A 67,398-nucleotide genomic window follows, 5' to 3' on the forward strand; every position below is an offset into this window, starting at 1 on the left:
ATTGGATGCATTTGCAGGGCTTTTGGAACTGAGACTTGTATCCGGAGAGAAAATTCTTCCTTCAAATCCCTGCTTAGCTATAACTTTTCTGAGAGCCCTCCCAGAGGGCAGCCCCTTCAGTACTTCCTGTCCCTCGTTCCACTCTGTTTTTCTTTATGGCACTTGCCAGCTCAGTATTCTGTTTGTATTTGTTAAGCAGAGTATTTAGCATTTTTCATGCTGGGCTCTGAGTTCCAGGAGGGCATGGATTCTGTCTTGTTTATTGCACCCAGAATATTTATTGAATAAATATGAATTGAATGAATGGCTGCTGGGCACTGGGATTCCAGTGCTCCTAGCCCCCTGCCTTAGCATAAGGCCCCTAAAGGCCAGCTGCCACATGCTGGGTCCCCAGCCTCCTCCTGTCCTCCTCCTGTTTATCCCACCCCATGTGCTAGGCTCCCTCCTTGCCCCCTTGCTTAGTGCTCGGGCTTGGACAGAACTGGCTAACTGCACAGCTTACCCGCACATAAAGCATTTTGTCATCCAAGTTCAGTCCATATTCCCCATTTATTTTTGGGGAAATGGAGGTTCCAGGTAGTGGTGTGTCCTACTTGGTTATTTAACCAACTGTAGGGATCCAGGGGTGATGATCTGGTCTTGGTTACAACCCCCTCCTCTCACCCTGTTTGGCCTGTTCTGGCCACTACCCATTCCTGGATTCAGACTCCCCCCAATCCCTGCCCCTTCCTATACATAACTGACCCCTCACTCATTCATTCATTCCCTGCAAAGGGGAAGCAGCCTGTACCATGATTGCAAGCTTGGGCCAACCTTGAAGTTCAGGTAGGGGGACACAGGAGAGAACCGACCCCATAATGCCACCTGTGCAGAAGTGGAGAATAGGGAAGGCTACCTGGAGGAGGTGATCTCTGAGCTTTTCCCAAAATGGAAAGGATTCTGTGATCCCCAGCAAGATCATAAAATCCTCACCCTTGACTGGCATCCTTCATGCTGGGCCCTGTGCTCATCCTTTCTCCTCACATACAGCCCTGGGGTGTTCGGAGCCTACCATCACCAGCCCGGTTAACTGTTTTCAGTCCTTCTCTACCTAAGCGCTGCCTTTTCCAGACAGCCTCCCTTCGCTCCCAGACTGAAGTGGGTCCTCTCTTCTGGGTTCCCTTAGCTCCTTTGTCTGCCCCTGTCACACTGTTCTTAGGCCACTTGCAAGTCATCCTGTACTGCCCCTGAAGGTGAGACCATGGCTTTTTTTAAAAAAAAAAGCAAAAAACAAACCTCTATCTTCTTAAGCATAAATTCCATGAGAATTGTGGAGAAGCTTTTCAGGAGTGGAATTAGTGGTATGGTAGGCTATGGCAGACGGTACAGCTGCAAGGGGAATGGGGAGTAGGGAAATTACCCCTGAGCACAATTTCTAAATATGGGTGTTTGATGAAAAGCCATAGGGGGGAAGCTAGTGGACATGAGCTCATTCCATGATTGAAACATCAGTGTTTCAGCTTTCTGAGCAGGAGTCAATGGGAGACCTTACTGATCCCACTGGTTGACATTGGTCGGCTCCTTGCTCTTTGCGGTGGGGAGTGGGGGAATGCAGGGGTCCCTTCACCAGGCTACACTGACCTAACCTCTCCCATAGACAGAGCCACGAACCCCCTGAACAAGGAGCTGAACTGGGCCAGCATCAACGGTTTCTGTGAGCAGCTCAACGAGGACTTTGAGGGGTAGGTGGGCTTCCCGACTTTTGCTCACGTACACAGTAGAACCTGCTGTGCACCTGCCACCCCTGCTCTAAGCCCTAGTCTCGGGCAGAGGGACGTGGGTGTGTTGAGACCTAGTTTCTGTTCTCAGCGTGTCCATGAATAATAATGATGGTGGGCACGTTGTCCTGAGTGCCGCTTGTGTGCCACCCTTTGAGGTGAGTCTTACTGGACTCATTTTATAGGAGCAGAAATGGAGACTCAAGGGGTGCAGTAATTTACCCCAAGATCTTACAGAGAGAAAATCTCATCCTGAGCTTGATCAAACCCAGGCTGTCTGACCCCCATCCAGTCCTGGGAGGAGGCCCACAGGCCATGTCTTGCTTGAGAAAGAACCAGAACCATCTGAGGTGTTTGTCAAATATACACATTTTTGGGCTGCAGACTAGACTCTCCAGGGTTGACACTGTTGGCAGGCTTTCCAAGTGGTGCCAAAGTTTGGGGATAATAGTGCTGTGTACTTGTCCGTATTGTTTCCTCTCCCAGAAGTGCCTCTTTTCCACCCCCACCAGGCCAGGTGCTCCAGGAGGGGAGGCTGTAGAGCAGAATGTATGTGCTCTGAAGCCAGACTTCTTGGGTTCAAAGTTCTTCTTCTCCATTAGCTGAGCAAGTAATTGAATGAGTTTCTTCAGTGTAAAGTTGGAGTGATACTTTAGTTAAGCAGGAAGATGTTTAACCAGGCACCTTGCACGTTATAAGTGCTCAATACGTGTTAGCTGTTTACACTCATCAGTGACAGGCCATTTATAATTGATGATAACACCACCTCCACCAGGAAGTTGTTCTGATTTCCCCAGCAGAATGTTCTTTCCCACCTCAGATTCCCAGGGAGTTGTGTCTGCCCATCACTTGTGGCAGTCTATTGTATTCTGCTCCTAGACTGGCTCCTTGAAGGCCATGGTCATCTCTGTACCTGTCCCTGCCTTAAGCCCAGGAGGTAATGTGTTGTTCTTAGTAAAGTTGGCCAAGGGTTTGAGCGACATCACTGTAAGGTCCCTGACCTGTGCTCTCCACCTGGTCCTGCCCTTCTGCGCTCTTTGCTACTGTCCCAGGCCCTCATCTGACCCACAGAGGGAGTTGGACCTTCGCCTAGGTCCTGCAGAGGCCACAGAGGGCTGGAGTCCTGGCAGGGTAGTGAGCCTCCCCTGGGGCGACTGGGTGCCATTGCAGTATGGCTATAGCCTATGGCCCTCTGGCAATTCTGGCTCTGTGTTCCTCCCACCCAGGCCTCCACTTGCCACCCGGCTGCTAGCCCACAAGATCCAGTCCCCACAGGAGTGGGAGGCAGTCCAGGCCCTGACGGTGAGGAGAAGGGGTGAGCGGGTGCTGCCTGGGCCCTGGACCTCATGACTAACATAGGGGTGGAGTAGCGGGGGTGGGCATGGGGTCCCATTTGGCTTTTCATTATAGTCCAAGGTTGTTGTGTCTGAATGGCCCAGGATGGGGCTCTGGGCCAGCCCCTAAGCAGTCCCACAGCAATAGTGGGCTGGCCTCTGGCCCCAGATCCTGCACAGGGTCTTATGGGGAGGGAGGCCTCTAGGCTCAGAGTCTCCCTGTTGTAGCTTCTCCTTAAACTTGCTACATCAGGCCCCCCCAACCAACTGAACCAGAGCTCCGTAGTATAGCCCAGGGATCTGTGCATTTATGAAGCTCCCTGGAGGAATTGAGGAGCCAGTTCAGCCCATCAGTGGTCTCTAGACAGGACAGCCTTGTCCTTCCTGTAGAGGTCTAAGGGGTGATCTCCTGGCTCAAGTCCAAAGTGTGGAAGCTGTGCTAGCAGAAGAGGCAAAGGGCCCACTGTCTGCAGATCATGCTAAGACATGGGTACACAAGCCGGCTGTAGATGGTGGATATATAGCTTTTTAAAAAAAATAATTATGTGTTCTTAATAACATGCTAGATTTTTCCCATCATATATGTCACCTATGATTTCACAGATCTATCTTAGGATAAGGCCAAGGTAAATGAAAAACAATTAGTAAGAAAAGTAATATATAAGTGGTCTTCAGAAGTGGTGAGCTGTGGAGGAGTAGAGTGGTGCTGCGGGCAGGGCATTGCCAGGTACCAAGGGTTGCCCAGTCCTGCTCCGCCTGAGCAGCTGATGACCTGCTTGGAAACTTCTTTGAGCCTGAGAATCCACATGTGCTCACAGGCCATTCCCTCCTACCTAAGCGTCTTGTCCTGGGCCTCTGGGCCCTGGTAAGAAAGCAGCCTCCTCTGATCCTCCGTGGGGGTCTCCTGGCCCTCCTTGCCTGCCGCAGGTCCTGGAAACATGCATGAAGAACTGCGGCAAGAGGTTTCACGACGAGGTGGGCAAGTTTCGCTTTCTCAACGAGCTCATCAAGGTTGTGTCTCCCAAGGTGGGTGCTCTTCGGCTGCCTCAGATCTTCTCTATCCAACAGAAGTTGAGGAAAGAAGCTCCCCAGATGGCAGTGTGACTGACTGCCAGCTCGGCCCCTGTTAGAACTCCAACTCAGCACAAACACATGTCCTCTCAAATGGTCCCCTGCCCAGGTTAGGGTTTTCAGAAGGAGTCCTAACCAATGGGAGGCTAGCTATGGAGGTGCGCAGTTGCTAAGGAGCAGTGATTGCAGGAAATACAGACAGCTTGGAAACAGCCTCCCCAGCTGGGCTGCTCTGGTTCTGAGATCACTACCTGCATACCTGTCCATGGCATCCTACCTGGGTCTCTGGCAGAGGCGTCTCCCTGCTCTGCACCCCACAGGAGTATGTCCTTGGATGCCAGGGCCCAAACCCAAAAGACGGAGTCTGCTAGCTGCGGATCAGCCTCACCCCTGACTTCCGACCTTTGATCTGAGGAAGCCTCCTAGAAGGCATGAGCACGTTTGCTGCTTCCTTGAGTGAGAGCCTACTCCCTTCATCTTTTCTCAAACCTACTCTGGTCCCCACTCTCCTTCCAGAAGGGAACTGTGAAGTGGAAGTTGGTTCCCCCAACACCATTCGCTGCTAGGACACTGAGTGAATAGGGCCAAGGTCAGCCTTGAAGCCCCTGGCCCCTCCTGCCAGGAGCCTCAGAGTTAACCCTTAAATGAGCTGGCCATGAATTGGCTTGCTGCAGCCTTATCACAGTGCTACTGTTATCTTAACTGTTATCTATATAACAGATGGGGAAACTGAAACCTGGAGGGCTGATGCAGCAGCAGCGCTAGGAAGTAAACCCAGTCTCTGTTGGGCTGCTTGGATAGGAATGTGAGGACCCTGTTGGCCAGAGGGCTTCTGAGGCAGTACTGGGGAGGCATCCAGGTTTGAGTTGGGGTTGGGGCTGAAGTGAGGGGGCTCGAGCGGTGTCAAAGACCTCCCCTTCCTCCTTGAAGTACTTGGGGTCTCGGACATCAGAGAAGGTAAAGAACAAGATCTTGGAGCTCCTCTATAGCTGGACGGTTGGCTTGCCCGAAGAAGTGAAGATAGCAGAGGCCTACCAGATGTTAAAGAAGCAAGGTAAGATACCCAGAGAATGGGGTGCCACCAGTGTCTCCCCTCCTCTCCTCCCTGAACTGGGGCTGCAGTGGCTTCAGGGGCTTCTGGGCCAGCAAAGACACAAGTCTGACCTTTACCTTCCGGAGGAAAACATAATGGCCAGTGGAATTTTTTCATGGCTCTGGTTGAGCTTGGGTTTAAGGAATGTGTATTTGGGTCAAACTTTCTCTCAGAAAATGGCCCCCATAGAATGGTCTCAAAATATGCCCAAACCCCTCCCTGCTCCCAACAGCAGTATGACCCAGTAAGTCAGGAGCAAGCCCTGACACACCAAAGTCACAAGCCAGCATGTGGAAGAAAGCCTGGGCTCCACTTTCCATCCTACCCTGCCCACCCCCATCCCCATCTCACCCCCTACCCCAGCCTGGACCCTACTAACAACGTTCCCACCACCCATCTGCTCCAGGGATTGTGAAGTCCGACCCCAAGCTTCCAGATGACGCCTCCTGCTCCCTTCCTCCCCAAAGGCCCAAGAATAAGATCTTTGAAGATGAGGAGAAATCCAAGGTAAGACACCCAGTAGGAGGAGAGGGGATACCAGGGGCCGGTGGATTCAGACCCTGGCTCTCAACAGAGGCTCCCGTGGAGCACAGCCACCCTGTTGAAAACGGGCACCGCTGAGGGAACACATCCTCCACACCTGGCACTAGCTGAGGACTTCCACATGGTGCCCCCTGCACGGACCCCACAGATCAGCTTGTTTGCCTCCTGTGCCTGGGGTGGGGTGGAGGCCATTTCATAGGTTGATGAAGTTTACATAACTTTATGTCTTTTTCTAATCCTTTCAACAATAATTTGATTAGCTTTTTGTAAAAGAAGCTTGTGCTCCTGGGTAAGAAATTAAAAAACACAGAAAAGGAAGGATCAAAAGTAAAATTTCTTCTCTTCCCCAGTCCCAGCCCCAGAAGGTAATCACTCTTGAGTTTCTTATATATCCTTCTAGAAAGTTCTCTAAGGATAGTAAAATAGTGAGCACCATTTGCTGAGAACATCTGTCTTCCAGGCAGCCTGAGGGGCACTTACATGCAGTGTTCTTCTGGGATAACCGTCAGGTGTTAGTAACACTCAGCGTCTCACAGAGAGCTTAAGTAACTTATTCACATCTCATGACCAGGAAATGTGGAGCTGTAATGTGACCCTGTCTTCTGATCCTGAGCCCACCCCTGACCCAGGCACTGCCTTCCCAGTCACGCCCTCTGTCTCCACAGATGCTGGCCCGCTTGCTGAAGAGCTCTCACCCTGAGGACCTCCGAGCAGCCAACAAGCTCATCAAGGAGATGGTGCAGGAGGTGCTGACCAGACCCCAAACCCAGGGAGGGAGTGGAGGAGGTGGGGACGTTGAGCTCGGTGCCAGAGTGGTATGCAAGGAGCCTGGCAGTGGCCTAGATAAAGGGTGGGTCCAGGGAAAGAGACATTGATGTTGGGGAACCCCAGCGGGCAGAGCCAGGACCAGTGTATAGAGGGAAGAATTTCCCAGCAGTCTGAGCTAACCTGCCCTGATGGCCTCTTATGAAACTATCTCTTCTATAAAAATGAGAAATATATTAGACCTTACTATGTTTCATACAAACATATATACAGAGAGAGATCTGTATTTGTGTAGTTTATAAGTAAAAGTATATCGGTTGTGGACACATGCTAAATCTTTTTCTTATTAATAGGGTTAAGTCATCAGAAAAGTTTGCAGATCAGTAGTTAATAGCACCAATGAGGAAACAGAACATTCAAACTGGTATTTCTGAGTCTTAGGAGTTAATATCAGGTTAAACAACCACAAACAGCATCAGGCAGCCTCCAGGGCAGGATTGGCCAAGCAAGCATCTCTACGACAGGAGAGTGGGGGGCGCCCTTACTCCTATCTCAAGGGCCCAGCAGGGCCAGATCTGCAGACATTTTTTTCTTTGAAGATCACCCAGAAGTCTTCAATTTTGCATGAAATCTCTCAATTCCTGAATGACAGCGGCCAGTTCAAACTTCTAAAACACTACGTGGAGTGTCCAACACATGGCCTGGTCTGCCCAGGAATAAAATCGGGTCCCGGGCTTGACTGCCCAGGGCTTTTCTGTGGACTTTCCTGCAGCTCACTCTGGAGAAGATCAGACAGCACAGATGTGGAGATGCAATTTTCTGCCAGAGACCAAGGGCATAAGTTCTAGGTTGTGTTTAAGGGCCAGGCTATGTGCTCTTACAGCCAGTAGAAGATCAAGGGCAATCTCCTTCAAGGAGAGGGACTATCAGAATGGACAGCATGGGCCCACCTTTTATTCAACAAGGGTGAAGAACTGTTAGCAAGTAGGGGGAAGAGAGTAGGGCCAACTCTTACACCAGCCTTTAAAGGCCAAAAGTGTCCCACCATTTGCTGGGCACTGGAAGACACTGAGAGGTCACTGTACTGGTTTCTGGTTGTACTTGGTGGCACTGAGGTCCCTTGGTCACTCACAAACATGGCACCTCCCCTTGAGGGACAAGCCAGGAAAGCAGGATCATTTGGAACTGTAGATCTGGGGCCTGGTGCTTCCGGGGCTGTGTACCAGAACTTCCTGGAATGCAGAATGCTAGACCATCTTTGGTGATTCTAGCCGAGAGCCTGGGAGATTCTGGTGGGCTCAGCAAAGCCTGTGAAAAGAAGCATTTGCAGTTGGGAGAAGAGGAAGGGACCCCAGGATGAGCCATGTGGTTCCCGAACCATAGTGACCTGTCCTGGGCATGAGGAGCTGTTAGCAGGGCTTGTTGAGCTCTAACCAAAATCTTATCTCCCAGCCAACTAGCCCTGCACCCAGAGCCCCAGCATACACTCTTCAGAGTGGGTTAGACAGGCCTGCCTTGGGCCTGCCTTGGGCCCAGCATGACACAGGTTCTTGGGCCATTTGCCAATGTTTCCCAGGACCAGAAACGGATGGAGAAGATCTCCAAGCGGGTGAATGCCATTGAAGAGGTGAATAGCAACGTGAAACTGCTGACGGAGATGGTGATGAACCACAGCCAGGGTGGCCCGGCCTCGGGCAGCAGTGAGGAACTCATGAAGGTGTGCCTGCCTCCTCCCCACTCTCAGCCCATACACTCCCTGGCAGCCCTGACCCATCCTCCCTACTGCCCCCAGGAACTATACCAGCGCTGTGAGCGGATGCGGCCCACGCTCTTCCGACTGGCCAGCGACACGGAGGACAATGATGAGGCCTTAGGTGAGCCCTGGACAGGTGCTAGGTCAGGTCCCCAGGCCCAGAGTCTATCCCATACCAAGTCCACCAGCCCAATCATCTGCAATTGAAAAGAGCCACCACCAGGGGCCCCCTTTCACCTGCACTGCCCTGGAGTTTCTCTGCTCTGGGGAGGAAGGAAGCAAAGAGCAGACTGGGGCTGGGCTGAGGTGTTTGATTGACGGCTTGGGGCCAGGCCCTTGCACAGGCAGCGTCTCTGTCCCCTGGCACCTGCACAGCAGGGAGAATTGTCCCTCTTTACAGTGTCACCCTTCCTTAACAAAGGGACTTGCCCAGATCTCACAGCAGAAGAGTGGCAGAGACCGGTGAACTGAGCACTGTCTGCCTCCAATACCTGCCAGAAACCCCAGCATGAATCACACAAGCCCACATGGTTCCAGAGCTGACCTTAGAGGTATCTCCAGAGCCACATTCCAGGTCTCCTGCACTGCCACCGAGTCAGTCAAGCCTTATGTGGGTGGCGGTCCAGTCAGCAGCTCCTCTACTCAACCATTTACCAAGCACCTTCCACGTGCTGGGCACCTGCACCTGCCCAGAGGCCATGGTGCAGATTCCCTGAGAAAGCCCTGGAAGCCCTGGCACCTGGGGGGGCCAAGACTGATAAGGGCCTCATTTGTGCCAGGCCCAGGTCTAGTCCATGGGGCATAGGACAGTGATCATAACACACCAAAACCTTGTCCTTATGGAGCTCATAGCCTAACTGGAAGAGACATAGATAAATTTACAACTATAGTTTATCAGATTGTGGTAAGTGGCATAGAGAAAAATAAGCAGGGAAGAACATAGATTGTGCAGGGGGTGGCGAATTGCAGTTCTCAGTGGGATGATTGGGGAAGGCCTCACTGACATCTGAAGACAAGAAGGCAAGAAGGATCAAACCACGCAGATCTGAAGGTGCCCAGACAGGCACAGCCAGTGAGGTGGGAGCACGTCCAGCTGATCCAGAAACAGTCCAGAGGCTGTGTGGCTGGAGAGGGTGGCAAGGAGAGTGAGGGAATAGGAGGCCAGCCGTGTGGGGGCTGAGCCTGTGTAGATAAAGTGGGGTACTTTATCTGCCCTCCCCCTCGTGCCAGCCTGGGTTGGCTGTGGGGTGTCCACCTTTCCACCCCCAGAGCCCCCCACACCCCTTCAGCCCATCCTCTTCCCTTGGCTCCAGCGGAGATCCTGCAGGCCAACGACAACCTCACCCAGGTGATCAACCTGTACAAGCAGCTGGTGCGGGGCGAGGAGGTCAACGGCGATGCTGCGGCTGGCGCGATCCCTGGTGAGAAGGGGGCAGGACATCTGGGAAGGGGATAGACCCATGTAGAGGGACACACAGTGTTCAGAGTGCAGGCTGGTCCCAGTGCAGATGGCCATGACTGGCAGGGGAAGACCCCGGGGGGAGCTGTGGACCTGCAGCTGTTGTGGGAAAAGGTCTTCGTGTGGCATGGAGGAGGAGGGAGATGAGGGCTTGAAAAAGGCAGGTGGAAGAAGGAAGGCTTCTTTTCATTTGGCAGATCAGGCACTTGTTATATACAGTGTGAGATAGTACCCCTAGGTTTGACTTAGTGATCAGAAGGTGGAGAGGGCATATTTGACACATAAACCTTCCAGGCCAGGGGTAGTTTGACAGTCTTGGGGCCACAAAGGAGGTGAGACGTTGCCCTGGTTTGGTGGGGGATAACTACCAGAAGCAGCAAAGTGTAAGCAGAGCCTTGAAGGATGGGTAGCATTTGGTCAAGTAGGGATGAGAAGGAAATATATTCTGGACAGAAGGAATGCCATGCGCTAAAGAAGTGTTGTGTGGCAGAGGAGGGGAAGCAGAAGGCCAGCTGTAAAGGGTGGGGGGAATGGGTGTGGCTGTCCCTAAACTCCATGGGCTCTGAGGGTATTAATGTCACCTACCTGGGACTTGCCTGACTCTCCTCTCCCACCTCAGGGAGCACCTCGGCCCTGCTGGACCTTTCAGGCCTGGAGCTGCCCCTGGCAGGTGCCACCTTCCCAGCCGTGTCCATCCATCCTGGTGACCAGGCCAGCCCTGAACAACCCAGTGCCTCAGTTTCCCTGCTTGATGATGAGCTCATGTCTCTGGGTAAGAAAGAGGCCAGGTCCAGGGATGGGTGGGGCTCAGCCACCAGCATCATGCACTCCTCACTGAACCCTGTAGGCTCTTTCACAGTCCTGGAAGCCAAAGTTCAGGGAAGTTAAGAGCTTTTGCAACGTCAGACCATCAGAAAAGGACGTGGCTGGCCAGCCTCTAACCTAGGGCCCCTAGGACCTCTGACAAGCCAGCCACACCCAGACTTTGGCAGCCTGAGAGAAAATCAAGGGATTTCCCTGCAGCAGGTTAGAGTGTGGAGTCAGGACTGCCCAGGCAAAAAGTCAGCACTTCCCTACCCACTGGGAGGCAGAGAAGGAGGAGGAGAGGGAAAGCTCTCTGGAATCAAAGCTTTGAGTCACTCCATGAACCAGGCTGGGCCTGGACCACTTATTACTCCAGGGCCCAGCAGGAGATCAGGTCCCGCCCTGCGGGAGAGCAGGTTTCCGCCTTCCGGCAGCCCCTGGTGTCTGAGAGCTGAGAAGCAGAGCGCCCCACCCCCCCACCCCACCCCGCATAGGGCTCTGTTGGAGGGATCCTGAAGTGTGTGTTGGAAAACTGTAACGTGGAAATCAAGTCAGACTTGTTCTCCTGAATGAATTCGGAAGGAGAGACACAAACCTGGAGGACTTTAGAAGAGGTGGGTGCCTGGGGTACTGAACTGGGCCTTGGCTGAGCACCATGACAGCCACTGTGCTCTGATCCATCTCAGGTAACCCTCCCAAGCAGCACACTAGGTAGGTAGGTCCTCTCTTTTACCAATGGAGAAACCAAAGCTTAGAGAGATGGTGGCTTGCCCAAAGTGATAGAGCTAGTAAAGGCAGAAAGAAACAGGGTTCAACAAGGCCCTCCGAATCTCAGGTCACACTCTGAACCACTATCCTGCTTTGACTCAATGTTTAAGCAAGAAAAGGAAAAGGCAGGCTCAGAGCAAGGAGCCAGAGTGGGGGTGGGGGGTGCGGGGGGCGGGGACTGACAAGGCTGTGGGTGCTCCTGAGTGGGCCTTTGAGCCGAGGCCCAGCTTCTGAGCACAGGTGGCTATGGGTCTGGGTTTGCTCCTGAGTCCCACCCACCTGCCTCAGGGAGAGGACCCTCACCTGTTTCCCAGAGGGATAAAGGATGGGCCAGTGAGGGTAAAGCATGTACTTTGTGGCTTATTGTCCCTAGCAGAGCCTCAAACAGGTCGCAGCTACCTGATAAGAAAGTTGGTTAACGGAAATAATGGCAGGCCCCAGCCCCCAGTATGTACAGCCCGGCCCCCAGCCATTGACTGCAGCAGTCTCTTCTGCATGAGAAGTGAGGTGTGCTTTGCACTTCCTGTCACTGAGTTGTTTCAGCAGAGCTCTGAGCCTCTGTCTTCCTTCTGGTTTCTTTTCAAAGGCAAAGGGAGTGTGGGAACAGAAAACAGAAGTGCCAGGGCAGCACCCAGCCCAGCTCTGGGGGTGGAAGAAGTCTAGGGACCACAAAGGGGACTTGTCCTAAACCATTCTCCATGACGGGAAAGGAGAAGGACTTGGGGAGAGGGACCAACGTGGGTATCACCCATTGCACGTAATTGGTCATACTTTCCCAGCTGTGGCCCTTGAGGTTCAGGGACCAAGAGGTGTGTGGCCTAGTGGAGAGGGTGGGAGTGCCCATGCAAGCTGGCATGTATATGGATCCCAGTTTACCCACCTGCCAGCTGTGTGACCCTGGGCACAATGCTTCCTCTCTCTGGGCCTGTTTCCTGTCTATCAAAGAGTGTGTTCCAGCAACTGTTCAGGCACTTTATCTGACTTGTCTTAGTTATTACTTACAATAGGAAAGGGAGACAGTTGGAGGTTAGGTCACCAGCCCAAGATCATACAGCTAAGTGACAGGGCTGTGTTCAGACTCTGGCATTTAGGCTGTGTTCTTTCCAGGTCCCAACACTGCCACTTTCCAGCTGTATGACCTTGTTCAGGTTTTTTAATCCCTGTGAGCATCTATTTCCTCATCCCCAAAAGGAGGGTGACAGCCCCACAGCTAAGTTTTAAAGTTGTTTGAGGACTGAATGAGACATCTTCAGTGCCTGGTGCATCAGAGGCTGTGCTCATATTCACAACTGCCTGCTTTGTTAGTCCTGGTCTGGGAGAGATGAATCTAGGAGATGACACAAGTCACAGCTTCCCAGCCCCCCCTCCCCCCCCCACCTTGGACTATCCAGTAGCACTTCACTTTGGACCTTGCTTATAGGATTTGCTAGAAATAGGATAATTTGCCTTTCCTTGGTCACATTTGGGATGAATTTGGTTGGAGGTATGTTTTGGAGCAGGCAGGGGTAGGCTTCCAGAACCAACAGTTCATGTGCTACCTTTTCATTAGGTGGCTTGTCCACAGCTCTTTGATTTAGAGGCATCCAAAGGGCCCCCAAGTTCTCCAGGACACTGCTCAGTTGGCCTTATTGGCATATTGGTGCCTGCCAGGTCCTTTGGAGTCCACCTGCTCCAGCCCTATCATTGTTCCAATGGGGACGCCAAGGCTCAGCCCGCACAGTGCTTGCCCTCAGACTCATCAGTGAGTCTGAGGTTGGCTTGGGCCCAGGGCCCTGTTCATACACTGCCTTCATTGGGCAGGGACCCAGTACTGGCCTCTGCTTAGTAGAAGGTTTGCCTGGTGTCTACCATGCCCTTCTCCCCTCATTGCTCCCCAGCACTGGCTCTCAGTGGCCAGCTGAGGAACATGAGGCAAGACAAAAGTCCTAACTCCTGCAGTTGAGCTAGTTTCTGAGTGGCCTGGCCTAGAACAGAGGAAGCATGCATGGGGCCCAGGGATGGGCCAGCAGGATCTTTGGTTTCTGTTTCTGCTCTATTGCTGGTTCCCTCTGAGAGCAGGGGTTTTCTCCTTTGAGTTCGGCCTCTAGGAAGAGAGAGATAGGTGGAGGGTGATGAGGAGGCTGGGAGCCAGGTGGAACTCCAGCCCAGCACCCAGGCCCCTCCTCAGCCCTCTTGCCTAAGCCTTGATTCCACTTGCTTCACTGTCTTACTTTCCCTCTAGGCCTAAGTGACCCCACACCTCCTTCAGGCCCCAGCCTGGACAGTGCCGGATGGAACAGCTTCCAGGTAGGAGGGGGCCGGAACCAGCTTGACAACACTGTCCTGGGGGCCCAGAGGCTGGATAAGCAGCCTGAGGAGAACAATGAAGGGAGGGCTGAACCCTGTGTAGGTGGCCCTGCAACAGGGGGAGGCCCCATCCCAGGAGGGAGGGAAAGCAGACCCCCACCCCTAGTCCCTTTGGGTCTTCTTAAAAGCTGCAACCCAGCCTTTGGGATAGAGATGAGGGGTCCCTATTTCTGTTTCCTTGAAAATGACTTTGAGGTCCCTAGAATGTGAGTTTCTGGAGTAGAATCCCAGGCCCCACACGTCCTCGAGTGAGAAAGATCTTGGGCCCAGCAGTTATGTTGTCCATGCTGTGTTCAGACTCTGGCAGTTATGCCATGCTCTGTCCAGGCCCCAACTCTGCCACTTTCCAGCTGTGTGACCTTGCCCAAGTCACCCACAGGAATAATGTGCTGTCCCCACCCCTGCTGCTGCTTCCCCTGACAGTCTGGGTGAGCCTGACACCTTTCCACCACAGCCCCACCCACCTACATCCTTTCTGTTCCCAACAGTCATCTGATAGCTCTGAACCCCCAACCCTGGCCCCTAGCATGGACAGCCGGCCCTCAGCGCAGAGCTCCCCACTGGCGAGCAGTGGTCTGGATGACCTGGACCTCCTGGGGAAGACTCTCCTGCAGCAGTCACTGCCCCCGGAGTCCCAGCAAGTGCGGTGGTGAGGACATGCCCTGGCTGGTGTGGGGTGGGGAACCCTCCATGTCCGCACAAACCAGCAGCATCTCCTGAGCCCTCCCTGGCCCAGACCCTGCCCTGGCCCAGCAAGGAGAGGCCCACTGCTGGCTTGCTCATGTTTGACTGCAGCGACCACAGCAGGGACTAAGGCAGGTGCAGTGCATTCCCCACAGAGCACAGAGTTAATGGGAGAAAGGAGTCTGGGTCCTGCTCATATGCCCTCCCCCAGGCGTTCCCAGATCTCAAAGAAAAACTAAGAGCCAGGAGGGCCAGCAATGACAAGGACAGAAGAAAGTTGGGGTACAGAAGAAAGGTGTGTTTGGAGGGAGGGACGAGAACCAGAACTGCCCGGTCTGAAGGGTAGGGATGGGCCCCCAGCCAGAGAGGCAGGGACCTGAGTGAGCCAGCGGCCAGGAACAGAGCTGGGAAGGCCCAGCCCGTCCTGTGTTCCTCAGCTCTTGGCCACTGAAGAACCACTTCTTAATACACCATCCCCCCAATAAGGGAGAAGCAGCAGCCAGCCCCCCGCCTTACACTCCGGGACCTGCAGAATAAGAGTGGCTGCAGCTCTCCCAGCTCTAGTGTCACCAACCTCCTCCACCCCACGTCCCCGGAGCCACCGGGGCCTCAGCAGCCCACACCACCGGAGCTCTCACTGGCCCACATCACTGTCCCCCTGGAGTCCATCAAGCCTAGTAAGTAGGACTGGGGCAGGTGGGCTGAGCTGGGTCCCCCACCCCAGTGTCTGCCAGGAGCTGGAGCTCTGTCTGGGGAAGAGGTGTGAAAACAGAACTGTCCCCCCAGCCCTGCCACCAGCTTACCTGATGGGTGACCATGGGGAAGGCCCTTGTTCTTCTCACAGCTGTTTGCGCATCTGCCGCTTTATAAGCTCCAGGGGTTCGACGAGCAAGAGGACTTCTTGTGAGACAGCCCACGGTCCCCTTTCTTTCCCATGAAGGCAGGGACCAGGACACAGAGAGGCTTGGGGTCTCCTCACGGTCATGAAACAGAGCTAGGATGAACCGGTTCAGGGCTAAGCCTGGAGCTCTTCCTGCTTAGGAGCAGTGGGGGCCCAGGGACTTCCACCCCAAGCCCTTGAGCAGCAGATGAGGACTGGCCAAATTCTCCTATTGTCAGACTCTGGGAGGGCTTCACCCCTCTTAGTTTCCCTGGAAGGTGGGGAGTATTGCCCCCATTTTACCTATAGGGAGGACACGGCTTGGAAAGCCTGATGACTGTACCAGGGTCCCACAGAGAGAGCATGGCAAGCTCTTGCCCATGGCCCTTTGCTCAGTACACCAGGCAGCAGCCACCCAGCACAGGGTGGGGTGGGCTGTGAGTCCATACCAAGGTTTGTGTTGGGCATCCACCATCAGACTTCAGGAGCCTCCAGAGTTGAGGTTTATTCCGCTCTCCCAGCAGGACATCATGCACCAGGCTGAGCAGAGGCTGAGCGGATGTGTATGGGCTCAGGGCTGGTGCCCTCGCCCAACCCCAGCCTGCTCACCTTTCTCCTCTGCCAGGCAGCATCTTGCCCGTGACCGTGTACGACCAGCACGGCTTCCGGGTCCTCTTCCACTTCGCCCGCGACCCACTACCAGGGCGCTCTGACGTGCTGGTGGTGGTGGTCTCCATGCTGAGCACCGCCCCCCAGCCCATCCGCAACATCATCTTTCAGTCAGCTGTCCCCAAGGTGACACACCCAGAGGCCTCCCTCCTCTCCAGACCGGGTAACGGGGCTGGATGGGAAGCCAGCTGTCCTGGGGCAGGGAATCGGTTGTCCCTCCCTTCCAGGGTGGGGGGAGGGTCAAAGAAGCCTGAAGGACTAAGCCCCAGGACATGGAGAGGAGCAGCTGGCAGGCAGCCTGGGCCCAGCTTCTCGGGGAACCTGGGGAAAGAGGCCAGCACTAGCTGTGCCCCCAGCCTGCCCTGCTGTCCACAGGTCATGAAGGTGAAACTGCAGCCCCCCTCAGGCACGGAGCTGCCAGCCTTTAACCCCATCGTCCACCCCACTGCTATCACCCAGGTTCTGCTCCTTGCCAACCCCCAGAAGGTGAGAGGCCCAGCTGTGATAGGGAGGTGCCTGGGGTTAGGGGGGCCCCCCTCACCTCCTCTGACCCTTCAATCTTCCCCATCTCCACCCCAGGAGAAGGTTCGCCTCCGTTACAAGCTCATCTTCACCCTGGGTGACGAGACCTACAATGAGATGGGGGACGTGGACCAGTTCCCCCCACCTGAGACCTGGGGGAGCCTCTAGAAAGAGATGGTCTGGGGGGTGGGGACAGAGGGACCAGCCATCATCCAGCCTGGATGGGAGGCTGACAGCCTAGGATCCCTTTTGTCCCCATGGCCATAAGCCCCCGGGCATGGTGCTTCTCCCCTCACCCCTGGGGCCCCCAAGCGACTCTTTCTCCTCCCTTCTTACCTCCTCCCCTGCTGAGCCAAACCCAGCAGCCTGGGTTTGCACTGTTGGGGGCCTCCCACGTGGGTGGCAGCCTGGAACAGGGAGGGCTGCATGGCCCTGGAAGGACTTGGGGTCCTGGGGAAGAAGCATGGCTGTCAGGGAAGGGCTAGGATCTCAGGCCTAGCCCCTGCCAGCAGTGGGGTCATCCCTGCCTGTCTCTTATGCCTTATGGGAAGGCCCAGCCATAACTCGGGGGCCACGCTGGAGTTGGGGACCAGCTCAGGCCTCCTCCATGGGAACCGGGTGAATGTGGGGTAACACTGTACCCCCAGCTGTTTGCACTTCTCTGGTATGTGGTTTGACTCTGCTTTGTTTCTGAATGGGCTCTGTGGTCGTGGTCTCAGGGGGAGGGCCATGTTGAGGAAGCCCCACCTGTCCCCCACTGTTCAGGGGGTCTCCTTCCACTCCCTGGCCCTTCATTGTCAGGCCTCCTGAGGGGCTGTGGGGCCTCTGTGCCTGCTGGGCCAGGGACAGTACCAGAGACAGGTGGGCCCAGCTGGGGGCCCCTGACCGAGGGAGTCCTGCGCTTGAGTTCTCAGTATGTCTCCTTCATTCATTAGCCTCTGCTGGGGCCTTCTGTGGGCATCTCACGTCTGTCCATCCATCTGTCAGTGGTCAGAAGTGGGGTCAGTGTGTGAGTGAGAGCAGGAGTATTATTGTATTTATGGAAATAAAATGTCCTTTTTCCTGGACCAGCTGCTCTACGGCTCTTCTCAGGTTGGGGGAGATGACAGGAATGCAGGAGTTGGGAGGGGGTCCCAGGGGTTGCCCTGCAGACCTCTCTGGCTCAGGGATCAGGCCTTGGCCCCTTTCCTCATCACCCCCAGGTCCTGCACCGGAAGAGGCCCTCTTCCAGAGGCCTGTGGCCAGTGCTGAGTCACCAGAGAGGACCCAGAGCAGTCCCAGCTGGAAGTGAGTGCCAGGAGCCCCAGCTGCTGCAGACACTGAGAGGGAGGCCCCTGGCAGCTCACAACTTCCTCCTGCTGTGCTCAGCCCTCTCCACACAATGATGTTGCACCCACCTCCGATCCGAATAGTCTCGGATTCTCCCATTACCCAGAGGCTGCACCCAGGAGGCTGCCACCTCCCATCCCTAGCAGCAATACAGACACCATGCCTGGTGTTATCAGTGTTTTCCCTCCCTGGGAGTGCATGATCCACACCTGGGCAGTAGTTTAGGGGCTGTGCAGCTGGGAGAGTCACCTCCACCCAAAAAGCTACAGTGGAACAAGGGGCTGAGTCCAGAGGCTTGACCCATGCCCTGTGGACTGCCAGCTGGCCAGCAGGAGAAAATTCCCTGCCCAGAGAAGTGTGGGGAAGGCTACTCATCATCCCCTGGGGGATAAGGCCACTAAAGGCCCTGGGAAGTCCTGCGTTTGAGAAACCAATTTCATTTTGTTGAATCTCATGTTTCCTAACCTGAACTTGACCACTGACCCCTGTCCATCGATACTGTCTAGATTTTTTCCAAAGCCCAGCATGCCTGACACCCTGGTCTGTCCTCTTTGATTCTCAGCAAATAAGGGGCTTCTCTCTGGAAACAGAAGGCAAGGGCTTCCCTCCTAGTCCTGCCTAGAAGGGGCATGGCATGGCCTCTGGGCCACACTGCCAGCTCCTCCTCCTCCTGGTGGGTGGGACCTTTATGCCACCAGGCTCCTGTCCCCCTCGACCCTGCACAGCAGGCGGGACTCTTGCTTGAACACCTGTGATGTCTCCAGAAGACAACATACCCTGTGTTGGAACATTTCTAGTTGGGAGGTTCTTTCTAATGAAGCAAAACTGTTTTTCCTGTAATGTCCACCTGGGGTCCCAGAGTCACCGTCTGCGGCCTGGTCAGCTCCAGGAGTCCTTGTGCTTCAGGGTGGGCTGGAAGGCAGGAGACTGATGTGGGGGTCAGTGTGTGGTTCTGGTTTGGTCACCAGCTTGGGGTATGGCTTTAAATAAAGTGCTGCCCCCTCTGACCTTTAGGTTCCTTGTATGAAATGGAGGGAGGGACCGTGGTCTGTAAGGCACCTCTGAGGCAGCAGTTCCCCTCAGACTGTCGGCTTTGGAATAATCTAGGATATTATGGGGCCGGGGCTCCCTTTAATCCTCTCCCGGACCTTCCACTGTTCCTTGTCTCTAGCCATCCATCTATCTGTCTGTCCATTGTCCTGCTGGTACTTCTAAAGTAGCCCTTGTATCTTAAAATCTTAGCAGAGGACTTGTGAGCCAGGAGCTCAGCATGACACTCCGGAAGTGGGAGGAGACAGGCATGTAGTGCCACACACAGGAATCTTGCATCAAGCTGGGGGCACTGGGGGCCAGTACCCAGAGAAGGGGCCCCTTGGTCTCCGCTACCCAGAGGGGTCATCCCCGAGTACTGTGTGTAGGTTCAGATGGCAATTTGGAGCACACATGAGAGTCCTGGAGCTTCTGGGTTCTCAGCAAGTGGAAGGAGGTGTACTGGGGAAAGGGTAACCCCCACAACCCAAGAGCAATGGGACTTCCCAGACCTTGAAGTCACACTTCCACTTTTATCCGTGCAGCCTAAGGCAGCAGCTGCTTTTGTTTTGTAACGACTGCTGCACACCGGTCATCTGTTTACAGCAGCCAGGACACACGCAGAGGCCACTGATCACCCAGCGAGTCTGCCTCTGCCGTCTCCGGAGCACAGACACAGCAAGTTAGATGGGAAGGAGAGCTGCCAGGCCTAGGCCACCCGCAGCCTCTCATAATCTTCACAGCCGCCCTGTGACAATGGGAGACAACCTCAGAGAGCTTGGCATGCCTGAGGCCAGACCACACCACTGCAATCTTGGGAGGCCCCAGCCCTGCTGGTAGGCACTGCCCTCGGGTTGGGGCTCAGGGTACACGGGCCCCAGGAGAGCCCTGGAGTCCTTGTGCTTCAGTCCTGCCTGGGGGAGCTGGGTCCTTTGAGTTTGGGGATGGGACAAAGCAAGTTTTCAGTAATCAGACCATGTGCTCAGCTGCTCTGGGCGGAAGCCTCCACTCAGAGGGCAGTACCAATATGGCCACAGACAAGCGTCTTGTCAAAGCGTCTAAAATGGGATGTTTTTGCCCAGTTCTGAGGCCCCACATCTGACCCTGGGTAACCACCTCGGCACCCAGCCCAGTGGCCTTCCTGCCCACATCCTGCTCAAGCTTCACCAGTACATAACACAGACTATTACTCGTCTTTGCAGACAAATCTGTATCGAGGCTGCTGGGCCCCTCCGAAGCAGCGATGGGGTTGAGGCTGGGGGCAGGGACCAGCATTTCTGGAGTTTCTGGGCAGTGCCATCTGGCATGGTGGGACAGTAAGCATGGAGCCCTGTCAGAGCTGTTTTCTAACTTGGTCTCTGCCACTCCAGCCAGGGCCCAGTAGCCTTGGTCTGCTCACCTGTAAAATGGGGACAATGAATCACAATAAGAGAGTGCCAGGCACTATTCTAAGCGTTTTACATAGATTAGTTTATTTAGTTCTTAGAACAACCAATGAGGTAGGTGTGATTATGCTCGTTTTACAGTGGAGGGCACTCAGGCTCAGAGGCTGAGACTGAGCCAGAACAGCGCTGGCTCCATCCATGCCTGTAAGCTGTTTCTGCTCTCTTTTGGATGGGAGATGTGTCCATTGTGATGTCTTCACTCTGCCATTTGCGAAGTCAGCCGAATTTCTTGAGCCCGGAGGATGTAGCTGCACATTGCTAGGCCCAGGAGGGTTGGCAGGAGTCATATACACCCAGGCCCTCAGTGAGCCCAGTCCCAGCCTGGGGAGACCTGCTTAAGTCAACAGGTCCTTTTGTGCGATATGGGCTTGTGATGGGAAAAGTTAGCTGGTGATTTCTGGTCACCCTTCTGCATCTGTAGTCCTAAGAAGCCACGGTCCCAACATCCACTGATCAGAACTTCCCAACATTCACAGATCAACACTTCTGACTCCAAAAATGTCTGATTACAACATCCTTTGAAGGAACAGCCTATGACCCAACCTCGGGGCTTCTGACTTTCTATGATTCAACATCCAAATGTGACATGGGAGGGTCCCAAAATATACCCATCACCCAGCCAAGAGGCCCAGCAGCCCCACCCAGGCCAGAAGTGCGAGTGCCTCTCCACCCGGGCCTCTGGATCTGGCTGGAAGAGAGCCTGAAGTCGGGGTGGGACACCCGCCCAGCACTCAAGTGGCCTGATAATATGGTTCCAATTGTTTCCACAGCAGCTGCAGCTTTAGCTCACGTGGATTGAGCCTTCCCCAGCCTAGGGGTATGGTTCAGGCCTGGGCAAGTCCTGGAGGGACAGAGGTGCAAGCTAGGTCTTGCCGTCAGGGACCTTCAGACCAATTGGCCCCAGGTGGTCTAGGCTGGAGGCTGGGCTTCTATGGGGGTGGGGGCACCCATGTAGTCCAGAGATTTCTGGGGTGGGGGAGGGGCAGGAGGTGCGGCACCAGGTGTCAAGCTGCTGGTTTAGGAATCCTCTGTCTCCTAACCCTGCATACAGTATGATGAGTCCATCGCAGAAACAGGGAAAACTGAGCTACAGCCAGGTTCTGGGATCTGGCCAGTGGGGAATCAGGACCAGAACCACGCATGCGCGCGCACGCACACACACACACACACACACACACACACACACACACACACACACACACACACACACACACACACACACACTGCAGTTTTCAAAAATTGAATCAGGACCAGAACCACGCATGCGCGCACACACACACACACACACACACACACACACACACACACACACACACACACACACTGCAGTTTTCAAAAATTGAATCAGGACCAGAACCACACGCACACACACACACACACACACACACACACACACACACTCTGCAGTTTTCAAAAGCCACATTGACACTGGGCCCCTGGCAGGTGGAGAGGCACAGCTTCTGCCTCTATCCAGGAGTTCTCCAAGCCCCGCCCCCTTTCCAGAACTCACTCCAGGGGTCCTGGCCTGTCTTCAGATGGCTTCTCATGGGGAGAATAGAGGTGGGGGAGGGAGCCTTGCCCAGGATCCCCTTACACAGCCTGCGCCTTTGATCCCAGACCTCCTGGCTTCCTGCCAGGAATATCACACTCAGGTGAGCTTCAGTACCAGGAGCGGGTGGAGGTCACTTCTCAGCCTCTCCCCACCCCCACCAGTCTGCCTGACTCTCCCTTTGGGGAACTGAGGACAGCCTGGGTCCAGTGAGCGCTCCCAACACACCAGGCCCTGGGTGTTGGGGACACTGAGATACCTGAAGCCAAGGCCCTGCCAGGGGACATGCCCAGTCTGTCCGAAAGCCCGATGGGTAGAAATGCCCTGCCAGCCCAGGCACTCTTCACAGTGTTAGGCATGGTGTTGTTAAAGTGTCCACAGGGGCCAGCGAGTTAAAGCTTAACGGGTTTATTGCTAGAGAGAAAGAAACAGAATGAAAGCAAGGGGAGAGCAGGCAGGTGGGAGCCAGCGAAATCTGCTAGCAAAAGGAAAGGAAAAGTGGGTCCACCTCTCTTTCTGACAGCTTGTGGTTTTAAAGAAAAAAAAAACGTGCCAAGAGGGGTGGGGGCTGATGTGTGGCCACAGACACTGCCAGGAGATAGCAGGCTGGTGCAGATCATGACGTCATGCTCAAGGTTATCTGGTTTGGCCTCTGGCAGGTGGGGCATTGGCACGTTCGTGTTCATCTATCTTGCCAGCATATCAGGTCCTGTCAGAGAAGCTGCTGAGAGAGAGAAACTGAAGCTATGCCACAAAATCCATTTTGTATGTCAAGTTTTTTTTCTTGAGACCTAGCACACAGTAGGTGCTTTGGTGATGGTTCTGAGACTGAACTGAAATGCTCTAACAGCTAACAGCAGAGTGCAGTTGGGGCGGGGGGGGGGGGCTGCCCTGGCCTCCACTGCCCCCCACCCCTTCTCTCTTCCCACCCCCGGGCTCCATGAAGCCATGCTGAGAGGGATGCAGACTTCAGGTCAAGGAGAGCCTGCGATTTTCCCAAGGCTCTTCTTGTCGTAACTAGCATTTACTGAGCACCTCCTGAGTGCCCAACCCTGTCCTCAATGGAGGTCCAAAGAAGCAACTGCTATTGAGTTTGGGGACAGAGGGCAGAAAAACCATCCACATCATTGCCTTACAAGACACAAGGGCAGCCCGAAGGAAGTTGGCTAGAAGGAATAAGAGGAAGGGGCTTTATAGATAAAAGAGGTGTGAGAAAGCAGGGTGCTGGGGAGCTGCTCCCAGTGGGTTCCCTGTAGCTGGAGGGCTGCATGTGCCCCCTTACAAGGGGTAACAGGAGTAGGAGAGAGGAAGCTAAAGGAACAGGTGGGGTCTCATCAACTCTTCAGGATGGGCAGGCTAGGATGGGCAGAGACAGAGAACCCAGAATTCTAGGGTCTTGTCCAAGGGCATACAGCAGCAGGTGACCCCAGGAAGCTGGAACTTCAAGCCAATCGTCCTGCAGGGAGGGGCAGGAGTGACCCCTAACTCAAGATGGCCAGGAGGTCCTTTGAGGAAGGGAGTCCATGGAGCATCCATGCACAGACCCAGATGTGGCAGGACAGGATAGAACAGGGCAGGGCAGAGAGGCCTGTCCTTGGCCTGTTCCTCCTAAGACCGGAACCCTCTTTCCCTTTGGAGGGGGTGCAAAGGTTATTTACATTGGGCGCCCGCGGGTGGCGGCAGGAGCGGCTTACCTGCTTCCCGCCACCGGGGCTGGGCGGGGCGGAGCCCGGGGTAGGGGGAGGAGCCGGGCCGCAACCTGTGGACGGCCCCGCGGCCGGCGGGACCGACCCTCGCGGAGGGACGGGCCGGGGCCCGTGGGGGGCCCGGAAGACCGCGCAGAAGGAGAAGCGAACTTGGCAAGAGGAGTGACCTGGGGGCCGGGGGCGGAGTCGTGCGCTGTGGAGGCGCGGGGAGGAGAGAGGAGCGAGCGAGCGAGCAGAGCGCGGCGGCTGGCCCAGGAAGCGGAGAGCGCCGCCCACCCTTCGGGGCGAGAGAGGCGCTGCGGCAAGACCGGGCTGGGCCGAGGGCTGCCCGGGCCCTCGACCCCCCCCCTCCTGTGACCCCAAGCCCCCAACCCTCCTCCAAGATGATGAAGAGGCAATTGCATCGCATGCGGCAGCTGGCCCAGACGGGCAGTTTGGGTCGGTGAGTGTAACCCCTCCCTTTCACCAACCTCCCCCGGCCAGGACTTGGGTGGGGGAAGGGCGGAGGGGTGGGGGAAGATAGAGTGTGGGGGGAAGCTGAAGACAACTGGACAGGACCCGCCAGATTCCTGCTCTCTTTTCTCATCTAAACACCACCTAGCCTCCCAGACAGAGTTAGGTAGGCACTGGGCTTGGGGGGAAGGGGTGCCCCCGACTCTTGAATGAAGTGGGGTGCAGGGGCAGAAAGCACCCTAACCTAGGAATCCTGGGTCTTCTCCATCTCCGTGAGCCTCTGAGAGGGCCTCACTTTTTCCCTCTGGACAATGGGGATAAGTAACCCTAACCATCGCTGGTTGCTGAGAGTGGAGAGGGGAAGGGAAGGTAGATCTTGGGGGGAGGGGAAGAGGGAAGGTCAGGGTCCTGGCCTGGTGGAAGAAGGAGCCTGCCCCTACTCTGCTGTGTCCTCCCCAGGCCCCCACCAGCCCAGAGAGCTCCTGCTTCTCTATCTTGCTTCTGCTTTTCCCAAACTCAGGTGGAAGCGTCCCCAGGTCTCCTGGTTCCCACCCCCAGCCTCTGAGCTGGTAGAGCTTTGGCCGGAAGTTTGGGGAGCCTCTGACGGCCCACCGAGAGCCTGTCTTCTCTTGTCCTCTTCCCCCAGTGTTGAAGAGTTCCCCATTCTCTGGGCTTAAGGGAGGGGACTGGCTCTCCAGAGGCCTGGTTCTAGTCTCCTGCCCAGCATAGGCCCCCTGTGGAGCCCGGGTGGTCAGGCCACCTTGCTCTGAGCCTCTGTGTCCCCATGGGTCCCAGGGCAGAGGCCCAGGGCCTGTCCATGGGCACAGTTCAGAGTCCGGGTGCCTGACAGCCCAGAAGTCTGAATTTGTACACTTCCCGTTCTTGGGGCCATCCTAGACTGCATGTCCTGTCCCCAGGGTGGACTGAGGATTTGGGGGGTGGGGGTGGGCAGAAGAGAGAGGCTTTGCCCCTGCATCCCAAGCCTGGGCCCCAAAGTGGCCCTCTTCCTGCCCCCTCCTTTGGTTTCGTCTGCCCTCTCTCTGGGCACAGCCCTGGGTGGAGGAGGAAAAAGCCATGTAGCCTATTCCCTCCCCCATGGAATGTGCTCTGACTGGGATGAGGCACATGGGCCACCCAGGACGTGCCCCACCTGGGAGGGGCCCTGGAAGCAACTGGGGTCCAGGTGCTCCGGTAGGACGGGAGGAGGCAGGGGGGAGGCAGGGGCTCCTAACCTGGGCGGGCCCAGCAGAAGCTCTCCCCTCTGCAGCACCCCGGAGACTGCTGAGTTCCTGGGTGATGACCTGCTGCAGGTACGTGCCTGGGCGGGCTGCAGGGGGACAGGTCTGTGCAGGCTGTCCGAGCAGAGGGCCAGGCAGGGGGGGCCTGCTGGGGACCCGGTTTGAGTCATCCCCAAACCATTGACCATGGGGTCCCCAGGAGGAGGGAAGAGAAAGATGGTTCCTGCCCTGGAGGGGAACAAGGCATGGGGTGGGGGGTTGGCAACTTCCCGGGTCCCTAAGCCCCGCACACGTCCCAGGTGGAGCAGCGGCTGGAGCCGGCCAAGCGTGCAGCCCACAATGTCCACAAACGACTGCAGGCCTGTCTGCAGGGCCAGAGCGGCGCTGACATGGACAAGCGGGTGGTGAGTGGGGGTCTCGGGGAGGTGAGGCCCAGCAGGAGACCTGGGTTCTGGGTGAGGCCTTACTAAGTCAGGTCTCCTCTGTCCCAGTGGAGAGCAAGGGCAGGGCTCGGGTCTCCCTGCCATTCTGAGTCTCTGGCACCAAGGGGGTGAAGGCTGCTCTGTGCTAGGGCCTCTCACTCGGGTTTCTCCTTCCTCAGGACAGATCTCTTCCCCCGACCTTTTCTTGACCCCACCTCCCTCTATACCACCAGTCCCCATAAACCAAGGCCAGGCTGGTAACAGCACCTGAACTCAGTCTGATCAGCACCCAGGGCTGGCTCTCTCCATTGGGGCAGGCCATGAGGGCTTCCTGGAAGAAGTAACATTTGAGCTGGATAGTGAGTGTTGCCAGCCAGCATTTATTGATTACTGTTAGGCCATTGCTAAGATATGTTCATGCATCATCTCCCTTAATCCTGGCAACAACCCTCAGAGGCTCCCTTCATTAGCCCCATTGTACAGATGAGGAAATGGAGGCTTAGAGAGTAAAAGTTTCTCGCTCAAGGTCACACAGCCAGTAAGTTGCAAAGCGAGGACTTGAACCCTGGTTTCTGATCCCGGAGCTAGTGCTCTTTCACCCTAGGTGGGAAAATGTGGCTGAGTTTTGGAACCAGTCTACTATTCAGTGGCCAGAGCACTGGGAAGGAGTGAGGGGTGGGGAGCAGTGGGGTGCCATGAAGGGTTTCAAGCCCAGTCATGGGGAGATGTTACCCCCACCATGCCATGTCACCACATATATCCTGGAGTAGGAGAAAGAGCCCCACTCAAAGGCCAGGGTGTGTTCCTAGCTCCTCCATTCTCCCTCCAGCTCCCACCTTGGACAAGCTCTTGCCTCTTCTATATCCCAGTGACCCAGCAGTACTGAGGATTGGTTGTCCTTCCCTGCTCAATCAAGTGGCTGCAGGGAGCAGTATGGGGACCCCAGATGGATGGGGGCTTTGTTCATGGTCATGGGGAGATGTTACCCCCACCATGCCTTGTCACCGACCTGTTTCCACGCCCCACCCCTCCGTGGCCAGCCTTACTGAGTTCTTGCCTCCCCTGTCCCCGCCAAGTGGCTTACCCAGTGCTCAAGCAGGGGGCAGGGAGGCTGAACAGGCTGGCGTGGACACTCAGCTCACAGCTGGCCCCGTCTCTCCCTGCAGAAGAAGCTTCCCCTCATGACTCTGTCGTCCACAATGGCCGAGAGCTTCAAGGAGCTGGACCCCGATTCCAGCATGGGGTGAGCATGGCATGGGGGGCCCAGCATGGGGAACACCAAGAAGGGATCTTGGCCAGGAGGAGGGTCAGGTCAGCAAGGCCAAGTGGGCTGGTGTAGATCGGGGGTGGCCAGGTCAGGGACAGTGAGGGCGACCAGGCCTGGAAGAGTTTTTGGCACAGTGAAGTTGACAGAGAGGCTGGGGGAGCCTGGGCCCACTGGGTGCTGTCTCCCACAGGAAGGCCTTGGAGATGAGCTGTGCCATCCAAAACCAGCTGGCCTGTGCCCTGGCTGAGTTTGAAATGAACCTGGAGAGGGACGTCCTGCAGCCTCTCAACAGGCTGAGTGAGGTGACCCTGGCTCTGCCCCTGCCCCAGCTCCCCCAGCCTCCAGCTTCTATGTACGTCTCCCAGCCAGCCTACTGAATCCCTCCCCTGCCTGCCCCCAGGAAGAGCTGCCGGCCATCCTCAAGCGCAAGAAAAGCCTGCAGAAGCTGGTGTCCGACTGGAACACCCTCAAGAGCAGGTGGGGGCCACAGCTGCTGAGTGGGGCCCACAGAGATGGCCTCAGTGCTTTGAGGTCCTTCCCAAACTGGGAGGACCCTACAGGGCCTGCTGGGTGTGCAGCCTGCATACTTGTGTGCATGTATGCACACCTGACCCATGGGGACACACGTGGGGAGGGCACATGCGATGGTGCCTCTGTGTACAGCGTGTGCACAGACTTGTACGGGGGTGGCCCCAACACCTAGGCTGCTGTAAGCAATCCTCCAAGGTCCCTAGACATGAGTGGCCCCCTTCCTCCTGGGAGCTGGGCAGCTGTGATCACCAAGCCGACCACCAGGGGGCACCTCTGAGCACTCACTGCCCTGGCTGAGCAGAGGCCCAGGGCTAGTGGGGCTCATGTGTCCCCAAATGCCAGAATCCTGGTTGGTCAGTATGGCCGTGCGGCAGGGCCAGTGACCACCCGGCCTTGGGTTCATCCCCAGGCTCAGCCAGGCAGCCAAGAACTCAGGCAGTGGTCAAGGCCTGGGTGGCGGTCCTAGCAGTTACAGCTCCACGGCCACAGCCAACAAGGTGGAAACACTGAAGGAGGAGGAGGAGGAGCTGAAGAGGAAGGTGGAACAGTGCAAGGTAAGGGGCCACTTAGGGGTGGGTGCTATCCCATTTCACAGATGAGGAAACTGAAGGTCAGAGATGACATGACAGAGCTAGGAAGCAGCAGAGCCAAGGTTGGAACCCAGGCATTCAGGCTCCAGGGTCTGAGTCTTAGCCATTACCTCATAGCATCTTCTGTCTATACCACATGCATAACACCTCAGAGGCAGGGCCTTGATCTGTTCCCCAGAGCTTCATGTGTTTCCTAAGTGAATGAATGAATGAAGAGTGAATGAGTGAATGAAGGATAGAGACATGGAGATGAGGACTTAAAGCCATAAAAGCCCCTCGAGGAAGACTGAGTTGGGGTGGTATACGGGGATCCTGTATTTTATACATCTGTAAACCCACAACTTCTCTAGTAAAGACAAAAAAAAGAAAGTTCTCTCTGGGCTGGGCCAAGTTAAAACTTTGGCAGAGTGGAGAGTTGGCTGGGACCCTCTGTGTATCAACTTTGTGGCTGTGGGCAAGTCCTCAACCCCTCCAAGCCACAGTTTCCCCTCTCTGCCCCCAAGGATGAGTATTTGGCTGACCTGTACCACTTTGCCACCAAGGAGGACACATACGCCAATTACTTCATCCATGTGAGTCCAAGCCCGGGGCTCCAGCCCACCTAGGGCTTGGTGGCCACTGGGACTCTCTGTGAGATGGTGGGAGGGAGGGGTCTCCTTGTGGACCCTGGGGCAGGCTCAGCTCTCTCCCCCACCCCCACCCCGGGGGTCTCCCCTGGTGCCCACAGCTCCTAGAGATCCAGGCTGATTTCCATCGCAAGTCCCTGAGCTCCCTGGACACAGCCCTGGCTGAGCTGCGGGAGAACCACGGCCGAACAGGTACGAACGCAGCGGGGCCACCCACTCCTCTGACCCCTGCCCTGACCGAAGCTTGAACTCATCCTAAGAGGCAGTAGGGAGCCATGGGTGAGTCCTGAGCAGGGAAAGGCTGGACTAGATTTGGGAGAGAGCTTGCTATGGCTGCTGCATGGAGGATAGAAGGAAGGGGGCAGGGCCGGGAACCAGGAGACCCTTTAGGGGCAGAAGGGAGGCAGGGGTGGGACAGACTTGAGAGGTGTACTTAATTCATCTCAGGACCCTGGGCCTCTGATGTGTCTCATCCCTGCAGACCCATCCCCCTCGATGACAGCCGCCCCCTTCTCCAGGGTGTATGGGGTGTCGCTGGGAAGTCACCTGCAGGGGCTGGGTCGGACCATTGCCCTGCCTATCGAGGCCTGCGTCATGATGCTGCTTGCAGAGGGCATGAAAGAAGAGGTGGGGATTATAGGGGCCAGTGGGGCAGGAGCATGGGGTTCCATTCTGTCCCAAACCTCCTGTGTACTGACCTGTCCAACCAGCTGTAAACCCATGAGAGCCCGGGTCCTTGGGAGAATGCCAGCCTGGTGCTGATGATCCGACAAGCCCTCCCGCTTAGTTCTGCCCACGTGGGCCGAGCACTGTGCTGTAAGCCCTTTGCATTACTTGCTCTATTAATTATCCCAATAACTTGGAAGGAGACGTCACTGGTTCCACTTTCCTGCGGGGGATGGAGGTAAACGTGCCCAGAGCCACAAGAGAAGGTGGCACTGGAACCAGTGACTCCAAAATGCATCATTGCTATATTCTGATCCTTAACAGACTCCCACATCTGGTGCCGTGGGCCTGTCGGCTCCTCGCCTGAGGCCGGACCCTTAGGAGGCAGGAAATACTCAAAGTCAGGCTTCAGTTCTCTCTAATCCTGCTGAGGCCCCCTCTTCCCCTGTCACTCCTAACCAGCACCGGTCTCCCCACGACTTCTCCCAGCTCCTCCTGGACTTCCCATCCCTGCCCTCTGCTCAGAATCCTAGACCCTAATTGTTGAGCAGCTGTACCCATCCTGGGGTGTCCCCTCTGCCCACCAGATCAGTGGGGACACAGGCCCAGAGAGGGGCACCAACCCACCCTGGGCCACATAGCCAGGGTGCCCCACCCCACCTGCCCCTCCACGGCCCCCACCTGCCCCCTCTCCCACCCAGGGCCTCTTCCGCCTGGCCGCCGGTGCCTCGGTGCTGAAGCGCCTCAAGCAGACGATGGCCTCGGACCCCCGCAGCCTGGAGGAGTTCTGCTCTGACCCCCACGCTGTGGCAGGTGCCTGCTCCAAGGAGCCCTGGGATGGAATGGGGAGGGGCTGCCCGCAACTGCCTAAAATGCTCCCCTGAGAGCTGAACTTAAGGCCTGATGTCCTACTGCAGAAACATAGGGATTTTTTTTCAAGGGAGAGTGAGGCATTCATTTTGAACCTGTTATATGTATGTTTTTCTGGGGACAAGATCTCTAGCTTGCATCATTTTCTCCAAGTGGTCCATGGCCCAGAGAAACTCCTAGATCCAGACGCCTTAGTGTGAGCAAGGCCCCTTCCATGTGGAGAGAGCTGAGTACCTGGGATAGGGCTGGGGACCTGGGGTCTGCCTCTGACCTCCTCTCCCCTTTCAGGTGCCCTCAAGTCTTATCTGCGGGAGCTGCCTGAGCCCCTGATGACCTTTGACCTCTATGATGATTGGATGAGGGCAGCTAGGTGAGGATGTGGGGGAGGGGAGGGATGGAGAGGGGAGCCTGAGGGGTAAGGCCCTGGGCTTGGCTCACCTCATCTCTCTCTCCCCATCACCCCCTAGTCTGAAGGAGCCAGGGCCCCGGCTGGAGGCCCTCCGAGAGGTGTGTAGCTGCCTGCCCCCGGAGAACCTCAGCAACCTCAGGTAAGCCCTGAGCCTGCCTCCCAGGCACCTCTGCCAAGGCCAGAGCCCAGCTGGGACTCAGAGGGCCTTGGTTCGAGTCCTGGCTCTGCCTCCAGCAGGCTGCATTCCTGGGGACAGGCCTTGGTACCTCCAGGGCTTCGTTTCCCATCTGAAAAAATGGTTGGGGATTGGGGCAGAACAGGGTACCCCAACTTTCTGCCATATCCACAGCAGCTTCTTCACTATCACTTCCTTAAATATTTATTTGCATTTTCTCTCTTCATTTTGGCAACCTTGCTAAGGGTCCATCAATTTTATTGATTTTCTCATAAAACCAGCTTCTGGTTTTGTTGATTTTCTCGATTGTTTTCATGTTCTCAATTTCATTTATTTCTGCTCTAATCTTCATTATTTCTTTCCTTTGCTTGCTTTGGGGTTAGTTTGCTGTTCTTTCTCTAGTTCTTCCAAGTGGACAATTAATTCCTCGATTTTTGCTCTTCTTTTTTGATATAGGCATTTAGGGCAATAAATTTCCCTCTTACTGCCTTTGCTGCATCCATAAATTTTGATAAGTTGTGTTTTCGTTTTCATTTGCCTCTAGATTTTTACTGATTTCTTTTATAATTTCTTCCTTGACCCACTGGTTGTTTAAGAGTGTGTTGTTGATCCTCCATACATTTGTGAATTTTTTGGCCCTCTGCCTGTAACTGATTTCCAACTTCATTCCTTTATGATCCAAGAAAGTGTTTTATATGATTTCAGTCTTTTTAAATTTATTGAGACCTGCTTTGTGACCCAGCATATGGTCTATCCTTGAGAATGATCCATAAGCACTTGAGAAAAAGGTATATCCTGCTGTTGTGGGTTTTAATGCTCTGTAAATGTCTATTAAGTCTAGCTCATTTATTGTATTATTCAAATTCTCCATTTCTTTATCGATCCTCTGTCTAGATGTTCTGTCCATTGATGAGAGCGGGGAATTGAAGTCTCCAACTATTATGGTAGATGTGTCTATTTCCCTTTTCAGTGTTTGCCTCATGTATCTTGGAGCACTCTGGCTTGGTGCATAAATATTTATGATTGTTATGTCTTCTTTTTGAATTGTTCCTTTTATTAATACATAGTGTCCTTCTTTGTCTCTTTTAATTGTTTTACATGTGAAATCTAATTTGTTGGATATTAGTATAGTTACTCTTGCTCTTTTCTGATTGTTGTTTGCATGAAGTATCTTTTCTCAACCTTTCACTTTCAACCTGTGTCTGTCCTTGGGTCTAAAATGCATCTCCTGTAGACAGCATATAAATGGATCCTGTTTTTTAATCCATTCTGCCAGTCTATGTCTTTTGATTGGGGAGTTTAATCCATTAACATTTAGTGTTATTACTGTACGGGTAGTACTTTCTTCTACCATTTTGCCTTTTGGATTTTATATGTCATATCTAATTTTCCTTCTTTTTACCTTTACTCATAGTCTTCCTTTCTACACTCTTCTCCACACCTCTCTCTTCTGTCTTTTCATATCTGTCTCTATGGCTCCCTTTAGTATTTCTTGCAGAGCTGGTCTCTTGGTCACAAATTCTCTTAGTGATTTTTTTGCCTGAAAATGTTTTAATTTCCCCCTCATTTTTGAGGACAGTTTTGCTGGATATAGAATTCCTGGTTGGCAGATTTTTTCTTTTAGAATCTTAAATATATCATACAACAGTCTTCTCGCCTCCATGGTCTCTGCTGAGAAATCTACACATAGTCTTATTGGGCTTTCCTTGTATGTGATGGATTGCTTTTCTCTTGCTGCTTTCAAAATTCTCTTTGACATCTGGTATTCTGATTAGTAAGTGTCTTGGAATATGTCTGTTTGGATCTATTCTGTTTAGGGTATGCTGCATTTCTTGGATCTGTAATTTTAATTCTCTCATAAGAGCTGGGAATTTTTCAGTGATAATTTCCTCCATTAATCTTTCTCCTCCTTTTCCCTTCTCTTCTCCTTTTGGCACACCCACAATTTGTATATTCATGTGTTTCATGTTGTCATTCAGTTCCCTGAGTCCCTGCTCATATTTTTCCATTTTTTTCCCTGTATTTTCTTTTGCTTGTCAGATTTCAGTTGTCCCATCCTCCAGTTCACTAATCTATCTTCTGCCCTTTGAAATCTAACATTGTAAGTTTCCATTGTTTTTTCATCTCTTCTACTGTGCCTTTCATTCCCATAAATTCTGTGATTTTTTCAGACTTTTAATTTCTTTTTGTTCATCCCTTGCCTTCTTTATATCCTCCCTCAATTCGTTGATTTGATTTTTGATGAGATTTTCCATGTCTCTTCGAACATCCTGAATTAATTGTTTTAACTCCTGTATCTCATTTGAATTGTTGGTTTGTTCCTTTGACTGGGGCATATCTTCAATTTTCCTAGTATGATTAGTTATTTTTTACTGGTGTCTAGGCATTTAATTTCCTTAATTAGTTTATTCTGGAGATTGTTTTCACTCTTTTACCTAGGATTTTCTTGTCAGATTGCTTTGTTCCCTGTCTGTTTTTTGACATTCAATTTAGCTTATTCTAGACCTCTAGCATAGGTTTTGTTTAACAGATGAGAATTTTTCAGTTCTTGTTTTCTTGTTTCTTGCCCTGCCTGTATTGTGCCTTTTTTTTTTCCTTAGGAGGGTCTACTTAGGTATTATAGACCCCAGTCAGATTTTCGCACACCAAACTGGCCTCCTCTCAGGAGGAAAGAGTCACCTGCATCAGTTTTCCCTGAGGGTGAGACCCAGCAGGTTGAAAGACTTTCTTATGAAAGAAAGCCTCTAGACTCTGTGTTTTCCTATCCTGCCCAGTATGTGGTGCTTATATGCCTGCGGGTCCCACCAGCATAAAGTTATGCAGTGCCTTTAGCTTTAGCAGACTCTCCCTGCTGGGGTGAGGTTGAGACAGAGGAGAGGTTGTAGGCTGGCTTTAATTGCTCAGTTTTAAAATTCAGACCCTTGGGGTCTGAATTTCTTGAGGAAGGGATTCTACCTGAGCTGGGCCCCACCCCTCTCCTAGGCAAGGCACAGCCTCCTAGGAATTACCTCCTTTCATTTGACCAGCCTCTTTGCCTCTCATGTAATCTTAATTCTGCCCTTGCCTGGAGCAGTTGGAGCCTGAGAGCAGTTTTAAGTGGTAAAAACAAACAAAGAAAAAAAATCCCTTTCAGACCAGGACCCCTGTTGCTTGGGTTTGTTAATCAAGAGCTTAAGTTGATACATTGCTCTACATATCTGGAGGTCCTATGTGCCCCCTCTTTTTTTTTTTTTTTAGGAGCCAGACCTTTTCAAGTATTTTGTGCTGTCCAATCCAAAAAGCCTTTGTTTATTCGTTTTTGCTTCTTTTTCTGCCAGCCCACCCCCCTCTGCACTGGGTAACTTTAGCTTTTACTCGAGGTTCAGCTACACTGGGGGACTATTTTTAGTAGTCAGAATTTGTTAATTAATTCCACAATTGGAATTAGGTTGGGCTCAGCCCCTGCTGCTGTTAAAGTCTCTTTCCTTTCCCCTCTGGGAAGCAGCCTATGGGGGAGGGGACCAGCCGCCATGGCTTGGGGGACTCACAGTTCTGGGGGGGCTCGCAATCAGTCCAGCTGGTTCACACTGGGGTACACTGTGTGTCCAGTCACTGATGTGGCCCAGGAGCAGTTCTGTACTGTTTCTGGCTATTTCTAGCTGCTTGGGAGGACGAACTAAATCCCACACCTCACTAAGCCACCATCTTGGACCTCCCCTTAACTATTTGACTTAAATTGACTTGCTCTTTTATTCAAAACCTCTTTCTGTCTTGTCCCAAGCAATGTTTTTGAGGACACAGCTTTGATGCTAGTCATGCTTTTTTATACTAAACATCGAAATAAACATATACCTTGAGCCTTTGAAGCCAGACTGCCTGGCTTCAAGACCCAGCTCTGTCGCTGTGTGGTGCTGGGCAGGTGACTTCACCTCTCTGGGCCTCAGCATCCTCATCTGCAAAACTTGGACCATAACTGTCCCTTCCCCATAGGTTGGCTGGAAGGATTCTCAGCTCAACTCAGCACCTGGCACAGAGCACTCTGTAGGTCAGCTAACTTAAGCATTTTTAAACCATCCTGGGTGATGGCTTTCCCCTCTTTGGGGGCCCCAGGCTGAAAAATTCTTAGGCCTCAGGCTTTGATGGGCATCCCTGGCCCAAGATGCCCTGACCTGGCCCCAGCCCCCCGCCCGCCTCCCCAGGTACCTGATGAAGTTCCTGGCCCGGCTGGCCGAGGAGCAGGAAGTGAACAAGATGACTCCCAGTAACATCGCCATCGTCCTGGGGCCCAACCTGCTGTGGCCACCTGAGAAAGAAGGGTGAGGAACCACAGCGTGGGGGCTAAGGGTGGGAGGCGGTCTCCACCCCAGCCACCTGCTGCTTTATTTTCCCTTGAGCCTCAGTTTTCCCATTCTCAGAGTGGGTTGAGCCACACCTGTTCTCAAGGGCCACGGACCATGCAGGGCCTTGGAGCTAGGCATTCTGGGTAATGGTGGGATGGGTGCTTGGCAGCCCCAGCGTGCTGGGAGTCCTGGGGTGTGTTATCTAGCTCTGTCCTTCCATCTCCCATAGATGTGCCTGGGGCAGTCGCTTCCCTCTCTGGACCCTCTTTTCCTCCTCTGTAAAATGGTGGGAAATTATACAAGCTTTGAGGGGTTTTCTCTGGAGATTACTAGGTAATGGATGAAGTGTTTTATAAACTGTAAAGTACTGTGATATGAGAGAGTCATTACCATTCACTTGGCCACAGGTGGAAAGAAGATTCCATCTCATGGGCTGAGCGCAAGTAATTGGTAGGGGCTGTCTAGAGCCTAGATCTGTGAGGAGACTGTGCTGTGATTGACTAGTGATGTCTAGCACAGGTGACAGAAGGCGAAAATTTGGGTGTGAGCAACATATTTGCCATCAGCTAATCCTCTTGACTTTTTTTTTTTAAACAGGGACTCTGATGCATCCTTGTATCCCCAGTGCCCAGCCTGGGGCCAACCAGAGTTTGCTAAATGGATGACTCCTTTTCTCTCCCTTTTTGTTCCAGGGACCAGGCCCAGCTGGATGCAGCCTCAGTGTCTTCTATTCAGGTGGTAGGGGTGGTCGAGGCTCTGATACAGAATGCAGACACCCTCTTCCCTGGCGGTAAAGCTCCTGCCTTTGGAAACATAGCCCTTGATGCTCTCCATCTGCCTATCTTGGGGCTCCCCCATATTCAGCCTTATTTCCTGGAAGCCCCTCAAACTCAACATGAGGCCTGGAGGAAATTGCTTCTCCACTCTGAGCCTCAGGTTCTCATCTATAAAATAGGGATGGCCCTACCTGGCTTCATGTGATTGTTGTGATGCTCATGTGAAAGCAGGAATGCTACACGCGGCCTGAATTATCCCAGGGGCAGGGAAAGTAGCCCTGAGACTGGCTGGGCGGTGATGCTGGTGAAGGCTCTGAAAGTTAAGACATGTTCTTTCCATCTCCAGACATCAACTTCAACGTGTCAGGCCTGTTCTCGGCCCTCGTACCCCAGGACAAGGTCAGCGACAAGCTGGCCTCCGAGGAACTGCCCATCACTCCCACCGCCACTCTGGCTCCAGCATCATCCCCAGCCCCGGCCCCGGCCCCGGCCCCGGCCCCAGCTTCAGTGGCTGCCAAGGAAAGGTGAGGACTGGGGTTTATGAATGGAACCTACCCTGGCCCCACAGACCTGAGGCTTCCAAAAGCATTTGGGGTGATGCAATTATTGCTATTTTCTTCTAAGGACCAGGTTTCCCAGTTTGGGGTGGGCAGAGTGGAGCCTTGGGGCTGACATTCTCCCCAGCCCCTGATTTGCTCCCTCATTTATTGAATGGCTATTTGCTGAGCATCCACTGTGGGCCAGTTGCTGCTTTAGGCCCTGGGGACTTAGGGGAATAGAATAGGGAGGTTATCATTTTGGAATTTGTAAATACCTTCTAGTCTTGCTTGATCCTTTCCATCTGCACGGGTTGTTTAAGACTGTATGTCCTCTGTAGCAGGCAGGTTTTGTTCATTAGATATGCCATTGCCCAAACCATGAATTTCCTCCAATGGGCAAGACAGACAAATGCTGCCCTGTGAGCTGGCATACTGATAGATGCATAGCATAATGGCAGCTAGTGTCTTGATTTCCTAGGGCTGATGTAACACAATTCCACAAACTAGGTGGCTGAAAACAACAGAAATTCATTATCTCAATTCCGGAGACTATCGGGAGTATCGGGAGGCTGTGCTTCACGTGAAACTTACAAGGAGAATCCCTCCTGGCCTGCCTCTAGCTTCTGGGGCTTGCCAACCATCCCTGGCATCCCTTGGCTTATAGCTTCAGCACTTCAATCTTGCAGCTGCCTCCATTGTCACCTGGCCTTCTCCCCTATGCATGTCTATCTTTGCATCCAAATTTCCTCTTATAAGGGCACATGGCACACTGGGGTAGGGCTTGCCCTAATCCAGTTTGGCCTCAACTTTTTTTTAAATTAATTCATTCATTTTTTAAGCATAACAACATACAAATGTGAACATTCTTACCGTAAGATCATTCCATTCTTGATATGTAATCAATAACTCACAATATCATCACATAGTTGTATATTCATCATCATGATCATTTCTTAGAACATTTGCATCAATTCAGAAAAAGAAATAAAAAGAAAAAAGAAAAAAATTCATACATACCGTACCCCGTACCCCTCCCTTTCATTGATAACTAGCATTTCAATCTACTAAATTTATTTTAACATTTGTTCCCCCTATTATTTATTTATTTTTAATCCACATTTTTTACTCATCTGTCATATTGTTGATAAAAGGAGCATCAGACACAACGTTTTCACAATCACACAGTCGAAAAAGCTATATCATTATACATTCATCTTCAAGAAACATGGCTGCTGGAACACAGCTCTACATTTTCAAGCACTTCCCTCCAGCCTCTCCATTATACCTTAACTAAAAAGGTGATATCTATATATTCTTACACATTCTTACACATTTTCCCCCTTTCTCGCTATTCCCCCAAGGGGACTTTGCAAATACTTTTTTGTTCACTGTTCAAATCATTCTGGGATTTATTGGAACATCACTCTGAACAAACCTACAAAATCTCACGCCCTACTCAAGGTTCCATGTATTTATGGTGTTCAATCAAACTATCTACATAAGTTATATTAGGAAATGCACTAGTCAAAATATAAATTTTGTGCCAAATAAACATTTCTTGCTTTAGTCTTACACAGAAGTTGAAGTTTTAAAATATGAGTGACCATCTATTTTCAACACCCTGCAATATTGACATTCCTTTGTTCTTCCTCACGCAAAAACATTTTTAAATTTGTACATTTAGTCACCATCCTTGTATACTCTAGGCATTCCTAGATTATACCATTTCAGTCTTTATCGTGTATCTTTCCTTCTGATTTCATTTGTGTCCCCAGGCCTCCTCCCTCTATCATTCTCACACTCAGCTTCATTCAGTGTTCTAACATTGTGTTATAGTTAGGTTGGTCTCATCCTAACTACCCACATCGTTGAAGACCCGATTTCCAAATAAGGTCACGGTCATAGGAGTGGGGGCTGGGACTTGAACATCTCTTTGGGGGATACAATTCAACCTTAACAGACAGTGGTGAGTTCTCTAAAGGAAAACCAAGCAGGGAAGGGCATAGGGTGGGAAGCTTCTATAGCTGAGTTGATGACGACCGAGCAGGGTCCAGGAGAAAGCATGGAATGAGCCACATGGGCCCTCTCTGCTGTCTTATGTGCTCTCTGGCTTCCCATGGATGGGACGTCCCCAAAATATCACATGGATGCTGAGGTCATGGGCAGAGGGGAGGCCCTGCTTTTTACCTCCCACCCCAGCACTACCTGCCAGGCAGGCATGACACCCTGCTGGCCCTGTGGTGGACCGTGGGAGCTGCCACGGGGTCACATAGCAGCCAGGAGCTCAGTGGACACAAAAAACCCTGGTCAGTGCCACAAGTGTCTTCCCAGGGGGACCTGACCTGGGGACAGGTCAAAGCACAGCCTCAGGGCCATGGGGAACAATTCCTGGGAGGGCCCAAACGCTGCCTCATAGCTGGGAGTCTCCCAGGGGAGATGGCCTGACCCTGACCCTCACCTTCCCTTGGCAGGACGGAGTCCGAGGCACCCCCCAGACCAGCCTCTCCCAAGGTCAACAGGACCCCCTCGGAAACAGCCACTCCAGCGGAGGACATGGCTCGGAGGAGTGAGTTGACTGTGGGAAGTAGGGGACAGAGGGTGGACAGGGAGAGGGGCTAGGCCACTCCAGGTCATCCATGTTTCCAGGCCAGCCAGGGGAGGTGGAAATCTAGATGGTTAAGCGCTCAGGTTTTGTTGGCCCTGCTCTCCCGGCCGTGGGACCTTGGACAGGCTTCACTTGCCTGAGCCTCAGTTTCCTCCGCTGTGTTATGGGAACAACAGCTGCACATTTACCTTGGAAGGCTGTTTAGAGAATTAGGTGAGGATGGGGAGCGTCTGGCCCATCCCAGCACAGAGTAAAGGCCGGATAAAGGTTAGCCACTGCCATGTGGGGCCACCGCAGCCCAGTCCCTTGAGAAGCTCAGAGAAGCAGGGGGAGGGAATCTTCCAAGGGCAGCGCAGGAGATGGTGTTGGGAAGTAACCTGGGGCCTTCTTCTAAGCCCTTTTTGTGCACTTGCCTACTGACCTGGCCCACAGGTGAGAAGGCCAAGGGCTCAGGTGGGATGTTTTCCCCAGAAGACACCTGTGTGGTGAACACAGGTGGGAGGCCCCATAGGCCTTTTCTGTGCTGGCCACTGGAGACATTGGAGTTTTTGACCTGGGTGTACAGTGTAGAGTTGGAGAAGACAGAGGGGCTGCAGGAGGCAGGCAGGTCACCCAGGGATCCCTTCCTGGAAGAGGGGCAAGGCGGGCTGTTTGCTCACCTGAGCCCAGCACACAGAGAGCTGTCACAGCAACCCCTTGCTCGCCGATGTCACTGGGGAGCAGTCAGGCCTCGGAGACCAGCTGAGGCTCCCGAAACCCAAGGTGGATTGCAGAGCTAGGATGGAGCCCCTTGGCTGCGGAATGGGATGTTTAAGAGCTGGGCGGGGTAGTTCTGGTGGACTTCTGAGAGGAGGTGAGCAAGACCCAAGTGTCAGCGGGAGAAGCAGCTTTCATTTATTCAACAAATATGGACCGAACTACTCCATGCCCCACGCCAGACTAGGCGGTAGCACCAGAGCCGCCTTCACTTAGCTGACGTTCTAGTGGGGGTGGGGGGTGGGGGGAGATAGTAATCAAGGCAAATAAAAATTGACAAGTTAATTTCAGAGTGTGGAAAAGCCCTGCGAAGAAAACAAAAGTGGAAAGTGTGACAGAGGCGCTGGGGCTTGTTGGGGGGAGGGACCCGTGGGGAAGGAGGCCTGATCCGTGAGGAGCCAGCCGCCCCGAGGCGGGATCGAGCTCCGTGGATTTTTCCACAGCAATGTGGAAGCTGAACGAACCCTCTCTCCTTCCACAGCCAAGCGCCCGGCGCCGGCCCGGCCCACGGTGCCACCCCTCCAGGTCTCCAGCACCCGCTCCTCCCCTCCTGCCCCACCCCCGCCCCCGAGCTCGGGCAGCTCTGTGACCCCCCAGGCCCTGCCCCGCCGTCTGGTGGGCAGCAGCCTCCGGGCCCCCACCGTGCCACCCCCGTTGCCTCCCACACTCCCCCAGCCTGCCCGACGCCAGAGCCGCCGCTCGCCAGCCTCCCCGGGGCCGGCCTCCCCCAGCCCCAGAGCTTTGAGCACGCCTGCCCAGGGGGACCCGGGGACCGCCACGGAGGAGGGAGGGGCCCCTGAGGCTGAAGGTGGGGTCGCCAGTCCCCCAGCCAGCCCCCCGCAGCCCCTGCCCAGAAGCCTTGCCTCCGAGACCGACTGAGGGGGCAGCTCCTGCCTAACTAGCCTGCAGTGCCCCCTGCCTCCCCAGCTCGCCCTCCCAGGACTCCCAAGGGGTGGGGGCCCCCAGCCTTCGCCCACAAGTGCCTCGGTGCCCACTGGGCTGGGCCCCGTGTGAGGGGGATTCAGGAGAGTCCCCCCACCTCCAGACCTTTTCCTCTTCCACTCTGGGCTCGGGGGACCCCACATCCGATTTCCCACCCTCTGGCAGGGTCCCAGGGGAGCTGCCAGAAGGAAGGAGAGGCTTGCCTGCTCCTAAAGGACTTTCATTTTTCTCTTCCCGATGTCTTTTTTGTAAGGCGGGTAAATAAATTATTTTTGGACAAAACTGGAGCAGCTGCCCAAATGATAGTTTTATTTTCTGTTTTTGAAATAAATAAGCCACTTTCATAAAGGGGAAACAATTATGTATTCTTTGCCTCCTTTCTTTCTTCCTGTCTGAAAAAAACAATAGCCAAAGTTTTTAGCAGTCACTATATATACTATACACTGTGCTTTTATCTGCATCATTTCCATTTAATCTTCTCCCAGGAAACAGATACCATTACAGGTGAGGAGACTGAGGCTCAGAAGGAAGTGACCTGCCAAGGTCACCTGGCAAGTGAGGCATGGAGCTGGGGCTAGCACCCAGGCTAATGCCAAAGCCTGGGCTTGATCCTCATATCCTGGGCAACTGCTTAACCTCTTGTTGGCCCAGTTTCCTCACCTAGGAAACAGTATCACAATTTCCACCTCACAAGTGTCCTGAAAATTAAAGGAGACACTCCATGTAAAAACCAAAGCACTACCCTAGGCATCTAGAAGCACCCAATAAAAGTTGGTGGCTGTTGGTGCTGTTTCTCCCACTCTGCATGTTCCTGGAGGAGGCAGGGATGGATTTGTCCCCAAACCTTCCCTGTGAACTGCTCTGTGCCAGACCCTGGGCTATGCCCCCGACTCAGCCCTGTACCCAAAAAGCTGGGGACAACCAGGTAGGAGAACTGATGGTGCAAATCAAGTGTCACTGGGAGCCCAGGAGCAGGACATCTAGCCCAGACTATGTATGTGTGATAGGAAGTAGTCAAGGAAGGCTTCCTGGGGGAGGTGATGTCTAAGGGGAGTCTTTCAGGAGCTGGCAGGGTGCCAAAGTCAAGAGAAGATCCTATCAAGTCAAGAAGACCACCTATCCACGGGCCAAGAGCAGAAGGCCTGGGGCAGCAAAAAACAGAAAGCAGCTGAGCATCAAAGGCTGGGTGATAGTGTGTGACTTTTCCCAGACCTCTGATGCTCCATTTGCTGCTGGGGATCAGGCTGGTCTTCAGAGCCTTCTCTGAGGTTGATGTACACGTATAGAATTATGTGGGCAAATTCATCCTTCATCCCCCTACTTTAAACCATTGGCTCTGAAAGATCCCAAAACTTGTGATTTCCTCCAGATCAGAAGCCAGGCCACCCCATCACTACCCTGGGCAAGTGGCTCCTTCCTTCCCCGGGTGCTTCCCTGACAACCTGCCTCGCGTCCAGTGCTAGCCCACCCTGACCTCACAGTAGCTTCCCTGGGCATTTAAGAAACAAACACACGTGCCCAGGTCCAGTCCAATATAATTAAATCTGAATTTCTGAGCTCCAGCCACGCACCGGTATTTTTTAAAAGCATTTGTCAAAAGTCATCCAACCAGATGAAGCAGTGCAGACACCACATCAGCTCTGACCAGCATCCAGCCCGGATCCAGCTCTGAGCGCCAACCCAGGAGACTGCCATCTTTAAGTGTCTCCCAGGGATCCAAGTCAGCCAAGCCTGAATCCTCAAGATTGAGTCTGAGAAATCTTGCTAAGCATGGCTTTGGATCTCAGAATTTCCTTTCAACATGACCCATCCAGGAGTGATCCTGGGTCAGACACTCCAGAGTCTGAACCCACCCAAGGACCTGGTGTCCATGAGAGAGAGGCGACCTCTAAGTTCCAGGATGCTCAGCTCAGCTATTATCAAACCACCAGTGGTGCACTTGCACGGCAGGAACTCAAAAGACTCCATATGGTATTTCACTTGTGGCTGCAGCCTGAGAAACATAGCAAGGAAGAAATTATCTCTCAGTTGGTGCTGGAACAGTTTGTGATGAATGGACACTGCAGAAACTGCAGAAACAAGTTCACTTTACTAGAGAAATGGAACTCAAGTGGAAGAAACCTGGAGAAACTTATGGAAGATCTCACCGATGACTGCATGAGGTCACCTGGCCTTGTCCACGTCCACATGCAGGGACAGGAAGCCCTCTTCTCAGAGAATATGCCTTTGAGAGAAGTTGTTTTGCATCTCATGCAACAAATGCCAGCAGTAACCCCAAGAGAAAGCATGAAGGCAGACTTCCACGGTCCCCAAGATATTTCTCTTCAAACATAACAAGGAGATGACCATAAAGAAAATGGCAGCAACATTTCTGTGAAAACCAGAGGAGTAAATGACAGTTATCACTAGTCGAGAATATCTAATACCTTCTCTAGTTATTATTCAGAAAGACAACAGCCATCAGCCTGAAGAGGGGAGTGTTTCTTGGGAGAATTTGCAGAACCCCAGAAGAGTAGGGCTTGGCTCCTCCAGATCCCAGGAAGAATCCCTAGAACGACCCTTTTATCAAGATGTCCCCATGGAGGTGGAACCACAGTTTCTCCTCAGGCCAGATCAGGCCACCCCTGAGCCTATCCCTCCCCAAGCCACCCCTGAGCCTATCCCTCCTCAAGCCACCCCTGAGCCTGTCCCTACTGACCAAAGCAGTGAGGGTAAAACCAAGTGTGCAGTAAACCAAGAGAGAGTCCTTGGTCCCCCAAAATCCTATAAATGTGAGGATTGTCCCAGGATCTTTAGATATTTCTCTCAACTAGACGCCCATCAGAGAAGACACAGGAACGAGAGACCATTTGTTTGTGCCAAGTGTCACAAGGGTTTCTTCCAGATGTCAGACTTACACATGCATCAGAAGATTCACACAGCGGAGAAGCCCTTCGGGTGCAGCATGTGTGAAAGTCCTTCAGCCACAAAACCAACCTGCGGGCTCACAAGAGAATCCACACCGGAGAGAAGCTCTACATGTGCTCCTTCCGCGGGAGAAGCTACCACCAGTCCTCCACCTTCCACCGCCACCTGCGGACTCACCAGAGAACAAAGGCTGCCCGGCCAGGAGCTGCCCCAGGTGCTGCTCCCACCTAAGATATATTGCGTAATTATCCGGTATACCTACTTTTTCCTGCAAAATGCTAATTATGTCAATTGGGAGATAGCTACAGATTTGTTGCTTGGGTGGATTTATTAGGTGCTCCACTCTTCTTTATTATGTGATAACCTTCTTGGGAGATTAATTTTTCCTGAGGAAGACTTCAAATAAAAAAAGAAACAAATAAAAAAAGTCATCCAACCGTACACTTAAGATCAGTATGTAAATTACACAATTTTAAAAAGTTCCCCAAAAGGCTCACTGCACCCCCCGCCGCGGATCCCGCCACCCCACCGCGTCGGCGCCCCTGCGCAGCTGGGCCAGGCCCGGAGGAAAGGACAAAGAGGCGCCTGGGCGGCCCGTGGGAGCCGCGCCGGGGACCGCAGGCTCCACGATGGTTTGCGGAGGCTTCGAGTGTTCCAAGAACTGCCTGTGTGCGCTCAACCTGCTCTACACGCTGGTGAGTCTGCTGCTGATTGGGATTGCCGCCTGGGGCTTCGGGCTCATCTCCGCGTGGTGGGCGTGGCCATCGCAGTGGGCATCTTCTTGTTCCTGATCGCTTTAGTGGGGCTGATTGGCGCTGTGAAGCACCATCAGGTGCTGCTGTTTTTTTACATGATTATTCTCTTACTTGTGTTTATTGTTCAGTTTTCTGTGTCCTGTGCTTGTTTAGCCCTGAACAAGGAGCAGCAGGGTCAGCTTCTTGAAGTTGGATGGAACAGCACAACAAGTGCTCGAAATGACATCCAGAGAAATTTGAACTGCTGTGGGTTCCGAAGTTTTAACCGTAGTGATACCTGCCCGGCCAGCTGTGCTACAAGTGGTCACCAGTGCTTATCATGTGCTCCGATAATAGGAGAATATGCTGGAGAGGTTTTGAGATTTGTTGGCGGCATTGGCCTCTTCTTCAGTTTTACGGAGATCCTGGGCGTATGGTTGACCTACAGATACAGGAACCAGAAAGATCCTCGTGCTAACCTTAGCGCATTTCTTTGAGCGAACAAGAAAAACCTTTCATATTCTGCATTTGTTCAATTTCTCCAACTTTTAAGTTAAGCTGTTTTAGCCGTGTAAGGAAATAGTATCTGAAAAATGACATTATTGGCAGTGGAAGTATATATTTCTACTCTTATGTTTCTCTAAATGTTTTTGCTTTTCCATTGCTAAAACAAAAACAAAAAAATTGAAATGTGTGGTCTCCTAAGTCTCAGTAGCACCTGTGTGATCTGTGCACATGTCTGCCGCTGCCCACTGTGGCCTTCCATAGCATTTGTATCTGCACAAGAAGTTTGTATGGCACTACTGTGTTGATCATATGGGAATCTGAATATCCACCTCACTGGAATAATTGTATGTAGCACAGTGCTGCATAGGTAACTCCTACTGGGAAAAAAGTTGAGGTTTGTTAAAGCCAGGATATATGGAATTCTCTTATGTTCAGTTCAATATGGGAAATTCAAATTTCCATTTTTTTCCCTTAGGAAAGATGTGTTGTGGTGAAAATTGTTACCATCAAGTGATAATTTAGTTCTCGTAGTCTTTTAGGATTACATTAATGCATTCTAGAAATAGCTAGATCTTTAAGAAAGTGTTGGTTTAGTTTTTGGATTTTTAGAGGTAAGTGTGAAGGAGAAGTGGTCTCATGAAATGTACTACTGTATAAACATTTACCTTTTGCATTCAAAATGGAATGAATTTGAGTAATTCAGAAAGTATGTCTATATAATCTTGATGATCCTTTTGTAATAATTTGAAGTCCAAAAGACTGCATTTTTCAAGTTATCTTCAATGTGTTGGCCAGTATAGCAAAAAGATATTTGATTATCTGAAATACCTTTTTCATGAAATTTCTCAGTATTGTAACAGCAATTTCTCAAATCCAAACATGTTTGAATATGATCTCTCTGTAATTTGAAATTGAAATAGTATTGTGATTCTGTATATTATATTTAAAAAAAATTAAAGGATGGAAACCTTTAAAAAAAAAAAAAAAAAAAAAGTTCCCCAAAGGATTCTACTGCACAAGCCAGGATGAAGAATCGCCTGTCTAGTACAAGGGTCCCAGGGCCAGAGCAGACCGCAGGCGCCTCTGTCCCCACCAAACCTAAAAGTTTCTCAAGATTTCGCTCAGAACTGGAGCAACCGTGGTTCCAAGAGCAAGGTTTGACCCAAAGACATCTCCTTTAGCATCTGTTTTCATCCTAGCAACCAGCTCTCCTAAGCTTCTAATTGGTTGGGGAGGGCGGAACATTCGTAGTTCCTTATTGGTTAAGAAGAGCTCACGTCTCTCAGCCTCCCTCGCGGTGAGAGATGAGTCGAGATGCTACACCGACTTCCGGAACGGGGTACCGGTAGGAACGCGGCGGCGACTGGCCCAGCAGAGCTTGGGAGCGGGGCGAGGGAGCAGGGCGAAGGAGCAGGCTTATTCTTGATTGATCACCCTCCCGTGACTCCTCTCTCCAATCGGAGACACCCGTACCCATTAGGCCAAGCCGTGTGCCCGCCCCGGGCCCTCCCAGCGCGTCGATTGGCAGCCGCGAGCTGCGGGTGAGCGCGCCGTGCCCGGCGCGGGCGAGCGGGCGGCCAGCTGGCTGCATGGCGCGCTGCGAGCAGCTTCGCGGCGCGGCCGTGCGCGACGTACTGGGCCGGGCGCAGGGGGTCCTGTTCGACTGCGACGGGGTGCTGTGGAACGGCGACCGCGCCGTGCCGGGCGCCCCGGAGCTGCTCGAGCGGCTGGCGCGGGCCGGGAAAGCGGCGCTGTTCGTGAGCAACAACAGCCGGCGCGCGCGGCCGGAGCTGGCCCTCCGCTTCGCGCGCCTCGGCTTCGGGGGGCTGCGCGCCGAGCAGCTCTTCAGCTCCGCGCTGTGTGCCGCGCGCCTGCTGTGCCAGCGCCTGCCCGGGCCGCCCGAGGCGCCCGGCGCTGTGTTCGTGCTGGGCGGCGAGGGTCTGCGTGCAGAGCTGCGCGCCGCGGGGCTGCGCGTGCTGGGGGACCCCAGCGAGGACCAGGACGCGGGGGACGGCGCGGCCCCGCGGGTGCGCGCCGTGCTCGTGGGCTACGATGAGCACTTCTCCTTCGCCAAGCTGAGCGAGGCCTGCGCGCACCTGCGCGACCCCGAGTGCTTACTCGTGGCCACCGACCGCGACCCGTGGCACCCACTCAGCGATGGCAGCCGGACCCCGGGTGAGCGCGGGACCGGCAAGGAAACAGGGTGAGGGGAGGGGGCGTCTTGTGTTTTCATCTGCCCCCCTGGAGCGGGGTGGGATGAGGGGGACAGGGGCAGGGAGGGGAAGGCTCTCCACCCGACGAGAACCCTGCGCGCTTTCCGTTAATTCTTGCAGAAACTGCCTTGTGAGGGGCAGCGGTGGTTTCCCCGATAAGGAAACTGAGAGCCATTGTGGCTTCGGGAGTGGCTGTTGCAATCCAGAGCTCCGTACTTTCGGCCCTGGTCTTCCTGAATCGATCTCAAAGACCCTTGTTATTTTGCCTGACCCGCCATCGAGGTGAGGTTGGAGGGTTGGGGACTTAACCTGGAAGGACTGTCCCCCGTAGCAGGGTTAGAACACCATTCCCCAAGTGTGTGGGGCTCGGGAAGTGGAGTTTGAACTGAGTTCGAGTTCCAATTCCAGGTCTGTCATCTTAAGTTACATAACCTTCGCAAGTGTCTCTGTCCTGAGAGTAAAATGGGAATCGTATTAACTTACGGGTTCCACCTGAAAAAGAGTGATGAGGCTTAGCACAGGATGATGAAGGAGAGGGCCTGCACCTTAGAGGATCCAGGAAGGCTGCCTGGAGGAGCTTCTTGCAGTACAGGGAGCTAGGGGCAGACCCTGGGACCATGACTTAGGGGCATTGTAGAATCAGCATCAGGCCAGAAATCCAGAGTCTAGGCCTGTCCTATATCTGCTGCAGATCTCCTTGCTGTATTACCACCTCAACCTCAGTTTCCCCATAAATCCAAGGTGAGAGTTCTGATCAGGGATCCCAGCCACAGCTCCTCCTACCTATCCTAGACCATGCTAAGGAAAGCTTTTTTGTTTTTTTTTTCTTGGAGCCCTCAAAGCTCAGGTTAAAGCTGTGGGTTAGAAGCCCCCTGAAGCTCAGAAAGGGTGGGTGTGAGCAGCTGGGAAAACTTGCCTACACCTCCCTCCTGAGCTTCCTGGTAAACTCAGCCCCCACTGCCGGGTCCTGCTGGTCGCTCTCACAGCCTAGAGGGGGAGGCAGAGGCTTAACAAATCTAGCCATGCAGCCCCATTTATGCACAACTGAAAGATGCAGCTTTGAAACAGCGTGGTATAAAAATATTAATAAAGTCCCCGGTTAGGCATAAAATCTGAAATAATGCAAATCTTCCCCCTATAACCCATCCCCTACTGGCCTTCTAAATTGTGTGTTTACCTCGTTGCCACATGGCAGCCACTTGAGCTGTCTTCTGGATACACCACCAGCAAATAAGAAGACAGCCTTGGATTACGGGATCTTGAGACAGGCAGATAAAAGGGTGGCCTTGAGAAGCAGAATCGTGTTCATAGACTACATTGCTAGGATATTCATCCCCACCCAGGCTGGGGACCTGCATCGTGTTCACTGCTCTGTCCCCAGTGCATGGCTTGTAGTTGGGCCTCAGTAGATAATAGCTGAATGAATGAAGTAGGGATGAATAAATGTCCTAGCGGGAAAGCAAGTGACTGACTGAGCTGGGCTCCTTCTTAAGCTTAGAAATACACTTTGGGGTGACTCAGGTTAGAAGTCTCTAACTAAGGGGGCAGATGACTTCTCTTCCCAGTCCAGTTCGTAAGAAAACAAGCGGGTAAGTTCTAGGTCAGATGTCAGGGAGAATTTCCCAGTGGGATTGCTCAGGGCTGGCCTGGAAGCCTGATTTCTGGCCCAGCTCTGTCCCGCTCCAGGAACTTTCCCTGTCTGTGCTTGCTTCATTCACCCTTCTGGCCTTGGCTTGACTAAGCGAGGGGTTGCCACTGAGAGAAGAAAGATAGGAGGCCATGAGTGGGAGAGTTGAGGGTCAGACCAGGGGTGAACTTACAAATGTTTAATAACCCAGGGAGCTCTGCTTTGTACCATTTGCCATTTCCTGTGGTGTAAACTGCACCCCACCCGCCAGTTTCAAGCTATTATATGAAGTCATTAGACGTGAAGTTGGGAAGAGCTGTGCATCACTAGGCCAATAGATAGTATTTCCACCGTAGGATGTAAGTGAAAAGAGCATAAACAACGGTAAAAGTAATTAGGACGTGATGGGTTTTGAGAATTACCTGTGTTTTTTAAATAATTAATTTAATTGCAAAAGTTGAGATAAGTTAATTTTTAAAGGTGGCTTTGCTTAACAACCATCTCTCAAAATTTAGCACTCCCTGGCCAATAAAAGCTGGCCCAGCGCACACCCTCCCTGAGTGCAGATCCTGTTTCTACCATGTAGTAGGCTGTGCAGCCCTGGGCAAGTTACTTAACGTCCCTGAGCCTCAACTTTGTCATCTGTAAGATGGGCTTCCACGAGCACCCAGCACAGCCCCCAGCACTTTGGAATGTGCTTAGTAAGTGGTGATTATCATAGTCATCATTTGTCCAGGGACATTAGCTAATGTGAAGGCGGAACGTTCCGGCACAAAGATGTGTCTGTAAAACAGGTACAGTGGACTCTTTGTAGAGAGCAGTGTGATACTGGGCTGGGAATCAGGATTGTTTTTCCCCTAAACAGTGTCCTATTGTTGGATACTTGGGCACGTTCCACGATTTTGCTTATTGCAGTTCCTGCAGCTACAGACATCTTCAAGCATGTAGCATTTTGCCTCCAGTTTGAATTCTTTCCTTGTTATCCCTTTCTCAGCTGATGCTGGCTGGGTCAAAGGTGTGAACGTTTCTGTGCCCTGCTGTGTTTCAGAAGGGCTGTACCAGTTTCCAACGCCAGGAGCACCCATTCCTGTAGAATAACCACAACTTCGGTGTATAAATGCTTTTCCGTTTCCAAAGCACTTGCCCCTGTGATCCCCACAGCGCCTCTTTCAAGGCAGGTGCCATTTATCCCCACTGTTGCAGCAAGTCCAGGGAAATGCAGAGAGGTCAAGTGGCTTACCCAAAGGCACACAGCTGCCAGATTAAAATAGTGACCATCAGGCAGGCCTGACTGAGCTGGGCCCTGTTCTGAGTGCTTTAGCTGCCATGGCTCATTCAGTCTTTGCAGCAACAGAATGAGACACATGCCCTGTTAGAGAAAGGGAGACGGCACGGGGAGGCCTGCACGAAAGTGCTGGAGGTGGAATTTGAATGTAGAATCTGGTGCCGGGGCTTCTACTCGTAAACAGTGTACTAAGACTTGGGAGCAAGCCTTTTGACTCATTTCAGAGCCTCCTTTTATCCCTTGATTCCCAGTTTTGGGGCCTGGATGCCTCCCTGCCACCCACCCCTGCTGACCGGGTCCCCCCTCTCCTCTCAGGCACGGGGAGCCTGGCCGCTGCGGTGGAGATTGCCTCGGGACGCCAGGCCCTGGTGGCGGGCAAGCCTAGCCCCTACATGTTCGAGTGCATCACGGAGCACTTCCACGTGGACCCCGCCCACACGCTCATGGTGGGCGACCGCCTCGAGACCGACATCCTCTTCGGCCACCGCTGCGGCATGACCACCGTGCTCACGCTCACGGGCGTCTCCCGCCTGGAGGAGGCCCAGGCTTACTTGGCAGCCGGCCAGCACGACCTCGTACCCCATTACTACGTGGAGAGCATCGCAGACTTGACGGAGGGGTTGGGGGACTGAGCCCACCCACCCTGCACCCCCTCATCCCTGCCCCCCATCCCTGCTCGCCGTGGATGGAGGTTATGGGTCGTGAGCTGCATTAAACGCCACTGGCTCCCTGGCCCCTCTGCACCCTGGATGGGGCTGGAAGCCAGGGAAGATGTTCGGACCCTCGCCCCCACTCCCAGCAGTGGCTGGACACTCTGCTGTCCCAGAACCGGACCCCTGGCCTGTCCACCCTGGCCTGACCTAGCCAGGTGGCCTTATTTCCTATCGTGTCACCTCCTATCCTTGAAATCTGGGCTTGGGGCCAAACAAATTTCCCTCCAACGTGAACTCTTGATCCCCTCCCCGCTCACAGGTAGAGCTCTACCTGCTCCTCAGGCCTGACCCTGTTGACCAATCAGAGGTCTAGGTTACGATAAACCATTATTGTGCTAAGCCTTGAGTGCACCAATCAGAAGGCTGAATGACCATAACTCATTGATGTTGGGTCCTGGATGGGCCTCTTGGGAGCCTGCCTAACAATTAGGTCACCACTTAACGATGACCCCCCTGGTCTTTTAGACCCTGAATAGTCCATCTCAGAAGCCTGGGAACCAGTGGCCTCTTGACATTCTGGGGTCCAGATTCCATAGATAAATAAAGGTCCAAGTTCCGAAGATACCCTCCTCCACGAAGACTGTGATCGGTGGTGGTGAGCCCCATCCTTCCCTGATCATGGTGGCCAGGCCGGTGTTAACTGGTGGTCACAGGTTAGGAGGGGGGACTCTGTGCCTCTCCCTGTGCTGTCAGTGTTCCCTATGCCACCTCTCCCTCATGCCCATCCCCAGTTATTTATTTATTTATTATTGTGTGCCAGTGGGGGCGGGGCCGGCTCTTCCCCACCCCTCCACCTTGCTGTACCCAACCTCCCAGACTTAATAAAGTGCGAGTGGGAGTGTCTGTGTGTTGTACTCTTGTGTCTGGGGTGGGACGAGGAACCCCCCGATCAGCCTGTTCACCCAAGCACTGGCTTACCTCCCCCTTCCTAGTTTCCTGTGTGTTCTCTACGCAGTGATTTAGTAGTACAGTGTACATCGCTAAGCCTTTATATACTGATCTGTTTTGGTCCTTCCTCCCCAAAAAAGGCAAGTTTGTATTGCTCATTCTGTTTTACATCTTTGGAAGTGGAGATCACAAATGCTATGTTACTTATTCAAGGTCGTAGCTGGAAGAGGTGATCACCTTAGCAGGATTTGAACTTGTGTTGGCTGCATCACCCTACCTCTCTAGAGGGATTGAGAGGGGACAGGAAAGTGGAGGATGAGGTCACTCGTTAGGGAGCTCAGGTAGGGTGCTGTCAGGTGTCCCTTTTGGAGGCACTGGTCCCACCTGGCGTGCTTGGATGCCTACTCTGCTGCCCCAAGCCTCTCCAAGTGGTGGCCACGTGATGTGCTCAGTGCTGCCTCCCCAGTGCTTTGTGCAGGGTAGGGTCTCAGCTGTGAGCTGGCTGAGGGGCCAGGAAGGTCTGGAGAGAAGCTGAGTGGGAAGATGCTGGGACTGCCCCAGGCCTGACTTGTCATTGATTGACTCCGTGAGTTTGTGCAAGCCCCTCCCATCCTGTTCAGTCCCAGGCTCCTCATTTGTAAAGTGAGGGTTGGGGTTTAGAGGTCTGGTACAGCCCTCCAGGGTGATTCTTCTAGGGAGAGGAGCCTGTGACAGAACCTGGCCCCTAGGGCTTCAGCTGAGTCTTGAAATTGGAGAAAATTCATATTCATGCAGACTTCTAGCTGTGACAGAAAGAGCTCAACTTAGCTGAGGCATAAGGAGGTTTATTGGCTGCCCTTTTGAGGTAGCTCACTGCCTTCCAGGCAGACCTTTTCAGCTCTGCTGCCCCGGTGGACAGCTGTTGCCTCTCACTCAACCAATATCCAGGGCAGGTTCTCGTTCGTCTGGCTTGGGTCCCATACCCATCTGGGAAACTGTGCCCCAGGGGATGGACCACAGCTGTTGGCCAGCCTGGGTCATGTACCCCCATCCTCCCAGGAGGGGGAATGCTAGCCTTCCAGACTTCATCTTGGACCCAAGAGCCATTCCTTACCTTCCTCCTTGCTGACAGAGTCCTGATTTCCTTCAGGATTACACAAGGAAGGAGGTAAGGCAGGAAGGGGCAGCACCTCAGTCCCAATTAGTTAATCTGGATTGGTTTAAAGCTTGAGTCAAAACTCATCATGGCTATTTGACACCCCCCACCCCACCCTGGCCGGGATTGCATTCCGGAATGCAATATACCAGAAATGGGTTGGCTTTTACAGTGGGGATTTATTAGCTTACAAATATACAGTTCTAAGGCCATGAAAATGTCCAGATGAAGACATCAGCAGGATGATACTTTATCTGAAGACAGGCTGCTGGCATTTGTGACACCTCTGTCGCAGATGGGAAGGCACATGACCTGTGTCTGCTGGTCCTTTTCTTCCGGAATTCATTGCTTCCAGCTTCTGGCTTCAGTGGCCTCCTCTCTCAGCTTCCGTGGATGTGTCCTTGTCTCTCTGCTTCTCAGGGGCTTCTCTGAGCTCTCTCAGCTTTTTCTGTGTGTCCTTTATCCTCTTATAAAGGATTCCAGTAAAGGGATTAAGACCCACTTGAATGGGATGGGACACATCTCAATTGAAAGAACTTAATCAAAATGTCCTACATACAGTAGGTTTATACCCACAAGAATGTACAAAAAAGAATATGGCCTTTTCTGGGGTACAACAACTTCAAACCACCCCAGCAGGGATAGGTGATGCACTGCAGTCAATGAGACATGACAGGAGGTCTGCTTGGGACTTAAAGGGATGTTTGCTTGCTTCTAAAGACAGGCATGGAAGATGAATTCATTCTTCCAGGCTTTGGATGTGGTGCTAGAAGGTGTTGCAGCCATTTTGTGATTATGAGGCATGATCCAGCAAAACGCTTTGGGTGGCAGAGCAGAAAGAGGGGAAGAACTCGTTGGGGTTGTTTTCCCCAAATTTATAATTTTTGAACTAACGAAAAAGTGTAAGAGTGGTAAAACGAATATTAAATGCCCTTCATCATGTTAAGATTTGCTCTGTTTGCTTAATAGTTCTTTATGTATATTTAAAATTTTTTACTGAACCATTTAAGAATAAGTTGCAGATGTTAAGACAGTTCACAGATCCTTTAACTTGCATCTCCTAAAAGCAAGGGCCATTGATACGGCCCCGATCCACCGTCACAAAAAAACCCCATCTTTAGTGGTTCATTCAGCCACTGAATCAACCTGCCAATGGAAGCACCGTAGCTCCAGACTTCTTGTTATGTGAAAGAAACTTTCCTTGGATTTTAAGCCATCTAGAGTTTTCTGTTACTCGCAGCCAAAACCCTCCTAGTACACAAACCCAGACATATCATAGAAAACATAAAAGTGCACCCATATGTATATGCATTTTTGAAGGGCTTTCATACTTTGGCTTTAGAAATTATTTGGCTTTCAGAGTCTAATTTGGGACAGACCAACCTCTTAGGGACACTTGTAAACACTCTGAAGTAGGAAATTCCAACCTATAAATTGTTTTCAAACATAACAAAATTGATATGACTGTCCAAGTGAATATTTCAATAAGTATGAACACAAAAACATTTATTAATTTCAGCTTAGCAGTTTTAGTCCTTTGGAACCAGTGGATTTTTTCTTAAAGGCCTCAAATATTTTCTAATATTTCTCTTAAAAGGCTCTTAGCTTCCTGTGAGTCAACAATTATTTCAAAATTAAAAGGTTAAAAAAAAAAAATAGCCTGGAGCCTTGAGGACTGAAGAATAAAGGGGCTGCATATGGGGGGAAGGGCTGTTCCCCGGAAGGAGATCTGGGCTTGGAGCAGGGCTTGGAAGGAGAGGGGAATGGACACCTGGTGGGAAGGCAGGAATGACAGAGGTTCGCTGTTTGGCCGGTTGCCTGTCTGGGCAAGGAGATGGGAATGGACGGCCAAGGTAAGGGCCGGGAGTGGGGGAGGGAAGGGCTGGGACGGAATCTGCCCTGGCTGCGGCACAAAAGAAGGAAAAGGAGTTTTTGAGACCCAGGTATCAGCTGGGATCACAGTGTTCTTTCCCTGGCTCAGCAGAAAAGAGCTCTGGCCTGAATTCCCTGAATTCTGGCAATTGGCCACCCTGTCTGGGTGGCTTCTGCATCCGTAAGCGGGGGAGCAGGTCAGGTGCAGCATCTCCAGGGTTACCCCCTGCTCTGACTTCTAGAACACTGAAGCTGGCTCCGAGCATCCCTGTCTTTCTTCCCTGGCTGGGGTGGGCAGGTTGGCAGGGGGTTTGTGCATGGTGCTCACAGCCCTGCCCTGTCCGCTGCCAGGCAGAGGAGGTGCGGCTGCCACAGGGGCAGGGCAGGAGCCTGCAAGCGAAGAAGGGCTGCGCCGCCCTGGAGCCCCCGTCTGGAAGAGCTGAGCTCATTTCTCATGACAGTGGCCAGTGGCCAGGGTGTGGGATGGAGGAATTCTGAGAGCTCACTGCCTCTGCTCCAAGGGGGAGGAGAATCCTGGGGTGTGGGGGGCCGAGGCCTTGTGGTGGGTGGTGCACGTGAATCCTCAAATCATGTCATCCCCACCATAGAGGCCTGAAAACAGGTTCAGGGAGGTCAAGGAACTCGTCTCCATTTGCTGCCAGGCAGCCTCCAAACCCGGGCTTGATGCTCTCCTGGTTCTTTCTAACTGCAGTCTCATCTCTGCAGGAAGTCAGCTCTGCTGGCAGACACAAACTAGGGGTACAGCTGAAATGAAATCAGGCATGAAAGTAAGGCACTAGGCACAGGGCCGGGCAGATAAGTGGATTCTGTCACCAGGAAGCCCTGACAACTTGAGAGTGTGTGATGCAATTTACCCCTGCCCCCCGGCCCCAGGAAAACCATAATCCCTGTTACAGGGGACACTGGAATGTGGAGACTCCCCTCCCCAGACTAGGCAAGAGGGGACTTGGGGATGAGGCAGGGGCAGGGGGATGGGAGAACACTCAGATGTTGCAAAGACCCCAAGAAGGGGAACTCAGCCCGAGAAAAGAGAAGAGGGAGGTTAAACCCTTTGGAAACTCTGTGAAAGATAATTATATATTTAGCATAACGGACCTGAGTTCCATCCCTAACTCCCCTTTTTGTGCAAGAACGCAAAGCAGGGTTTAACCTCCCTGATACAATTGGGGAGACTGAGGCAAGCAGGGAGAAGCAACCTGCCAGGATCCCCTGGGGAAGGCGTGGCAGAGCTGGAACCAGACACTGAGTTTCTGGAAACCCAGAGATGGCCATGCCCACCGTGCCAGCCCTCGCCAGCAGACTCTGGAGAGGAGTGAAATGCTTCCTCCGTCCAATAGCAAACACTCCCCGGCACTGGCCCCATTTTCCAGATTGGGAGAAGAATGTAGGAGCGCTCTCGTGAGGCCAGAGAGAGCTGGCAAGGAAGGGGGCTGGAACAGCCAGGGGATCCAGACTGCAGGCTGGCAAGGGCCAGACCAGGGCACCTCTATTCCTGGCTCTGAGAGCCTCCCCTGAAACGCCCCCATTCCTTGATCAGGAGGGAGGGAAGCCTGTGGCCCTTGCAGGGTAAGCACAGGGGAAGGCAGTGGAGCTGGGCCCTACCCACCCCTCCCTGTGATTGAGGTTTTGGGGAGGCCCTGGAGGAAAAAGTGAAGCTGCTGTGGTTAGCTTCTGAGACAGCCAGCTTAGTCTGCGAAGAGGGGTAAGGGGCTCAGAGGGACCCAGCCCCTCTCAGGACCTGCTGTGCACCTCCTACCCCTGACTCTCCTCTTATCCTGCGCCAGGGTGGGCTTCAGGCGTCTGGAGGCTGGTGGCCTGTGGGGCAGAGGTGGCGGGGCGGCTCTGCAGGACTGGCCTTCCGATGTGAGTCACCCCGAGCTCTGCATCTTCCTCCCTCTTTGGTGCTGGCAGTTTCAGAAGGAAACGGATGGTGCAGGGAGGAGTTCCCTTCGAGGACCCCTCCAGAGCTCCCCAGCCATGCCCCACCTTCCACCTGGCTCCTGGGTTTGGGGTGGGCATGCCTCCCAGGCTCCCTCATATTCATTGCTCCTGGGATCTTGCCCCAGGTCTCCCTCTGTGGCTCCCCCAGTATCCTTAGGAAAAACCAATGTCTGAGCCCTGGAGACGCTTCATGATCCAGCAGCTCCTGTCGGCTTCCCAGCCCCGGCCCCTCTCCCATCTTCCCCTCATATACCCCCATCCTCAGCTGCGCCCAGATGCTCCATGACCCCAGACCTGTGCTTTCTCACTTTGAGCCCCAGCCCAGACTGGAAGGCCAGCCCCTCCTCTTTCTCCCAGCTTCCAACACCTGCCTTCTTCACCTAGAAAATCCATCCCTACCAGGGTGTGGGCCCAGCCACTCCCTGAGAACCCTCATCATGCGACTTCTTATGTTCACAGTCGGGGGTTCCGCCTCAACCGTGGGCTCCCCTGGAGAACAGGAACTGAGAGGGGTTCAAATTCAAATCCTCTGAGACCAGTCTAGGGCCAGCTGCAGAGGAGGTGTTCAGTGAAAACTATCTGCTGAACGGATGGAGAAAGGAAGGGCCTGGACTTGGCAGGACTGGGGGCTCTGAGGACAGTGGATAGGGTGCACCCCAACCCCTCACAGCCTGTCTCTTGCCCCATCCCATCCCCAGGCCTGACACTCAGACAGGATGTGGGGCTGAACTTCTTTAAGGAACTCCAGCAGGCCCCTCATGGAGGACAAAGCCCAGGCCTGAGCCAGCCTGGCACGCCCCAGCCCAGCACCCCCAGCCGGGCACCCTCCAGTCCGGCACCCCCAGCCCGGCACCCCCCAGACCAGTACCCCCAGCCCGGCACCCCCAGCCCGGCACCCCCCCAGCCCGGCACCCCCCAGCCCAGCACCCCCAGCCCGGCACCCCCAGCCCGGCATCCCCCAGCCCAGCACCCCCAGCCCGGCACCCCCAGCCCGGCACCCCAGCCCGGCACCCCCCAGCCCGGCACCCCCAGCCCGGCACCCTCCAGCCTGGCACCCCCAGTCCAGCAACCCCCAGCCCGGCACCCCCCAGCCCAGCACCTCCTACCCGGCACCCTCCAGTCTGGCAACCCTCAGCCTGGCACCCAGCCCAGACTTTCCTTAGATGGTGTGAGATGCACAGGCAGCCGTCAAGGTCCCACTCTGGAGAAGGTCCCTTGTGGTTAGCGGGTCCTCTGCCTCCAGAGCTGCCCATGTCCTGGCCCCTGCACCCCCCCACAGTATCTTCTCTGGATGCCTCCCAAGCTCAGCCTGCTGGCCTTAAGCCCTCTTCCCGCCAACTCTTGCGTCTAGCTCACTCTCAAAATATTTTCCATTGGCTTCCCCCAACCCCTGCCATAGCACAATTTTGGGGGTGGAGTGGAGGGACAGAGAAGGAGAATGAGGGGTGGAGCGTGGACCCTGGGGGTGTGGTCCAAAAGGATGGGGGTGGGTTGGCACTCTGATTGGTCAAGTCTGCCTGAGAACTGTCTTCAAAATTCCTTTGACCGCGTCTGCGTCGGCCTCCATCCCGGTCCTGACTTCCAATTGGCTGAGCTTCCAGGGGGCGGGGCCCAGCAGGGTCTGGTCCTGTTAAAAGGGTGGGAGCGGCCGGGGCCCATCTCTCGGGTGGAGTCTTCAGACAGCTGGTGCCGCAGTCCCGGGAACCTCCTCTTTCCTTCAGCCATGGCTTGTGTGAGTGTGGGGGTTCCACCCTAAGACCCAAAGGATGCGGTGGGGCAGACAGCCATGGAAAAGCTGGGGCAGATCAGGAGCCGGGTTCTATTTCCCTCTGTGTGGCCTCAAACAAATTTCTTCTCTTTTTTTGGACCTCAGTGGCCGAGTCTGTAAAATGGGGGTGGGCGCCATGATCCCCAAAAGCCCTCTCTGGCTTAAGAATTTTGTGGATTCCTGCAGGGTCTGACGGCACAGCTATTTCTGCTAAGGTTGGACATTCTGCAGGTCTGCAGCTCTCTGAGAAGTGGGAATGGGAAGGGTGTGGCTGAATGGGGGGTGCACGTTGGTGACACGCAGGCCACTGTCCCTTCCCCCCTCCACCCCAAAGAACCTTCTGTCCCCTCCCCCCACTGCAGCTGTCCCCAGTCACCAGGCCAAGTCAGAGTCACCCTCTGCTCTAGAGAGAGCTGAAAATTTGCCAGAACCAGAGACAGGCTGCCCGGGAGAGGGCCTGCCTGGATTGAGGGGGTGGAGGGTGATAGGGTGATTTTTGTCCAGGCTGGTCAGGTGGGGTTTGGGGGAATTCCCTACCACCTACTCCCCCAAACTGGGAAGTGGGGGATGGCAAGGGAGGGAGAGGGAGGAGAAACTCTTCTACAGCCTCCAGGCAAAGGGTTCAAGATTTTGGCTGAAATCTCATTCCCGTTAACTCCTGCCCTTCCAGCTCTGGCACCGCCAGAGGGCAGGGCCCAGTGGGAGGGGCAGCTCCATCCACCCTCAAATGCCCTCAGCCTTGTCAACCCTGAGCCTCCCAGGCTGCAGACCAAGCCCTTCATTGTTGTCCCTTCCCTGCTTCTGGGGCTCCCCTCTCCAGCCCTAGCACCTCTCCAACACAGAGGGACTTGAAGGGGGTGATGGGGGAATCCCCCAGCCCTGGGCCCCCCAGCAGAGGGGCAGGCCCTCTATTCAACTTCCTTTGGACCCAGGTGCCAGGAGCTCTGCCGCCCAGCAGTGAGGCCTTGGGCAAGTGACTGTCCCACTCCGAGCCTGGCTCTCTCCATCTCTTAAATGACAAGCTGGCAGAGCACCCCACCTTCCAGGCTACTCTGCATCCAAAACTCTGAGCTGGGGAAAAAAAAAAAAGTACATAAACAAAACCCTGAACTGAACCATAAAAACTTCTAGATCCTGTCTTCTGGAACTTCACTCATGTGACACACCGTATTGTAAGGACCACACAGGGAATCAGCCTGGAACTTGCAGACTGGTTCCCCAGTTGGCCTGATCAGAGGGTCTAGGATGGGGACAACCCCCACTCCCATCCCCTGACCACTCCAGGACACTGTGGGCAGCAGAGGCCAGCAACTGCCCACCATCCTCTTAACCCAACCGGTCGGGGTCTTGTCTGCAGGGTCTGGTGGCCAGCAACCTGAACCTCAAACCCGGGGAGTGCCTCAGAGTGCGGGGCGAGGTGGCCCCAGAAGCCAAGAGGTGAGGGGACCATGGCAGGTGGGGAAGAGGGCAGAGGAGGAGCAAGGCCAGGGAGCTGGAGCATCCAGCACCCTCTGGTAAGGGCGTGGCCGGCCAAGGCGCCTCTCCTCCACCCTGGCAGGGAGGGGGTTAACAGCCAGCAGGCTGAGGCAACGATTTTTCACATGAGTCACTTCCTCCCAGGGTCTGGGCGCCCCCACCATTACCACCACCCTCCCTCCTGCCCCAGCCTCTTAAACTAAACCAGCTGCGGCCTCTCCTCTACCTCAGATTGGCTCATCCCCAAGGCAGCTCCGGGAGAAGACCTGGGGCTGGATGGAGGTGGGGGGCGGAGGAGAGGGAATGAGTCACCCCCACTGCCCTCTCTCTGGGGTACCCCCTTTCTGCCTTTAGTCATTCATTACTTCACCTCCTCCTTGCTTGGCATTCATTCATCCAGCTGGTTGTTTTCTCAGCGGCCGTGTGACCTTGGGCTAGTCCACCAACCTCATTGTGCTTCAGTGGATTAATCAGTAAAACCAGGGTGGGAGGTGGCTGTGCCCAGGAAATAGGCGCTAGACATCTGGGGGGCAGCCAGGATGGTTAGCTGAAACCCCGTGTGCATGGTCTCATTTAATTCCTGGACACGCGCTGATGTCCGCCAATCCTGGGCTGTCGGTGCTTTAAGACCCATGTGCAGCCCCCATTGTACAGATGAGGAAACTGAGGCCCAGGAGTGGGCAGGGACTTGCTCAAGGTCACACAGCAAGCAGATGGCAGAACCAGGGCTAGAATTCAGTTCTCCCAGCTAGGGGTGCTGGGGTATACCAAGTGGCACAGACCGGTCATCACCAAGGCCTCAGTTCCACCCATTAACCCCCCTAGTTTCGTGCTGAACCTGGGCAAAGATAGCAACAACCTGTGCCTGCACTTCAACCCTCGCTTCGACGCCCACGGGGACACCAACACCATCGTGTGCAACAGCAAGGATGGTGGGGCCTGGGGTGCTGAGCACCGCGAGTCCGTGTTCCCCTTCCAGCCTGGAAGTGTCGTGGAGGTAGGCTAGGGACTGGGGGCCAGGGCTGGGCACAGGGTGGGCTGGGGCAGAACTGGGCATAGTGACCCCAACCTGTCCTCCCTTCCCTCTCTACGTAATTGCAGGTAAGTATCATCCCCTCTCTGAGCCTCAGTGGCCTCATCTGCAAAGTCAGCCACACCTGGGGCTGTTGTCAGGACTACATGAGTTAAGGGCTCTGGGAGGGTCTGTGGCCTCTCGGTTGTGGCTGTGGCTACAAAGCCTAGACTTTCTAGGTGGAGTCCATGCCCGGGCCCAGTTCATTGACCTCCTCTGCCCCTCAGGTGTTACTATACAGAAGCCAGGGATTCTTTTGCCCAACGCAATCAATAACCAATTCCTGAGACACTGGGATTTCAAAGAAAGAATGAGTTTATTACTAGGCACGTAGTAGGAGAGAAGATGGCCTAGCAGCCCAAAATCTGTCTCCCGGAACTGCAGTAACTCAGATAATTTTATTAAAGAAAAGATGGGCAGGGTTTAGGATAATGAGCACAGTGGCCCCAGGTGATGTAATTAGAGGTGATCTGATTATTAAGCATGCGCAGACTGATTACATGCTTTGTATGAAAGAAAAGGGTGGAGTGAGGTCTAGGTGACTTATAGTTTAAAGTCTAAGCTACTGTGCATGTCAGCCAGGCCCACTTTGGTTAGTCTCGGTCTTCAAGATAACTTTGGGCTTGGGGTGGGTTAGTTCTGGGCAGACCCAAGACCCTTCATTAATAAACATTAGGGGCTGTCTTTGGTGATTTCAAGACTCTAAAGTTGAGAAACTAGATAATTGGGTACAGATGAAGGTTAGTCACAAGGTTTTTACAATCACAAGGGCAGAAGATAAGGGCTGTATAACCATTATCAGAGATCAAGTCAGCTGGATTACAATTCAGAGATATCCGGAGTTTCCCTCTGTCTGCTACTTCAATATAACAGAAAGCAAAAAGGAATACCTATATAATGATTCAGAAATCAAAGTCATCCCTTAAATACTGATTTCTCGGGTACACAGGTGTGCATCTCCTTCGACCAGGCAGACCTGACCATCAAGCTGCCAGAAGAACACACGTTCAAGTTCCCCAACCGCCTCAACCTGGAGGCCATCAACTACCTGGCCGCCGATGGTGACTTCAAGATCAAGTGTGTGGCCTTTGAATGAAGCTGGCCGGCCGCCTGGCCCCCAATAAAGGCAACTGCCTCTTCTCCCCGAACCAGCTTCCTGTATGGGGGTGGGGGTGGGGATGGGTTACCTCCTTTCACTTTCTCACCACACACATTTCCCTGGGTCCCCTGGACCAAGCAGAGAGCCCAGCACACAGTAGGGGCTGGATGACTACTGAGTAAGACTCAGTTCCTGCCCTCAAACTGCTTCCAGCCCAGTGGACCCTGGCACACAGTAGGTGCACAAGAGATGTTGACTAAATGAAACCAGGGGGAGGAGCAGGGACAGACTGATCCAAGTCATGGCGACCAGGAAGCATGAACGGAGTGGAGGGAAGAATAACCGGCCCCTCTTGTTTGTGTTCATGAGCTGGAAAGAGATCTGGAGTCAGACAGTGTGACAACATGGGGCTACCTGTAGCTTGTACAGCCTCTCTAGCCTCAGTTTATTCACCTATACGAGGGGTATAATAATAGAATGTACCTCATAGGGCTGATGTGGGGTGTTGAATGAGATGCTGGGGGAAGGAGGCCAAGTTTGGGGCCTAGCACATCATAAACCCTCAATGGATGTTGTTTTTCCATCCCTCCTGCACTTCTTTTCAGATATTACTCCAATTTGAAGGAAGGAAACAGGATGTGAGTACCAGGCCAGCTGAGCCTTGTGTTCCGCCCCCTCTCCCCCTCCTCCCATGCATCCTAGCCTAGCTCAGCCCGTGCACCCCATTTCGCTGGGGTGGAAGGGCAATCAGCTGCTGGCTCAGGCCCTGAGCAAGTCCCCCATGTCAATAATAGGGAGATGTGCTTGGGTGATGGTCCCAGCACCCCACTGCCAGCCCGTTTCTGTGGTAGTAGAAGCCGGAATGACGATGGGAGGTTATGCCAGCTCCTGCTGAGGATTTCAAAGTAGAGTTTGGCCAACTCAAAGCCCAGCTGGTTTCTCTGGGAGCAGAGGGGTGTGGGAAACTCAATCTAAGATAACATCCGCAATGAGCTGCCCACTCCTGAGTGTCTGGACTCAGCCCAGACTCCCTTACCTTGCAGGACAACGCTTAATGAAGCCCCATCAAACTCATCCATCACAAGTGAGGGGCCGAGGGATGGTTGGAGAACCTGCAGGCCTGCCACTTCCCTGCACCATCTTTCCTGCTGCTGGCTGCCCTCAGATCTTCCCAGGGTCTATCCGTCCCCAGGAAGCAGCCACAGTAACTGGGCCAAGGTTCCATAAGGCAGAGTCAGAACTTCACTGGAGTCCCTAAAAACCCCAGGGCAGCTGACGCCAGCTGTGGGAACCTCCGTAGGTCTCTTTACTCCCCAACCTTAGTGTCATTATCTGTAAAATGAGGGTCATTATTTGCACTCAGGGCCTTTTGGGTGGGTGACTTTTATCTTGGTGGGTCTCCGGGCCTTTTGGGTGGGTGACTTTTATCTTGGTGGGTCTCCTGGGCTCACCAATCTCCAGGCTCTCCTGGGGTTTCCAAGTGGCCACTGAGAGAGAAGCAGCCTGAGGAGGGCGCCCTCTGCTGGGCAGTGGGGAAAATGTCCCTGTGTCTTCCTTTCTCAACACTGATGTGTCAGTGGAAGTCTTGGCTGAGCACCCATTATTCCCCAGGATAGAGCAGAGGAGAGCCCTGGGACTAGATGAGAGGGAGCTTGTGAGACTAACAGATAATCCACGTGAGGTCCCAAGAACAAATGTCAGGACAGAGGTAGCTCAAATGAATGAACTGTGAAGAAGAGGTCCAGGAACCCGGGGTGTGGGGATGGGTGGGGTGAGGGTAAGAGAAGCAGGTTTATGATTTATCCAGCTGGGCAGCAGACCCTTCATTTTTAATCTGCAGCCAGGTGGGGGATAGAAGCTTGGTAGAGAGAGCTGGCTGGTGGTCCTGAGACGGTGCCTGGGGCCATCCTTGGCCCCCCAGAGGCTCACTGGATGGCTAACTTGAAGAAGGCAGTTCAGCTGCAGAAGGAGCTCTCTGTACATCTCCGGGGGTCATCACTGCAGCCAGGACAAACCTTTGCCCACTGGGATGGTCCCAAGGGCAGCATTACGGCACAGTCACTAGGAGGCTGAACAGGTTGGGTGGAGGGGCAGTCGTCCCAGATGCCTGAAGCCCCACCCTTAAGGCAGTCCCCTCTCGTGCCCTTGGGCCAATGGGGCTGGAAGGCAGGGCTCAGGGTTTAGGTAATTTCTTCTCAGCACCCAACACGGAATCCCCACACAGTGGACCCTTGTGGAATGAATTCAACACTCATTGAGTGCTGCACCTACAATGGTGCCTGGTTCCTTCTGAAACCCAGTTCATGGGTCAAGGCCTGCATCTTGCCCTCCAGAGGGGAAAATGTTAGCTACTGGTGGAGTGAGCCCTCAGACCAGTGATCTAGGGAACAGAGCCAGGAGGACAGAGACCCAAGTTCAGGTCCCAGATTTGCCACAGAGTAGCCAGATGACCTAGGACAACGTCCTTTTCCCTTTCTGAGATAACAGTTCCCTTCCCCAAGGGGCTGGTACAGACTCAATACACATTTGCTTCCTTGCATTCTGGGCTCCAATCTCCTCACATGTCAAAGGAGTAGGCCAGTTCCTAACAGCCTGGTTCTACGTGCTGTACACCTCTGGTAACACTCCTTGGCCAGGGTCACCTCCCCTAGGAAGCCCTGTCTGATCCTCCATGCTGGAGGAGCCAGCCTGGAGCCTCTGCAGGCTTCGTTGCTTCCCACTGGCAGAGGAAGGCATCATCCCCTGAACAGCAAGTACCCTTGATGCTGCTGGACAGTGAAGGCTAAGCCATCTGCCAGATCACAGTGTCTGGCCGACAGAAAAAAATATCTGTAGGGCTGAGAATGGGGTAACATTGAGGATTCAGGCTGGCAACCCCAGTTACTAAACCCTGCCTTCTGACGTTCTTTCACTGAATGCCTTCCCATCCATGCTCTCCTCTTCAGTAGAGGATGGGTTATTATATCCCCATCCCATACTGGGGAAACTGCAGAGCAGAGAGAGGAGGTGGCTCGAGCAGCACACAAGTGTGTTGGTATGTACCATGTTCTGCACACACGTAAGCTTGTTTCTCACAATCGTGATTCTCAAGGTTTGGTCTACAGACCAGCTGCATTGTCTCACCTGAGAATTTGTGAGAAAACAAATTATTGGCCCCACTCCAGATCTACAGATCAGAAACTCTGGGAATAGAGTCCAGCAATCTGTTTTAACAAGCCTCCAGGTGATTTTTTTTTTAAGAACATTTTTCAGTTATCCTTTTTTTTTTAATTAGAGAAGTTGCAGAGTTACAGAAAATTCATGCACAAAATACGGAGTTCCCTTGTGCCACCCTATTATTAACACCTTCCATAAGTGTGGTATATTTGTTACAATTCATGAAAGAACATTTTAATAATTGTACTAACAACTATAGTCCATGGTTTACATTAGGGTTCACTGTTTGTGTTGCATAGTGTTATGTTCATTTGTTTTTTTAAATTTTTATTCTAGTAACATATTTACAATCTAAAATTTCCCCTTTTAACCACATCCAAATATACAATAGCAGGCTGTTAAACATCTTCTTAAAGAACACAGTTGGAGGAATCACACTACCTGATTTATTTTGTTTTTTACATTTTTTAAACATTTTATTTTGAAATAATTTCAAACTTACAGTTACTAAATTAATACAACTCCCATAAAGAGAACTCCAATCTCCCCCCACCCACCCCTACAGATACCCAGATCCACCAATTTTGCTACCTTTACCATATTTAAACATTGTCTTTCACATAAGCTTGAACTATAAACTCAGCTAAAGTTCTGAGAAATTCAGATGACATTTTCTATTGCTCTATTGAAAGAAGTTATCTTCCTCTCCTTTTTTAAAAAGTTATATTGATAACATAGGTAATACACAGGTATGATAAATACTTACAATACCAGGAGATAGTTCATGAAAATTTTTTGCCTGTTTCCCAGTTCTTCTCCACAAAAATGCCCCTCCCTGTTTTGGGTGTCTCCTTCTAGAATATTCTTTGTATAATAAAGCACATATACATGTTTTTCCTGTTTTGTATACAAACCGTAGTTGTACTTTCCATGCCTTTTGATATGAGTTAATATTGTATCTTAGAGATATTTTCAAATCAGTCTGTATAGAACTGCTCCATTCTTTGTAGCAGGTTGATGGAATTCCACTGAAGGATCGGAACCATCCTTTATTTAGCCAGTCCCATCTTAGAGAGGAGGCAGCACGATGTCAGACACAAAAGCTCAGACTCCCTCTAGGTGATTCTGACGCTCGCCAAAGTGCGAGAGCCGCTGTCTTACAGCAATCGGACAAAGTCAGTACAGTTATCCTCCTTTTACAAACGGGGTCCTCGAGGCACGGCAGAAGTAATTGGTCCAGGGCCATACAGCTGTAAGAGGAGCACCAGGATTCTAATCCAGGCAGTTTGGCTCCAGAAACACAATCTTGGAGATCATTAGAGAGTTCACATCAAAACCAGATGTAGGATCAGTTCAGGAATAACTCCGTATTCAGCGCCTAGTATGAACCAGGAGAATCTGCCGGAAGGGGAAAGGCCCGGCGCGTTACGCTAGAAGGCGCCAGGGGTGCGCGGCTCCTCTAAAGGGCGGGGCCTGGCGAGCGGAACTGCGGAGCTTCGGTGGAGAGGCGCGCCCCGGAGGCCGAAAGTACAGCACCCGGAAGTAGTTTCAGCAAACGTGAACCGCGTTTTCAAGCCTTTCACCGCTATGGGTCGCAACAAGAAGAAAAAGCGAGATGGCGACGACAGGCGACCTCGACTCGTTCTCAGCTTTGATGAGGAGAAGCGACGGTGAGTGGAAAAGCCAGACCGACTTCCCCTCGGCCGCCGGGCAAGGCCAAGACCAGGCCCCGCCTGCGCCCGTCCACGCCCCTCGGCCTGGCCAGCAACTGCTAGTCCACTGCTTTCCTGCGGAACGAAAGCGCCCCCTTCCGGTGCTCAACCCTGTGAAATGGAATTGCTGGCTCCCAGCCCTCGCTCCACCCGTTTTCGCTGCTCCGACTCGCGTGGCGGCTCTGTGTGTGCGGCTAGAAAGCCTGTATCTCGGGTCGATTTCTACCCCCTTACCCCAACCTTAGTCCGGGGCTCGGCACATAGTATGTTCTCAGCCGCTGCTGACGAGTGAGTGAATGAAGTGAGAGTAGCGTAAGTTTATTCAGTTACTCACCAGACGTTTTATTGCCCTCCTTCTGCGTGCCAGGCCTTTGTGCTTAAGCGTCTGGCCTGTCGAATAGAGAGACTCAAAGTGCCCCCTTGGTACATGCTAGTGGGTTACGGAAAAACGCAGTGCTTGCTGCCAGAACCTATAGAGATGGTGCAGCCGCACTTGTGGGTAAGATGGAACTGAGATGAGATATAGGAAGGGAAATGCTGGGCCATCAGCAGGAGAAACCGAGGGTAGCATCAACAGGTCAT

General features: G+C 53.2%; 5 protein-coding genes and 2 pseudogenes across 13 annotated transcripts in view; all 7 read left to right on the forward strand.

Annotated features, from left to right (window-relative positions):
* The window catches only part of GGA1 (golgi associated, gamma adaptin ear containing, ARF binding protein 1), a 20,992-nt gene extending 3,477 nt beyond the window's left edge, over positions 1-17,515 (forward strand). For 2 of the 7 annotated variants that reach the window (XM_077168760.1, XM_077168762.1), the window contains exons 2-17: positions 1,637-1,721; positions 2,984-3,059; positions 4,019-4,117; positions 5,093-5,216; positions 5,662-5,762; positions 6,464-6,544; positions 8,140-8,280; positions 8,356-8,437; positions 9,630-9,737; positions 10,395-10,547; positions 13,569-13,633; positions 14,182-14,342; positions 14,864-15,054; positions 15,883-16,052; positions 16,302-16,412; positions 16,506-17,515. In XM_077168760.1, the coding sequence (XP_077024875.1) occupies positions 4,034-4,117; positions 5,093-5,216; positions 5,662-5,762; positions 6,464-6,544; positions 8,140-8,280; positions 8,356-8,437; positions 9,630-9,737; positions 10,395-10,547; positions 13,569-13,633; positions 14,182-14,342; positions 14,864-15,054; positions 15,883-16,052; positions 16,302-16,412; positions 16,506-16,616 (1,683 nt within the window). In that variant the 5' untranslated portion in view covers positions 1,637-1,721; positions 2,984-3,059; positions 4,019-4,033 and the 3' untranslated portion in view covers positions 16,617-17,515. Of the gene's footprint in view, positions 1-1,213; positions 1,233-1,636; positions 1,722-2,674; positions 2,695-2,983; positions 3,060-4,018; positions 4,118-5,092; positions 5,217-5,661; positions 5,763-6,463; positions 6,545-8,139; positions 8,438-9,629; positions 9,738-10,394; positions 10,548-13,568; positions 13,634-14,181; positions 14,343-14,863; positions 15,055-15,882; positions 16,090-16,301; positions 16,413-16,505 lie in introns of those variants that run through there. The other 5 variants (XM_077168758.1, XM_077168761.1, XM_077168764.1 and 2 more) reach the window with 4 other exon arrangements.
* Positions 17,516-23,547: 6,032 nt separating this feature from the next.
* Positions 23,548-41,040, forward strand: SH3BP1 (SH3 domain binding protein 1). Its single transcript, XM_077168765.1, has 18 exons — positions 23,548-23,948; positions 25,227-25,269; positions 25,497-25,601; positions 26,786-26,862; positions 27,077-27,188; positions 27,287-27,363; positions 27,827-27,971; positions 28,511-28,579; positions 28,735-28,825; positions 29,115-29,260; positions 30,001-30,112; positions 30,458-30,539; positions 30,637-30,717; positions 34,932-35,048; positions 35,765-35,862; positions 36,195-36,372; positions 38,859-38,953; positions 40,230-41,040. The coding sequence occupies exons 1-18, from the start codon at positions 23,890-23,892 to the stop codon at positions 40,625-40,627; spliced, it is 2,085 nt and encodes a 694-aa protein (XP_077024880.1). The 5' UTR covers positions 23,548-23,889; the 3' UTR covers positions 40,628-41,040.
* Positions 41,041-42,180: 1,140 nt separating this feature from the next.
* Positions 42,181-43,828, forward strand: LOC143690396 (zinc finger and SCAN domain-containing protein 4 pseudogene; annotated as a pseudogene).
* Positions 43,829-44,226: 398 nt separating this feature from the next.
* On the forward strand, positions 44,227-44,885 carry LOC143689558 (tetraspanin-13 pseudogene; annotated as a pseudogene).
* A 1,542-nt stretch (positions 44,886-46,427) lies between these two features.
* Positions 46,428-51,519, forward strand: PDXP (pyridoxal phosphatase). Its single transcript, XM_077168766.1, has 2 exons — positions 46,428-47,013; positions 50,279-51,519. The coding sequence occupies exons 1-2, from the start codon at positions 46,428-46,430 to the stop codon at positions 50,593-50,595; spliced, it is 903 nt and encodes a 300-aa protein (XP_077024881.1). The 3' UTR covers positions 50,596-51,519.
* A 6,614-nt stretch (positions 51,520-58,133) lies between these two features.
* LGALS1 (galectin 1) lies at positions 58,134-61,997 on the forward strand. The gene is made up of 4 exons (XM_077168767.1): positions 58,134-58,265; positions 59,659-59,738; positions 60,603-60,774; positions 61,799-61,997. Exons 1-4 carry the CDS (start codon positions 58,257-58,259, stop codon positions 61,943-61,945), a joined length of 408 nt encoding a protein of 135 aa, XP_077024882.1. The 5' UTR covers positions 58,134-58,256; the 3' UTR covers positions 61,946-61,997.
* Positions 61,998-66,579: 4,582 nt separating this feature from the next.
* Positions 66,580-67,398, forward strand: part of NOL12 (nucleolar protein 12) — an 8,518-nt gene continuing 7,699 nt past the window's right edge. The window contains exon 1 of one of the 3 annotated variants that reach the window (XM_077168770.1): positions 66,580-66,774. In XM_077168770.1, coding sequence (XP_077024885.1) covers positions 66,692-66,774 — 83 coding nt within the window. In that variant the 5' untranslated portion in view covers positions 66,580-66,691. Of the gene's footprint in view, positions 66,775-67,355 lie in introns of those variants that run through there. The other 2 variants (XM_077168769.1, XM_077168771.1) reach the window with 2 other exon arrangements.

The sequence above is a fragment of the Tamandua tetradactyla genome, chromosome 7 (assembly GCF_023851605.1).
Source record: "Tamandua tetradactyla isolate mTamTet1 chromosome 7, mTamTet1.pri, whole genome shotgun sequence".
In the NCBI taxonomy this organism is placed as follows: Eukaryota; Metazoa; Chordata; class Mammalia; order Pilosa; family Myrmecophagidae; genus Tamandua; species Tamandua tetradactyla.

Bases quoted from the DNA above. Each gene is read 5' to 3' on its own strand.
- SH3BP1 (XM_077168765.1), top strand. From the start codon at position 23,890: ATGATGAAGAGGCAATTGCATCGCATGCGGCAGCTGGCCCAGACGGGC. The intron at 26,863-27,076 runs GTGAGCATGGCA...TGTCTCCCACAG, and splicing joins GACCCCGATTCCAGCATGGG to GAAGGCCTTGGAGATGAGCT. The intron at 30,113-30,457 runs GTGCCTGCTCCA...CTCCCCTTTCAG, and splicing joins TGACCCCCACGCTGTGGCAG to GTGCCCTCAAGTCTTATCTG.
- PDXP (XM_077168766.1), top strand. From the start codon at position 46,428: ATGGCGCGCTGCGAGCAGCTTCGCGGCGCGGCCGTGCGCGACGTACTG. The intron at 47,014-50,278 runs GTGAGCGCGGGA...CTCTCCTCTCAG, and splicing joins CGATGGCAGCCGGACCCCGG to GCACGGGGAGCCTGGCCGCT.
- LGALS1 (XM_077168767.1), top strand. The intron at 59,739-60,602 runs GTGAGGGGACCA...TAACCCCCCTAG, and splicing joins GTGGCCCCAGAAGCCAAGAG to TTTCGTGCTGAACCTGGGCA. The intron at 60,775-61,798 runs GTAGGCTAGGGA...TCGGGTACACAG, and splicing joins AGCCTGGAAGTGTCGTGGAG to GTGTGCATCTCCTTCGACCA.